This window comes from Eubalaena glacialis, chromosome 16 (assembly GCF_028564815.1).
Source record: "Eubalaena glacialis isolate mEubGla1 chromosome 16, mEubGla1.1.hap2.+ XY, whole genome shotgun sequence".
NCBI classification, from domain to species: Eukaryota; Metazoa; Chordata; class Mammalia; order Artiodactyla; family Balaenidae; genus Eubalaena; species Eubalaena glacialis.
In genome coordinates, this window is record NC_083731.1 from 28,364,502 (window position 1) to 28,436,245 (window position 71,744).

General features: G+C 41.5%; 2 protein-coding genes across 3 annotated transcripts; both read left to right on the top strand.

Moving 5' to 3' along the window:
* The first annotated feature begins 7,596 nt into the window (after positions 1-7,596).
* Positions 7,597-52,348, top strand: OBI1 (ORC ubiquitin ligase 1). Of its 2 annotated transcripts, XM_061170846.1 has the most exons (6): positions 7,597-7,712; positions 17,100-17,235; positions 19,632-19,723; positions 21,846-22,094; positions 31,291-31,379; positions 49,661-52,348. In XM_061170846.1, exons 1-6 carry the CDS (start codon positions 7,641-7,643, stop codon positions 51,174-51,176), a joined length of 2,154 nt encoding a protein of 717 aa, XP_061026829.1. In that variant the 5' UTR covers positions 7,597-7,640; the 3' UTR covers positions 51,177-52,348. The 2 variants fall into 2 exon arrangements, with proteins under 2 accessions (XP_061026829.1, XP_061026830.1); XM_061170847.1 differs by lacking the exon at positions 17,100-17,235 and having other exon boundaries at positions 7,677-7,712.
* Positions 52,349-61,911: 9,563 nt separating this feature from the next.
* POU4F1 (POU class 4 homeobox 1) lies at positions 61,912-63,850 on the top strand. The gene is made up of 2 exons (XM_061171004.1): positions 61,912-62,034; positions 62,699-63,850. The coding sequence occupies exons 1-2, from the start codon at positions 61,912-61,914 to the stop codon at positions 63,848-63,850; spliced, it is 1,275 nt and encodes a 424-aa protein (XP_061026987.1).
* Positions 63,851-71,744: the final 7,894 nt, after the last annotated feature.

Sequence of the window (71,744 nt, forward strand, 5' to 3'; positions counted from 1 at the left end):
CAAATAGCCATGCCTTCATTATTAAGCCATGCTGAGGACTGTGGATAAGAGATCACAGAGAACTGTGATTTAATCATTAAATTACGACAACTTCAAAACTGTTTTGTGTATGTGATAGTTCTAAAGGGATCATATAATTTCATGCCTTCTTTGAATGGCAATCAAATTTAGCTACTTGGAAGGAGTCCACTGTCCTTGTGGAGGCCACTTCAAGCTTCTGGAAGTAGGACAGCACTTTCTAAGGGAGGGTAATGAAGACAGTGGAAGCAGCTGGTGGGGTAAGAGTGAAAAAAAAAAAAAAAGGCGCTTTTATGCTATGATCCCCCAGCTGTTTCTGAGAAAATAGCATCCGTGACCTATTCTGTGATGTGGCTGCACCTTTTTCTCTAAGTTGAATTTACATGCTGTGTAGCAGAAGAGGCCGTTCCCCTAGCTTACCATGCAGGGATCCCGCCCATGGACTTGCACTTCTGGACAGATCCTACTATTTAATTTGTATGATAGGGACTTCCCTGGTGGTACAGTGATTAAGAATCCGCCTGCCAATGCAGGGGACACGGGTTCGAGCCCTGGTCCAGGAAGATCCCACATGCCACAGAGCAACTAAGCCCGTGCACCACAACTACTGAGCCTGCACTCTAGAGCCCTCGAGCCACAACTACTGAACCCCAGGCGCCTAGAGCCCGTGCTCTGCAACAAGAGAAGCCACCACAGTGAGAAGCCCGTGCACTGCAATGAAGAGTAGCCCCCGCTCGCCACAACTAGAGAAAGCCTGTGCACAACAACGAAGACCCAACGCAGCCAAAAATAAATAAATAAATAAATAAACAATAATAATTTGTATGATGGTTTGAAAACATCATGCTTGGGTAAAAATACACACACACACACACACACACACACACACACACGTTCTTTCTAAACCTGAGAACAACAGCTCGAATAAACTAATATACTTTTTAAAATGGTGATATGCAAGTAGAGATAGAGAGACATAGAGCTAAAACTGGGATAGACTGCCAATCAGTAAGCCATTATTTGCTGAGACCCACTGTGTTTTGTGCCACACATGGATAACGTAGGATTCCTCATGATCAGGGACCTCCAGTTTAGTTAGGGAGATATTTTTCCAAAAATGTAGAGCCCAGCATAGGCGTATATGCCACTGCACATGGTTCAGTTGGGTGCTCTCCCTCTCAACTCCTGCAGGAATTAACTCATTGTATAATTGATGGCTTATTAATATGTTTGCCTTCCTGTATTTAGAATGTAACTTTCACTGGGACAGGGCTGGTCTTGTCTTTCAACTTTTTAACTTTAGCATTTGTCATGGTGCTTGATCCACTGTAGATGTGAAATAAGAGCTCGGAGAATAAATGCATGAGGTACAAAAACTGGTGGATGTAGATCATAAGTGATCAAGAATTTGAAAGGCAAGGGGATTATGAGGAGGCTGGAGCAGACAGGAGAAGCATCATGAAAGAGATGAAACTTGAGACTTGGTCATAGTGAATGGAGTGAGGAGGAAAAGAAAGAAAGGTCATAGATCAAAGAGTTGAGGATGGTGAAACGATGGGGAAAGGAAGCCATATTTTAAATAACACTTGTAATAAATGATTCAATTGCTAAAACAATGACTGGGAGTGTTGAGTGTGTAAAGGAGTGTTGATGCTTTACCTAAAAGAGGTAAAGCCACTTGGCAAGACTCCAGCCAGCTGCCGAGGACTCCACGGCCAAGTGCAGGATGTCTTTGTGAGAGAGGTACACAGAGGTGGAATGCAATTAATTATAGGGCTTCAGTAAATAGGATGAACAGAGGCCTGGTTTTGAGTTCCCATGGGAGGGTCCCACCTTGGAAAGGCTGCTCACACCTAAACTAAGGGCAAGAAGAAAAGGATTGTGCTTTGTTGGGCATCTTTTTTTTTTTTTAACAGGTTTTTTTTTTTTTTTTAATATTTTTAAAAGTTTTTAAAAAGTATTTATTAATTTATTTTTCGGCCACACCACTTGGCATGTGGATCTTAGTTCCCCAACCAGGGACCAGGGATCAAACCAGTGAAGTCCCTGTCGGGCATCTTAAAGACAAAGCAGTCAGGATCTCAGAGCTGGGATTCCTATTCTGCTGCCCTGGCAAATCCTAGCACCTCTCTGTCTTTGTGATTCCTGTTATGATATTCCTGGACGTAGTATTTCCTACATTCATTCTCTAGCATTCAACAAACATTTGTGAAGTACCTCTTAGCTTTAGGTGGAACTAAAATATTCTTTAAAAAAATTACTTAGTTTAAAACAATCACCCAATTTGCAACATTTTAAAATATTAAAAATTATAACTTGCTGTGTCCTAATGCCAGGGGCTAACCAACCATCAGAACATCCATCTGGAAGAGAAATCACTGTCAAAATAGACATTTTATGGTGGAATAGAAGACTTGGGCTCAGTACTTCCATTTATAAAGTGACTCATAAACAGTACAGGGGCTGGCACATCACTGATAATCAATAAAATATTTTTTGAATGAATAAATGCAGGCAGGGACATTATCTGATTTACAGCTGTCTACCCAGCTCTTAGACCAGTGCCTGGCACATAAAAAAATTTAAAGATTGGTGGAATAATAAATAACAAATTACATTTATTTATTTATTCTGCAATCACTTATATTGTGATTACATAAAAATTTGGTGTGTAGATTCAGTATTAAAACCTCAACTGCTACTCAAGAGGCCAGGATTTGGTTCCAAGCCAATACAGCATAAGTGTAACTTTTCTACTAGAATGTAAGCTCCATGAAATGAACTGTCTGAGTTAGTTTTCCTTAATGTTTTTAATAAAAATACATTAAATGAATAAATGCTAACTTCCAACAGTCTATTCTAGAAAGAAAAACAACAAAAAGATAACAACAAAAAACCACTGTGCAAGAAAAACCCAAGTTCTTCCTTCTGCTGTAGTAAGAAGCATCTTTCATGATGACATCTTGAGACATTTTAGCTCAAAATTCCCAGCCTGTGAGAAGATGGTACCATCCATACAACTGGGCCAGCACCTCTGATTAATTTTTAATCCAATTTTTATGAGTTTTCTCAGTGTTAACCACAATCCAATTGGGGGGTGTATAAATTTAAAACCAAAAAAAAGAAAAAAAAGACTGTCTTTCAGGAATGAAAAATAAACGTAATCTGAAATCAATATTTATGAAATTGTGATTAATTGACTGATGACCAAATGATTACAAAACGTCTGCCTGAAACATCTACTCAAATTTATTAGCTTTGACCAAAAAAATTAAAAAACAATCTGAACTGGGTCAATGAAAGAATAATGCATTCCTAATCAATTTTTAATAGCACTTAAGATTTTATATTTTTTTAAACTTGCTTTTAAATAATTTATCATAAAAATGAATCCGATTTAAACAAGGAGTAAAAGGTGTTCCATGGCTATTTGATGGTTTTCTTAGCAAAGAAATTCAATTGTAACTGACTTTTTATTACTGAACTACTTTATTAATAATAATACATCTTGCACTTACATGAAGGCATTTAGCCAACAATCTCAAAGAGTCTAAGTGAGATCTAGGACTTAGCTCCAATTCTACCATTATCTGGTGGTTTACCTTATCTAGGCCTCAATTTCCTCATTTTCGAAAGGAAAGGCCTGCATAAAACCCCCAAGATCCTTCCTAGTTCTAAAAGTTTATAATTCTAAGGATTTAGGAGGCTTTAGCCCATCCCAGGTGCTGTATGTATCTGATCAAACTCCTCAGGTCACAGGACTCCTCTTGGGGCTATGAAGAAGCTGAGAAAGAAATTAAGCAGAAAGTCAACAAGCCATGTAATCTTTGTTTTCCTATTAAAGTAATGGCAGCATTATTTAATGATTTGGGCCAAATAATGTCTGTTTAGAATATGATTTGTCAAGATGCCGTATCTTATTAAAATTAAAGCAAATGTGAATTAAAGCATTGCTTTGGTTATCTATTGCTGTAGGACAATTCACCCCAAAGCTTAGTGACTCAAAACAACAATAAATATTAATTATCTCTGATAGTTTTTGTAGGTAGGAATTCAGAAGTGACTAAGCTGGAAAATTCTAGCTTGGGTTCTTTCAGAAGGTTGCAGTCAAGATGTTCACTGGGGCTGTAGTCATCTGAAGGTGTGAATGGGGCCAGAGGATCCATTTCCAAGGTGGCTTAGTCACATGACTGGCAAGTTTGTGTTGGCTGTTGGCAAAAGGCTTCAGATCCTCCCCAAGTAGGCATTTCCACAACGCTGTCTGAGTGCTGTCTGAGTGCTATTTGAGGCACTTCCACAGGGCAAGCAATCCAAGAGAGCAAAACAGAAGCTACAGTGACTTTTATGACCTAGCCTTGGCAGTCATACATGTCACTTCTACCATACTCTATTGGTCATACAGGGACAGCTTCATGGGCATGTAGCTGTGTAGTCACACAGGGCCCTACATTCAGAAGAGTCCTGCACTTGGTTTAAAGCTTTGATGTTGCCATGGTGATATTCTTAATCATTTTATCTTTGGACTTTCGAAAGTGAAGTCAGTAGGAATCATGGCGTACACAGGTGAGCAGAGAAGATACTTGCAGTATGTGTGTTCACTGCTATTCCTTGCCACCCCTTTGCATATAGTGTTAGCAATGCACAGAATTCTGGTGGGAATTCAGTGAAACTCAAAGCAAGGACAACGTCAGCGTATTTTGGAAGCCTCCAGCTTCCAGAGTGTTGGGAGAATGTGCATGTATTAAGAAGTGAAATAAAGAGTTAATTTTGTGCATCACCAAAAAAGAGAAATGCCCTTCATAGCGCAGAGGGAAGAGAGAGTTCCTGGCCTTAAAGCATTTGAATTATTTAAAGCAAAGCCTGGGAATTGGCCTGGAATCAATCTGGACCTAGAGAGAGTCCTGGTCAGTCTGTATGGCTAACGATATTACTCAGGTGTGTGTGTGTGTGTGTGTGTACTTATCCACAAAGCATTAGTGAGCAGAGCAGGTATGTTATGGTATGATCCTATTTGTGCTTATGCACACAATAATACATGAATGAAAATGTTTGTAAGGATATGCTCCAGAATGTTGATAGTGATTACCAGTCAGGATCGAGAGGTGAGGCATAAGCCTAGAGGAACTTTTGCTTATTATTTTATATATTTATAAATGGCTTAATTTTCAAGATGGCTCTTACTATTGATATTTTTATAATTAGCAAAATGCAATACAGTCTTCCATTTTGAAGTGAAAAACAAGTAAACACAACGTGTAAAGCAGCCTGGGTCTGTAATAAAGGTAGTTTGTGGCTAAAGAAAATATTACGGTCTGTGGACTAGTCACTCAGTACCAGATACTAGATAAATCAAATACAATCCCGGGCCTCAAGAAACAGACAGTCTGTTGTAGGGGCAAACACATAAACAATCAACTATAATAGAATGTTATTAGCCTAGTGCAGGAAGAGCTATATGGGCAGAGCACTAGACCAGCACTGAGAAGCTGTGACAATGATAGCAAACGAGGGATGTTCGAACTAGTCTAGATTTAAACATTCTACTTAAAATGTTGGTTATGATTTTTTTTTTCTAGTCCATAGCTTTAATCTCAGTTTGTCACATGCATTATCAATAACAATGAAGAGAAAATAAAATTTCAGTGGTTTAAAATACATTTACAATATTACTGAGAGGAAGACTTGATTTTTTAAATATATTTTTGTGACTGAGTATTAACACCAATCATCAGGATGATTAACAAGAAATGAACTTTCCCTAGTAGCTTTGGAAAAGTCTTTTTTTTAAAAAAACTGTCTTCAACGTGTCTTCCTATTGCACTGTCTCCAGGGATTGGTGTGAGAGGCAGAACAGTCTCAGTCCTACATCCCCCTCAGAGGGTGGGAATGACAGGTCCTAAAATACCACATTAGGTATAAAAAAGGTGAGAACAAGGTGAGAACAGGGAAGAACACAGTAAGATGGGGAAAAGGCAAACCTTGAACGACAATGGGAGATGACTTGGAGCTTCCGCGTTCTGAAGCCTGCGATCTACAGCCAGGAAGATGAAAGATGCATTTAGCAAAACATGTGAAGCCGAGACCCCATTTAATATGACTCCAAACAGCCAGGAAATAGGCAAACCAGATGACTTTTAGGCCAGTCATTCAGAAAAAAAGTGGCCATTAAACAGACACTCAATATGACTATTTTGCCCAGATCTCCTATCCCAAGCACGTGATGGTCTCCAATTCCTAGGAAATTAAGTTACTGAGCTGTTTGGAAGAATTCTCACTATCACCTGTGAGCCGATTTTGAACTGGAATTGGGCTACTTCAAGCGAATTACTAGCTGCTCCAATCTCATAATTGTCTGTTCCTTTTGTAGACGTGATAGTAAACATACATTGACCTCATTCAATACACACACACACACACACACACACACACACTTTACCAATGAGGAAGCTAAGAAGCAGAGAGGTTAAACAAATAGTCTGAAGCCAGTAGAGCCAGGAATTTGTTCAGGCAGGGATTTCTACCCCGAAGCCCAGGTCCAGACCCCTTTCTTTTAACCATGAGGCTGCTTCTTGTAATTATAATGCTCTCTCCCACAAAAAGATTAGTAGAAGTAGTTGCACTGGTTTTGTTTCTAAATCTCCCTACTCACAGATTGTATTTGTTTGCATAAATTGATCACATTGGCTCTTCCTCACTTAAAGTAAATTGCAGTTAAATTCCAAATCCGTTATACTCAAAGATTCATTTAGGAACTTCCAGAGTTTTTCTTTTTTATTGGTAGGAAGTGCTAACTTATAACATCACACATTCTTCTTCAGAGTTCAGCAGCCTAGTAGTACATTTCATATCCAGCCAGGCGCCTGAAATGAAGGCTTTAAACGCCTGTGCGAGTGCTGTCGGTGAGTGTGGATGGTTCACGCGCTTTGCAGCTTTCTCACATGTGGGTGTAAATCAGAGTCAACGGCTCCGATCCTTAAGTCTCTTTCAGATAGAAATCACAGAAGGACCAACAGTGAAAGCGTGTCTTCACGGAAGGCTGCTATTAACGTACGCAAAACGTCTCTGAAACAAACAAGGAGACAATCACTGTCGTTTTTAAGTGACATTACATCATTTAAGAATGTAAAAAGACCTGAGCGCGGCAGAAAGTTGCTTGGAAAAGTTAAAATGTAGAGATACGTCTTTCCTCTTCCCGTTTTGACTGCACCGTGTTTTCTGTGTCGGGTTTAATCTTTAGGCGGAAAACTCTTCCCTCCTCCCCACCCTCCAGGAAAGATCCTGGGATTTTAAATGGCCTTTCTGCATCTTCCTTTCCTGTCTCCACCATTACTCTTTCATTTAAACTTTCAAGATCCTCGATGCCCGTAGTAAACCTCCTTCCTTCCCATTCTCAGGAATCCTGTAGCTCCCGAACCGGGGAGAGTTTTTTTTTAAATTGAAAAGCAAGGAAAGAAGGAAGGGAACAGCTCCGGCGGCCGCGCGTTGGGAAAGCGCATTTTCGTTGCCTTGACCGGCGCGGCGTGGCCCTCCTGGGCCACCGTAGCCGGCCTCGCGCGGCCTCTGCCGCGGCGAGGAGCAGCGGTCGGCGGGACTTCCGTGTTGGCGGGATTCTGAACGCTGCCATGGCTCAGACCGTGCAGAACGTTACATTGTCGCTAACTCTGCCCATCACGTGCCACATCTGCTTGGGGAAGGTAAGGGGTGATTCCGGGCACGGCTACGAATCGGGGTCGGGTGTGCAGTGGCCCGCCAGAGCAGAGGCCGGTCTCTGTGTGTGGCGGGGACGCGGCGCGAGGCGCCGGGCTGAGTGAGGACGCCGACCCGCGTTCTCCTGAGGCTGGGGAGGCCACGTCCCGGGCGACGGAGGGAGCGCGCCGCGATTCGTGGGGTCATCTCTGTGCCTTTCGGAGGAAGATGACAGCGGTCTGGGGTGTGGAGGGAGGGCGGCCTCACCCGGGCGACTCCGGCGTCGAAGGAGGCCTGGTCAGAAACGAATCCCAGCAATTTACGCCCCTGTGCATCCCCATTAAAGCCTGAAAGCACGTTTCCTGGGAGCCTCGCTACGGTTCCTTCGTCCTCTGCACAAACTGGAGTGTTTTGTTCTTGGGCCTCCAGTGCTGGTTGGAGAGTCTTTTCCATTTCCAAGATCATTTCCTTTACTTAACCCGGCGTTGAGAGTGGCCTTTGCTCTGGGTTCAGAGTTTGAAGAGTAAATAGTACGTGCCCCTGAATGACGTTTAGAATGAGAGATACGGTCTTTAATTCCAGGAACGGATCAGTCACGAGGTAGAATACCGTCTTTTTGTGATGCAAGAGGTGCCTAAGGTGTTTGTGAAACCAGGTGGAGAAAGTAGTTCAGAATCAGAAACGGAGTTTTGAAGGTTCTAATGCATTTGTCTCCTCTTTCATTTCCGTTTGTGCCTCCCGTTCGGTTTAAAAGAACATTTTGTTTTACTACGTAGGTTCAGAAGGGAGAATTTTTTTTCTCACGCTGAATTGTTTTTACGTTTGTGGTGTGTTTACCCCCCCCCCCCCACTGAAACTGTAGCCACAGGCTTAGGATTGAGAAATGCAAACTTAATAGAGCAAACATTTGAGTGCCAGCCAATATGATCATCTGATCATCTGCTTTAAGTCTATGTGAATTTCCTGAGTTCAAGAAGTAGTAGGAAGTCAGGCTTGCAAGAAACTGATAACTCTTGATATCCATCAGAATGAAATGCCAAGGAAATAGCAGATGTGCTGTGAGACGATATAGATGGCTTGATCCATTCTGACTGGCGAGATCAAGGATGGCCAGTGGAGGGTGGTTATTTGAGCTGGCACTTGCTACCTCTGTCTGCATACATAGCTGAGAGGAGGGGAAGGTGTTTCAATTTGCTACAGTCTACATTTGGCTCCTGACTTGAAGTTCCCACAAGTTAAGTTCTGAGTGAATTTACTCCCAACAGTAGCCTGGTAAAGGGCTGATAAAATATCCTTCGGAAATAATTTTCACTTGGTTGTAGTTGTACACATTATATCTAGTTTCCATTAGTTCTTAGAAACTAATGTTGAAAATGTGTTTTGCCTGGTTGATTTTGCCTACCTATGCTTCCTGTGTTTAACAAAACTGATAGCTAATAGAATATAGTGCTTTGCAGATTACAGAATGCTTTTGTATACATTTAATTATTTCATTTACTGCTCTCACCAGTGCTGTGAGATAGATAGGGCTGGTTTCCCCATTTTTCAAATAAGAAAACTAAGGCTTAGAGTCTCCAGCGTTTGAACCTCTGTTACCATTTGTGTCTTCAGTAAGTTACTTCCTAAAAACTCACCAGAACTCATGCATAACAGCAGACACTTTTGGTGTCTTTTTTCTGCCATGTACTGGTTAACTGTATTCTAGGATTAAATGTGATTAATTAATTAAAGGTTAATGATTTGTAAGTAGGCATTTGTTTATGTCTACTATGGAGGCAGAAAGGCGTAGTGGTTGAGGGCCCTGAGTACTGTGTTCAGACTAAGTTCTAATCCAGGTCTTCCACTTACTAGTTATACGACCTTATACACATTACTTAACCTCCCTCAGAGCAGTTTCCTTATCTGTACAATGGGAATGATAATAGTATTAACATTCATCCTTGCCTTTTGGGGAGGATTAAATGAAGTAATTCATATGCAGTGCTTAGCGTGAAGTTTGGCACTTAATAAATGTTAACCTTTACTATGGGCACTGAGGCAGACCCTCAAAATGAGGAAGCCAGCCTTTCCCAGTAAATGTTCTTCCCAGTTGCTTCATGAGACCAGTACACTCACTCGATAAAGATTTACATTCCCAACAGAGTGGGACCTGTTTGTCCAGGAAATTGCCACAGTACATCCAGAGGTTTTAGCTGGTTCCCTATCCCTGTTGCCTTTTGTATAGTTAAAGCAAATCTGATCTGCTTGTGCTACTCACTCTCCCGCACACAGCTGTATTTGTGGGGTACTGGAGATGGCATGGCCTGGAGTAGCAACGCGTTCCTAATGTTACTTCCATCTCCCCGACACTCAGCATGTCCGGCCACCTCTGAGATCTGCCTAAGGTCCTTCCTGACTAGCCCTCTTCTGTATAATCATCCTTTTGCTGCCCTCACCATTTGTACCATATAGAATTAGCAGTCTTCATTTTTGATTTTTCCACAGAATTAGGGGCCATTATTCCTGGAGGTTTACTGTAAAAAAAAAAAAAAAAAAAATTGCGTATTACTTAAAGAAGATAGGGGTGGGAGAGACCTTAAATCTGAAGAGATAAGGTAGATGCTGATTGCAGTGGAGGTGGAGGTGGGGAAGAATGCAGGGGGGAGCAGTAGTGGAGATAGTCCAAGTATGTAAGTGGTTAATGCTCTGTCTTTTGAATACAAATGTGCTTAAAATTGAAAAGTTTAAACATTTTGCATTTCCTACCTCTGACTCTACCTCAGTCTTAAAGGGGGATTCTCTCTGCACAATAATGTTTAGCAACCTTGCCAATATTGTAAGTAAGAGCTCTTTGTGGCCTGAAGAAGTTGGGTACATCCTGTGGGACAATTTATATATAACATTTTCTTGCCTATTCCTCTTTAATTTTTTCCCATGCCTTGGGCTAATAGGCCAGCAGGCCAAAGTACAGAAATGATCTAGCCCAGGATATCTGTTCAGTGACATTTGGTACTGCCGCCAGAATGCTACAGACCAGTTTATCTCTAGATAATTCCAGGCTTTTATCTCTTCAATTAGGATTCAAGCTATGAAACGAAACTGTTGCAGGTAATACTTTTATTGACCGAGTCAGCGTTTTCCCATGAGTGACAGCCAAATGTGGCCCACGGTTAGTTTTATCAAAGGACAAAGGTGGTTCTCAAGAGAAGTGCCAAGCAACTAGGCTTCTAATGCTGTTTAACATTAATATATCATATCCAATTATTCCTCACTTGAGTATGAATCCAGTTTGGGGCACCACGCTTTAAGATAAATATAAATAAACTAGAGTATTTGGAATCATTTGGAAAGGAATTGAAATTGAGGTTGGAATATAGATGGAATGGAATAGTGTTGGAGTGAATGAACATGATAGCGAATCATTAAAGTATTTTCATTTGGAAGGGAATCAAGCTTTGGGTAGCTCCACGATATTAAGATTTGTACTTAATATAATGCAAGCTTTCTGGCTGAAATAATCAGAAATGAAATCAGCTTTCTTAGGATGTGGAGTGTCCGTCTCTTGAAATGTCCAGTAATAGCATGGACTCTTTCCCACTAGGAACACTATGGAAAAGAACCCTTCTTTCAGGGAGGACTTCTTGCTTTGCTTTCCACCCATATAGTTGATTTAAAATGTTGCAAAGGTAGGGCTAGAGAGAAAGCCTTAGCAACTTAGCATCCTAACTCTAGGTTGACTAAATTCATTAATCAGTGTTCTTTAGGGGCTGTTGATTGGCCAGCAAGCCATCCACCTCAGTACATTGAGCCCATGTTTGAGTCCTGATTGTCTCTGTTCCCAAGAGTGGATTTAAGAACCAGCCTTGTACATAATTGTCACAAGTAATTTGCTTTGAAAAAAAGTCATATGGAGTATATAAGTTTTGCATTTTCTCTTTTCTAGATTAAAATAAGCTTGAAGAATGCAGACACTTTCAGAAAAGTATAACAATGTTGTGTCTTAACATGGAGTATAATAAAAATTAACTCAAAAAAGTGTTGATATATCCTAATAATTTTCAAGGTTGGCATATAATAGCTGACATATTTACTTCACAAATAAGATTCCAGTTTATCCTTAAGGCGTTCTAGGTAGGGATAAAGGTGGGAGAGGAGAAATGTATTATCTCTCTTTTTATGTAGATAGAAGTGGGGACCCAGACCAACAGGCATTAATTATAATAACTTAGTTCTTGGGATCACACAGTTTTAAAGTTCTAGGTCCTAAATTCTGGCCCAGAGCCAAAGATTTCTTGAAACATAGCAAGAGCAATCCAGGAATTTTATTTTTAAAAGTTTCCAAATTTCTAAGGTTGAGTAGGCGGGCCCCTACTACAGTCATTTCTACCTCAGCTTTGTTTTTCAGTCTTTCTAGGTCTCCACTAGTGAAACCCATAAAATTTTGACGTAGGTGCCAGAAGGATATTCTTCGGAGAAGAAGGATTAGCTCTAGTCTCTAGTGAAGGTGACAAGAGCAGAGAAGTTGATTTTAAGTGAAATTGCCAGGCCAATTGGTAAAGTTTATCTACTGCCTTTTCCCTCCAGCCACCTCCATCAGTTCAGTACCTCTTTTCTGCAGTCCCTACTGATCCTGGTGTCTTGATCCTTTCAGGCATGTGTCCTCTATTTCTTACTCCCAGATTATTATTTACTAAACCTGCTCTAAGGAAGAAAGAACTATTTCTTAGTTGAAAGATCATTCAATTTGCACGTGTAATGGTGGTTGAATGCTGACTCTGCCACTTAGAACCTGTATCATTATTTCCTTGAGTCTCAGTTTCTACAGCTGAAAATGAATTTGATACTATCAACCCTATTAGGTTGTTAGGGAAATTCATGTGAGTATCCCAGCCCAGTGGTTCTCAATGGGATGGGAGTACATTTCGTTCCACAGAGACATTTAGCAATGTCTATTTCTGATTGTCTTGGGGGGGGGGGTGTGCTACTCACATCTAGTGGCTAGAGGCCAGGGATGCTGCTAGCTAAACATCCTACAATATACAGGACAGCCTCCCACAACAAAAACTTTTTGTTCCAAAATGTCAGTAGTGTCAATGTTGACAGACCCTGCCCTAAACCAATGTATAACTCCTATTAGGTAAGTCTAGAATGGATATTAATGGACAACACCTTTAGGTATGACTCCTCTCAGGTACATTTGCTTTTTGTGAAAGGGGTTTTGGTGGTAAAGTCTCTTAAAACTGAAACATCTTCAGATAAAAGACACTACATAGTAGAATTATATATTATAGGGTTAATGTTTTTTGTACCTAGGTCTGCTTCCTCAGGCCCATTCCAGTGAGAAGAGCCCACTTTTCCTACCTTGCTTTTTCTTCTCTTCCTCCTCCTCACCAGCCTCATGGGGCATTACCCTAGGATATCACTTCAACATGCTTACTCCAGATGAGTTTGGAATTGTACATGCCACTTAGCTTTGCCATTGTCTTCTTGCATTTTTATTTTGTTAGATGCTTACTGTATTATTGCCACAGATCTCATTTGAGAGTAAATTGGATATAAAGTCTAATAACATAGGCAAATTATGACTATTTCTGTATCTTGAGAAGATCTTATTAAAGAAAATTATTTGTGTATGTGTTTTGGTGTTGTATATAGCAGGATCTGGGCAGAGGAGATGGGTGGACAGGAATTGAAGGAGGGCTAGATTATTTGTATTTTGCTTCTGTAGGTTATGGTCAAATAAATAACAAGTAATTTGTTTTAGTAGTTCTTTCTCCTTTATAGGTTTCTGTTCTCCTAAGTAAATTTAAACCATTGTCTAGAAATCATCATCTGATAAGTATGTGGTCCAAAAAAATGAATTAGTCAACTGTTTCAAAATCCAACACAATGACAGTGATAATGCCAGGTATTGAACAGTGAAAATGATTCTCCTTTGTGTGACATTGCCAATGGCTGTTAGCAGACAGAGCCAAGTAGTCTGCCTGTGGTTGTTCTTCTGTATCATTTTGGCAGATTAAATGGAAAGGTTAAACTTTCACTTTTTCAAAATTTGGCAGTGGCCATTGACCTTTTGCTTCTTGAGATGCTTTTAGCAGCATTATCTCAGCCTTTCGTTTTAATACATCAAAATTCACTTCTATTAATCTTAGAGTATACATTGTATAAGTTGTTGTAGGTGGACATAAAGATGAACAGGACAGTGCCCCTGCCCCCAGGGAGCCTGAAATCTAATAGGGAAGGCAGGATGTAAACAATTTTCCAAGTCCAGTTAACATTAAATCAATGCATAAGAAGTGCCCTTATAAGAATCAGACAAAGATCCAGTTAATTCTAAAAAGGATTAGTGAAGGCCTTACAGAAGAGGTAACCTTTGATTTCCATCTTAAAAGATGGGAAGGATTTTATTTTTTTAATTTTTTTATTTTTTTGGATTTTATTTTGATTGGGGAAGTTGGGAGGCCAGCAGAACATATTAAGCTAAAAAATGAGAGCCCAGTGAACAAGGAGACTCTATTCTTATTCTTTTTAATGAACATTGGGTATATCTGTGTGGTTGAAGTATAGGTTTTGTCAAGTATTGAAATAGCAGATCAAAGATATGGCTATTTAAGAACCAGATTACATTGTTCTTTGGATGCTGTACTTAAAACTATGAGCAGGGAAAAAAACGTTGTTTTGCAGGAGAGCAGTGAAAGCTGCTGCCCCATATTTTAGATGGCTAGCTCTGGCATCAGTGTGAAAGGTGGACGGTAGTGAACATGTGGAAGCAAGGAAGCTTGGGAGGAGGTCATTGCAACAGACTGGGTTAAGAGAATGAGAACCTGAACTCACTGAGGTGAAGATGGACAAGAAGTGATAGATGATAAGTGAAAGAACATTTAGAGGTAGGTTTGCCACATTTTGACTATTTTGGGATATACTTTTTTTTCCACGTTATAACATCTCTGAAATCTGGTTCTATTTTACAAGCGGTAGCATCTTGCAGTTGTAATTGGCAGCATTTTTCATTCTTTCTTTTTTCTTAGTGGTACATAAAATATGGATATATCTTAAAATCTCTGGCTTCTTAGACTGATATATGATACCAGCATTTGATGATTGATTGGATGGTGAGGATAAGTAAAAAGGGTGAGTCAGAGACAGCTCTGAGTATTCTAGCCTGACTGGTGAGGTGGTGGTGCCAGTAACTTAGACAAGAAGTGCAGGAGAGGGAGTGAACGTGTGGAGGCCAGGTTTGGCTTTGAACATATTATGGTTGGGGCAGCTTTAAGATGCCTACATGGAGTTGGCTCCTGGGCACGTGGATATAGTCCTTTTCTCCTTTCCCCTCCCCTCCCCAGGGTTTGCTATGTGGAAGTCTCTGTGCTTACGTCTTTATATTATTAAATCTTAAGCAACATCTGAATGAAAAGTTTACTAGGTTAAACCATAGTTTTCAGAAGAGGAAACAGATGCCACTGTAACTAAAGGGTTAACCCAAGGTCAAACAGTTCAATAAGTAGCAGAGCTGAAGTCGGCCCCAGGTTTGTCTCTAGAAGCCTAAGCTCTGCCACTTACTAAGGTCCAGTTACAGAGGATTCTCAGGAACTGTTACCATAGAAAAGATGTTAACACTATGTGATACATGAGATTGAGAGAGAAAATAGAACTTTGTCAGGTAAGGTGTCCCAGGACAAAACATTAGGGAAAGCAGCTGTACTACCTCCTGTACTTTGACTGTGAGCATCTGCTCCTCTTCTCATCATACCTACTCTTCCAATATTACTTCAGCCTTTTCAAGATCCATTGGTTGACTCTGTGACTCTATCAGTTGGTTGCCATTCACATACTCAACAGTGTTTGGCAATCCAGCTCCGTACATAACCCTAGTAAATTTACTTTCTTACCTTTCAAAACAACTGCTTTATTCTCCTATTTTCTCAAGTCGATATTCCCCACTTCTTCTCACTTGCAGCTGGTAACCTCACCTCATATTTAATCACAAAGAATAAGCAGTTGGAACATGAGTTCCCTCATCTTTCCATCAACAGATCTTCCATCCACTTTGTATTTGTTCTTGTACCCTCGGTTTTCCCTTTTGTTAAAATGGAAGACAGATCCTCACTCCATATAAGCCAAAATCTGCCCCCTTGTGCTTTGGATCTCATTCCCCTCTTGACTTCTTAGGGACTTTGCTATCTATGGCTCTAATCCCTCCCCCTCTTCCTCCATCACTAATTAATATCCCCTTTTTACTGTGTCATTCCTGTTATCATTTCTTACGATGGCCATATTTTTGTGCTCTCTTCTTTACAGCAAAATGTGAAAGAATTGCCTATTCCCTCTGGCAAGTTCCCCAATAAATTGAATTTTAAGTACTGTCCTAATAGCAATTACTTCATTCAACAAGCCTTTATTCAATACCTACTGTGTACTAGGCTGTCTTCTAGGTACCAGGGATTCAGAAATGAATGAGACAAAAGAAGTTCTTGCTCTTATGGAGTTTCCAGTCTAAAAGGGGAGATAAATATAAATTTACAACAAATATGTAAACAAATAAGTAGAAAACTAAAACAGCTTCTCTTCCATTTTCCCTCTGATAAAACAGCTACACACAGTCAGAACACCTACGTCGTTAACCCTGAGCAGGCCACCTAATATCCTCACACCTTGGTTTCCTTATTAGTAAAGTATATTTACTGTTTATCTCACAGGGTTATTGAGAGAGAGAGAGAATGCATGGAAAGCCCATTGTAAAATATAAGACAATATAAATGTAAAGTATTGTTATTTGTATTTGATTACACTGAGTCAAAGATTTGTGTATTTGGTTTATTTCAGTATTTCTGTCAGCATTGTTTGCTATTTAGATTGTAAACCACATGAGCGTATGTCATGTCTTTTAGGATTGTTGTAGCTTTCATGCCTCTGGTTTTGGGAACTTTCTAGTAAGAATCAGTGCTAAATTGTTGATTGCTATTGCTCTGTAATATAGTGGAATGACTTGAGGGAAGGATTTCAAGTATGGAATGTCATATGGGTGATTGGACTAAATAATCTTTAAAGAACCTTCTAATTCTGACATTTCGTGATCTGAAAATAGAATAGTTGAAGGAAAATTGCCCCAGCCTTAGTGGAACAAAATGCATTTTCTTTTTGGCAATAAGTGTGGTTTGGAACAAAATAAAACCATTTCATGATGTGTTCAAAGTTTCAGTCTGTATGACCAGATATCTAAGCTAGTATCTGTATTATACATGTGTAAGAAACAATGTGGTAGCACAAGCAGCGTTTTTATGAATCCTAGATATTATACTTCCTCTTAAAGCACCTACTGCTGTACTCTAGAGAAGAGATTTGCTCTAAGCTAAAACTATTGAAATTCTCGTTATGACTGTTGCCCTGTACTAAAAGTAATGTTTCTTTTTTCAAAGGTACGCCAGCCTGTCATATGCATCAACAACCATGTATTTTGTTCAATTTGTATCGATTTGTGGTTGAAGAATAATAGCCAATGTCCAGCCTGCAGAGTCCCCATCACTCCTGAAAATCCTTGCAAAGAGATTATTGGTAAGGGTCTATTTTATAAACACATAGAAATAGATTTGAAACAATCTTAAATAGTGTCTATTTGGAGGAAGACTGAAATAGACAATTTTCAGTGATGTTATTTTGCCAATATCCTACTGGATGGATTGGTCATTTGGCATAATCTGTAAGTGGAGCAACTGAGGAGCACAGAGCACTATGAGAAGTCTCGGAGCCTCCTGGAACTTTCATTCTGGTAGAGGCTGTGCATGTGGACCAAAATATTAATGGTTTAAAGCAGCAGATGCTAACAGCCAAAAACAAACAAACAGAAAGGTCCACAGAGTTTAAACAAGGAAGTTCAGCTAGGAACCTTGAGAAGGGATCCATGACACAGGTGGCCTTTAAGATGGAGATTTAAGGATGGATAAGTTTTCAATTGGTAAAGATTAGGGAGGGCATTTCATGCAGAGGGAATAGCATGCACTACAGTTTAGAAGTAGGAAAGTAAGGCATGTTTTTGGAAATGATCAGTAGTCTAGTTTGGGTCTGACTGTTGAAATAAGACTGAAAATGTAAATTGAGACTTTATTTTTATTTTTTTTAACATCTTTATTGGCGTATAATTGCTTTACAATGGTGTGTCAATTTCTGCTTTATAACAAAGTGAATCAGTTATACATATACATATGTCCCCATATCTCTTCCCTCTTGCATCTCCCTCCCTCCCACCCTCCCTATCCCACCCCTCTAGATGGTCACAAAGCACCGAGCTGATCTCCCTGTGCTTTGAGGCTGCTTCCCACTAGCTATCTGTTTTACGTTTGGTAGTGTATCAGTGCAGAGCATCTTGAGTGACAGACTAAATTGGGGAACTGCTGTGTGGGTGAGAAGGGCGAGGTGGGCATGATGGTCTGAGCAAGGAGATGGCACAATCCAAAATGTGTGTAAGGAGTATCACTCAGGGGATGGTATGCAGGTTGGGCTCTAGGGGAGAAACGGGACGTGAGTACGTCAGGTTGGACGCTCTTGCCCAGGTGAAGGAGAATGTGAGTCTGGATTAAGGGAATAAAAAAGAACATTCAGTGCTACAGTAGTGTAGGTAAGAGGGGGGATAAAACTTGAACTAGAAGATTCTTGAAAAATAAAACATTTAAAGAGCTTTTTTAGTGTTATTTCTCTTAGATTGTTAAAATTAAATGATTTTTATTTGGTTTTGCTTTAGGAAAAATTGAAAGTGAATTCATGATAGCATGAATCATAGAAAAAAACCTTTCAGAAAACTTAAGAAGTCATCGTAATAGTCCCAAGTTAGGCAAAATGGACTTAACTAAAATTTTTATAATGGAAAGGAAGGTATATATGCTAGAACAACAACCAGTGGAACTTTGGAACTAAGCGATCTGAAAGGGGAATCAGAGGTGGCTCCAAGGTTTCCTTCTTGAGTACCTGGATGAAGTCTGCTAGAGGAATATTTCTCTGCTGTGCTGGAAACTGTAGTGTTAACCTTAGCCTCTACTTTTTTACCTGCGCTGACCTTTACCAGGCGTCAGGTCTTTCCTTGCAGAATATGAGTTTTGTTGATTAAAATAATTTGAATGTTTTTTCCCCAGCTTCTTTTCACATCCCTTCTCTCTCCTTTATTCATTCATATCTAAGTGATATTTCATAAATTCTCTCAAGTAAAATGGGTCATCCATCCTGCCATTTGGATAGAACATCCTGAAAAAGAATATCTGTAAATGCCTTTGCTATCATGATGCTAAGAAGTACAAAGAAGGTAACCACAGCATAAGTGAAGAGCTCTCAGGAAGAAAACATTTTGAATGTGTTTGTGTGAGTTATTATGGGCAGACAATTAGTGCTGTGATTTATAATCCATCGTAACTGGGTTGTTAGAATCAGTGAAAAGACACATTAATATTTTCAGTTGTGTAACCACATATGTTTGAATGAATACATTGGTTATAATATATATCATAATATATGTATCATATATGTGATATATACAGATAATATGTATTTGATAATTATATCATGTACAGATAATATTGATAATATATTATTTATACAACTTATTGGTTAGCTGTAAATATAATCATTGATTTTATCATTAACAGTTGTCTGGTACTCAAAATTTGCAGTCGTCCAAATGTGATCATTAATAAAATATAGCCTTTGCCTTCATTGAGTTTAATATAATAAGATACATAGGTAAGTAAACACAACATGATATTTTTTGAAGGTGTTTCTTATGGTGTTATTTATCTTTTCTCAGGATTAAAGTACAGAAGAGGCCTAGATGGCAGCCCACGTGGTTATAAGGAAAAGGGTAGAAATTAAGCTAGAGAACTATATAGAACAATAAGAAAAGAGTTCATTTTAATTGTCATTCTACCCAAATCAGAATGAAAAGTTAGCGCTTTTTTTCCCTATAGGAGGAACAAGTGAAAGTGAACCTATACTAAGCCATACAGTCAGGAAGCACCTTCGGAAAACTAGACTTGAATTACTCCACAAAGAATATGAGGTAAATAATAATTAAAATGTTAAATGATGACAGCATTGAATTCAAGGTAAAACTGAGCTATCAGTCCCTGGACTTCTTAGAGTAAGCATCTAATGAAATCTTAGTTTAAATGCCAGTTTAAAAATATCTTATTTGATAAATTCTTTTTCTTTTTCCCTTTCCTATTTCAAATAGAGGAAAGGAACAGACAGAAACATTTCCTTTTTTTCTTTCTTTTAATTTTAAATTTGTCCTCAACAGAAACATTGTTTTGGAAGTTACTCCCTCAAGGGGTGGGAGATAAAGGAAACTCCCTTGTAAAAGTCAGTCTTCCAGCCGCCATGAGGCATTGTGAATGGTCTGGCAAACAGGAACTAGAACCATCATTCTGTTTTTGTTTCTACCTATAAATTCACTGCTAATTATAAGTCTGATCAGTTCTGGTGAAGAAAATATACTTATGTCAGCTGCCAGCAAAGAGATTTTGATGTGAGATATGCTATTTCCTAATTCTTTTTTTTTTTTCCCCATGTAAAACAGTGGTTTTTTTCTTTTTTTAATAAAAATTGTGTATATTTAAGGTGTATAACATGTTTTGATATACATATACATGGTGAAGTGATTACATCAATCAAGCTAATTAACATAGCTGTCTCCTCACATAGTTACTTTGTGTGTGGGGTGAGAGTACCTGAAATCTACTCTCTTCGCAGATTTCCAGTATACAGTACAGTATTATTAACTGTAGTCATCATGTTATACAGTAAATCTCTAGACTATTTCTATCCTGTATAACTGCAACTTAGCACCCCTTGAACCAGCTCCCTATTTCTCCCACCTCTCCATTTCCCCCACCTTGCACGCTTGGTAACCACTGTTTAACTCTGCTTCTGTGTGTTTGACTCTTTTAGATTCCACATATATGTGAGATCATGCAGTGGTTTTCTTCCTGTGAAGGTGATTTGACATGGTGATGGAATTTTTTCTAAATTAGCTTCATGTTAATGGAATACATATACTTTTGAATAAACATTAAGCCCAGTTGTCATTTTATATCGACTAAATGAGGGATATTATTGCTCTCTTCCTTTGACACAAAATATCTTTAAGTTATACTATGTAAATGGAAACTACTTCAGCTGCTTCAAAAATTTTTTGAAATAAAGTGGGACATAAATAAATGACTGAATAAATGTTCATTCATATATGTTTTCCTGTTTGTATTTGTTTATTCATTAATATATTAATTCAAACAAGTAAAGCGATTTTCTCATTTTATAATGCCATTTAACTTGAAATGTATTGTAAAATAGTAAATAGCACTATCTGTGTTAGCTCTGAAACGTATTCTTATTTACTTAATATTTATCATACTTAGATGCTAATCAAATTAATCCTTTAGAAGATCACTGGCATATTGAAGTTTATTTTCTAACAACAGAATTTCTGACAATCTTAGTTTAAGATGAAATATCCATTATAGATGAATAAATTGTACCACAGAAAAGAGTTCTAGCCCCAAATGTTTAGTTACTGGATTTAAGGTAGCAAGCAGTTCCACATGGGGAAAACTAATACTTGGAATAGTCTTAGCAGTAATTAAAGATCCAGAATGTAGAAGAGTTAAAAATTAACTACAGGTACAATTCTGAAGTGGAAAGTGAAAGGACATGGTATATGGTTTTACTCCTGCTTCAAATATAGAAGCAAAAATATAGACATCAAACAAAACTATAAATCTTGATCAAAACTGTATTTTTAAATTCCCCTCAGTAAAGCAATTAAACATGCCTCAGAATTTTCTTCTGAGGAATCTACTTCCTTGTTGAATTCATGTGCCTTTTCGTGTTTTCTGGATATCTAAAATAGAATCAAAGATTTGACGTTTAAATTTTTTTAAATCACAAACTATCATTGAATTAAAATAAAAGCAGTGGAAATGCCTATTTTTATCAGAGTCAAAATACATTTTGAGAATTTCAACTATATGTGACTTTCTGTCTGCAAAGCTATTCTGACGCATAAAGAATCTATGTATCTACAGAATTTTGAGTATAGAATTTAAAAGCACGTTGGCCTCACTCTAGCATATGTAGGTGTTTAGTGTCTCTGTCTACCTGATGGCTATGCAATGGTTTTTCAGGATGAAATAGATTGTCTACAGAAAGAGGTAGAAGAGCTTAAGAGTAAAAATCTCAGCTTGGAGTCACAGATCAAGACTATTCTGGATCCTTTAACCTTGATGCAGGGCAACCAAAATGAAGACAAACATCCAGTTGCAGATAATCCAAGTAAAATTGACCCAGAAACTGTAGCAGAGTGGAAGAAAAAACTTAGAACAGCTAATGAAATCTATGAAAAAGTGAAAGATGATGTGGAAAAGTTGAAGGAGGTAAGTTGTGGTTGTTTTTAAAATTCTGTAGTATTTTAAGTACCTTCAAAAGTATAAGTCACCATATTATTTTGAGTCATTATTAGATGATTTGGGGGGAAAGGGCAGAAATCCCTGGATGAGCATTTATAAGGAATTGGAAAACTTTTTCTCCTTAAATGTTATTAGCTGCCAAGAAATATCAGGTGGTTCCATTTGTGACTATAATTAGAGACTCTGTAGTGCCTCTATATGAGTTTGCATCTTCTTGTGGAAGAGTGACATCAATTTAAAGGATGTATTTCTATTCCTCTCGTTGTGGTTTGGCTGAATTTTGTTTTTTAAGCTTATGTTAGTGACTGCCCTGTATGCATAAAGACAAACACCTGTCCATTTCCCTACCTATAAAATGAAAGGTTTAGACCATATCTTTTCTAGCACTACCATTCTCTGATTTTTTAAATATTGTAAATAGTTAAAGATTTAATGACTAATTCCAAGAGAGCTGTGAGTAGCTGCTTTAGACTACTCCATGCAAAAAAATATTTGCCTTATGAGGCAGGTTCATTTTTTTCAATTATTCTTCCATCCATACAACAAGATAAAGAAAGCATAGGTGAAAAGGGCAAACCTCTAGGATTTTCCAGTCTAGGAAAGGAGATGAGATCCATGCTGTCAGCACTAGAGGTAATAAGTGCTGTAGAGCTTTGCTGGCCAAAGGGACTAGCCTTTAGCTTGGCTTCAAGTTTATCCACAGTGGAGTCTTGTGCTGAATAGAGATGGTTTTGTGGTATCCAGGTCCACAGCCACCCATTCAGCCCATCTGCATTCTCTTAAAATACTGTTACTGTGCTGAATTACTAAATCCTGCCTCCTGAAATCATTAATGCTCCATATGATATTTTAAAGATGTGCTACCACATACTGATCTTCAGTGAGGTTAAGTAGCAGAGAAGTATCTGCAACTTAGTGTGAATACTAAGTCAAATTGCATACCCACGTGTAAAATAAATGCCATTTAGGCTCAGAAAAGGCCAAGATGAGACAAAGAAGGGAACTTAGTGCTTTTAGAGAAAAAAGAAACTACAGACATAATTACACCGAGTTTGTTACAAGTTTAGGGGAAGTGTGCAATTTCTTTGGTTTTCGGTAGCCAACATTAGCATTTTGTTTAAGAAGAGAAGAGGACATGAAAAGGAAATACAGCTGGGAAGTCACAGTATTTATCAATCAGCCATGTCCCCTTTAACTTTTCTTCTTCCTGAACGATCACTAAGTTCTATAGGGTCTCTTTTATAGTTATTGAATTGCATTTAAATTTTTGGCAATAAATGTTTCTTAGAGCATGAAGATGTGTATGAAAACTTTACTCGGGGCTTATAAGAGTGGTATAGGGAAAAAAAAAAAGAGTGGTATAAGAGATGTATGTAAAAGAGAACTGCATAAAATACAGTTTTTCTTTGTTTTTTTAAAGGTCACATGTTAAATTCAATACCCAGAGCTACCCTGAGACCTCACAATTATCTGGGATATTTAATAAGCCCATTTTGGTTGCCCAGTGAAGGTATTAGGTAGAATTAGGCAATAAGCTGGGACATAAATAAATTTAAAAACATGGACTGCAGAGGCAAAACTTGAATGTAAAGTACAAAATAGTAACATAGTGTAAATCAAATATAGGAGTACTAAACATTCAGAATAAAGGACTACCTAGAATGAGTGAAATGGACTTTTTTTCTTTTTTTTTTTTGAATTTTTGAATTTTATCTTATTAATTTTTTTATACAGCAGGTTCTTATTAGTCATCCATTTTATACACATCAGTGTATACATGTCAATCCCAATCACCCAATTCATCACACCCCCACCACCACCCCCCGCCACTTTCCCCCCTTGGTGTCCATACGTTTGTTCTCTACATCTGTGTCTCAATTTCTGCCCTGCAAACCGGTTCATCTGTACCATTTTTCTAGGTTCCACATATATGTGTTAATATACGATATTTGTTTTTCTCTTTCTGACTTACTTCACTCTGTATGACAGTCTCTAGGTCCCTCCACGTCTCTACAAATGACCCAATTTCGTTCCTTTTTATGGCTGAGTAATACTCCATTGTATATATATACCACATCTTCTTTATCCATTCATCTGTCGATGGGCATTTAGGTTGCTTCCATGACCTGGCTATTGTAAATAGTGCTGCAATGAACATTGAGGTGCATGTGTCCTTTTGAATTATGGTGTTCTCTGGGTATATACCCAGTAGTGGGATTGCTGGGTCATATGGTAATTCTATTTTTAGTTTTTTAAGGAACCTCCATACTGGTCTTCATAGTGGCTGTATCAATTTACATTCCCACCAACAGTGCAAGAGGGTTCCCTTTTCTCCACACCCTCTCCAGCATTTGTTGTTTGTAGATTTCTGATGATGCCCATTCTAACTGGTGTGAGGTGATACCTCATTGTAGTTTTGATTTGCATTTCTCGAATAATTAGTGATGTTGAGCAGCTTTTCATGTGCTTCTTGGTCATCTGTATGTCTTCTTTGGAGAAATGTCTATTTAGGTCTTTGGCCCATTTTTGGATTGGGTTGTTTGTTTCTTTACTATTGAGCTGCATGAGCTGTTTATATATTTTGGAGATTAATCCTTTGTCCGTTGATTCGTGTGCAAATATTTTCTCCCATTTTAAGGGTTGTCTTTTTGTCTTGTTTATGGTTTCCTTTGCTGTGCAAAAGCTTTTAAGTTTCATTAGGTCCCATTTGTTTACTTTTGTTTTTATTTCCATTACTCTAGGAGGTGGATCAAAAAAGATCTTGCTGTGATTTATGTGAAAGAGTGTTCTTCCTATGTTTTCCTCTAAGAGTTTTATAGTGTCCGGTCTTACATTTAGGTCTGAATCCATTTTGAGTTTATTAATGTGTATGGTGTTAGGGAGTGTTCTAATTTCATTCTTTTCCATGTAGCTGTCCAGTTTTCCCAGCACCACTTATTGAAGACACTGTCTTTTCTCCATTGTACATCCTTGCCTCCTTTGTCATAGATTAGTTGACCATAGGTGCCTGGGTTCATCTCTGGCCTTTCTATCTTGTTCCATTGATCTGTATTTCTGTTTTTGTGCCAGTACCGTATTGTCTTGATTACTGTAGCATTGTAGTATAGTCTGAAGTCAGGGAGTCTGATTCCTCCAGCTCCGTTTTTTTCCCTCAAGACTGCTTTGGCTATTCGGGGTCTTTTGTGTCTCCATACAAATTTTAAGATCTTTTGTTCTAGTTCCGTAAAAAATGCCATTGGTAATTTGATAGGGATTGCATTGAATCTGTAGGTTGCTTTGGATAGTGTAGTCATTTTCACAGTATTGATTCTTCCAATCCAAGAACATGGTATATCTCTCCATCTGTTGGTATCATCTTTAATTTCTTTCATCAGTGTCTTATAGTTTTCTGCATACAGGTCTTTTGTCTCCCTAGGTAGGTTTATTCCTAGGTATTTTATTCTTTTTGTTGCAATGGTAAATGGGAGTGTTTCCTTAATTTCTCTTTCAGATTTTTCATCATTAGTGTATAGGAATGCAAGAGATTTCTGTGCATTAACTTTGTGTCCTGCTACTTTACCAAATTCATTGATTAGTTCTAGTAGTTTTCTGGTGACATCTTTAGGATTCTCTATGTATAGTATTATGTCACCTGCAAACAGTGACAGTTTTACTTCTTTTCCAATTTGTATTCCTTTTATTTCTTTTTCTTCTCTGATTGCCATGGCTAGGACTTCCAAAGCTATGTTGAATAATAGTGGTGAGAGTGGACATCCTTGTCTTGTTCCTGATCTTAGAGGAAATGCTTTCAGTTTTTCACCATTGAGAATGGTGTTTGCTGTGGTTTTGTCGTGTGTGGCCTTTATTATGTTGAGGTAGGTTCCCTCTATGGCCACTTTCTGGAGGGTTTTTATCATAAATGGGTGTTGAATTTTGTCAAAAGCTTTTTCTGCATCTATTGAGATGATCATATGGTTTTTATTCTTCAGTTTGTTAATATGGTGTATCACATTGATTGATTTGTGTATATTGAAGAATCCTTGCATCCCTGGGATAAATCCCACCTGATCATGGTGTATGATCCTTTTAATGTGTTGCTGGATTCTGTTTGCTAGTATTTTGTTGAGGATTTTTGCATCTATATTCATCAGTGATATTGGTTTGTAATTTTCTCTTTTTGTAGTATCTTTGTCTGGTTTTGGTATCAGGGTGATGGTGGCCTCATAGAATGAGTTAGGGAGTGTTCCTTCCTCTGTAATTTTTTGGAAGAGTTTGAGAAGGATGAGTGTTAGCTATTCTCTAAATGTTTGACAAAATTCACCTGTGAGGCCATCTGGTCCTGGACTTTTGTTTGTTGGAAGATTTTTAATCACAGTTTCAACGTCATTCCTTGTGATTGGTCTGTTCATATTTTCTATTTCTTCCTGGTTCAGGCTTGGAAGGTTATACCTTTCTAAGAATTTGTCCATTTCTTCCAGGTTGTCCATTTTATTGGCATAGAGTTGCTTGTAGTAGTCTCTTAGGATGCTTTGTATTTCTGCGGTATCTGTTATAACTTCTCCGTTTTCATTTCTAATTTTATTGATTTGAGTCCTCTCCCTCTTTTTCTAGATGAGTCTGGCTAATGGTTTATCAATTTTGTTTATCTTCTCAAAGAACCAGCTTTTAGTTGTATTGATCCTTGCTATTGTTTTCTTTGTTTCTATTTCATTTATTTCCGCTCTGATCTTTATGATTTCTTTCCTTCTGCTAACTTTGGGTTTTGTTTGTTCTTCTTTCTCTAGTTCCTTTAGGTGTAAGGTTAGATTGTTTATTTGAGATTTTTCTTGTTTCTTGAGGTAGGCTTGTATAGCTATAAACTTCCCTCTTAGAACTGCTTTTGCCACATCCCATAGGTTTTGGATCGTCGTGTTTTCATTGCCATTTTTCTCTAGGTATTTTTTTGTTTCCTCTTTGATTTCTTCAGTGATCTCTTGGTTATTTAGTAACATATTGTTTAGCCTCCATGTGTTTGTGTTTTTTACGTTTTTTTCCCTGTAATTCATTTCTAATCTCATAGTGTTGTGGTCAGAAAAGATGCTTGATATGATTTCAGTTTTCTTAAATTTACTGAGGCTTGATTTGTGACCCAAGGTGTGATCTATCCTGGAGAATGTTCTGTGCGCACTTGAGAAGAAAGTGTAATCTGCTGTTTTTGGATGGAATGTCCTCTAAATATCAATTAAATCTTTCTGGTCTGTTGTGTCATTTAAAGCTTGTGTATCCTTATTAATTTTCTGTTTGGATGATCTGTCCATTGGTGTAAGTGAGGTGTTAAAGTCCCCCACTATTATTGTGTTACTGTCGATTTCCTCTTTTATAGCTGTTAGCATTTGCCTTATGTATTGAGGTGCTCCTATGTTGGGTGCATATATATTTATGATTGTTATATCTTCTTCTTGGATTGATCCCTTGATCATTATGTAGTGTCCTTCCTTGTCTCTTGTAACATTCTTTATTTTAAAGTCTATTTTATCTGATATGAGTATTGCTACTCCAGCTTTCTTTTGATTTCCATTTGCTTGGCATATCTTTTTCCATCCCCTCCCTTTCAGTCTGTATGTGTCCCTAGGTCTGAAGTGGGTCTCTTGTAGACAGCATATATATGGGTCTTGCTTTGGTATCCATTCAGCAAGCCTGTGTCTTTTGGTTGGGGCATTTAATCCATTCACGTTTAAGGTAATTATCGATATGTATGTTCCTATTATCATTTTCTTAATTGTTTTGGGTTTGTTTTTGTAGGTCCTTTTCTTCTCTTGTGTTTCCCACTTAGAGAAGTTCCGTTCGCATTTGTTGTAGAGCTGGTTTGGTGGTTCTGAATTCTCTTAGCTTTTGCTTGTCTGTAAAGCTTTTGATTTCTGCATCGAATCTGAATGAGATCCTTGCTGGGTAGAGTAATCTTGGTTGTAGGTTCTTCCCTTTCATCACTTTAAGTATATCATGCCACTCCCTTCTGGGTTGTAGAGTTTCTGCTGAGAAATCAGCTGTTAACCTTATGGGAGTTCCCTTGTATGTTATTTGTCATTTTTCCCTTGCTGCTTTCAATAATTTTTCTTTGTCTTTAGTTTTTGCCAATTTGATTACTATGTGTCTCGGCGTGTTTCTCCTTGGGTTTATCCTGTATGGGACTCTTTGTGCTTCCTGGACTTGGGTGGCTATTTCGTTTCCCATGTTAGGGAAGTTTTCGACTATAATCTCTTCAAATATTTTCTCCGGTCCTTTCTCTCCCTCTTCTCCTTCTGGGACCCCTATAATGGGAATGTTGTTGCGTTTAATGTTGTCCCAGAGGTCTCTTAGGCTGTCTTCATTTCTTTCCATTCTTTTTTCTTTATTCTGTTCCGCAGCAGTGAATTCCACCATTCTGTCTTCCAGGTCACTTATCCGTTCTTCTGCCTCAGTTATTCTGCTATTGATTCCTTCTAGTGTATTTTTCATTTCAGTTATTGTATTGTTCATCTCTGTTTGTTTGTTCTTTAATTCTTCTAGATCTTTGTTGAATATTTCTTGCATCTTCTCGATCTTTGCCTCCATTCTTTTTTCGAGGTCCTGGATCATCTTCACTATCATTATTCTGAATTATTTTTCTGGAAGGTTGCCTATCTCTACTTCATTTAGTTGTGTTTCTGGGGTTTTATCTTGTTCCTTCATCTGGTACATAGCCCTCTGCCTTTTCATCTTGTCTATCTTTCTGTGAATGTGCTTTTTGTTCTGTAGGCTGCAGGATTGTAGTTCTTCTTGCTTCTGCTGTCTGCCCTCTGGTGGATGAGTCTATCTAAGAGGCTTGTGCACGTTTCCTGATGGGAAGGACTGGTGGTGGGTAGAGCTGGCTGTTGCTCTGGTGGGCAGGGCTCATAAAACTTTAATCCGCTTGTCTGCTGATGGGTGGCTCTGAGTCCCCTCCCTGTTGGTTGTTTTGCCTGAGGCGACCCAGCACTGGAGCCTACCTGGGCTGTTTGGTAGGGCTAATGGCAGACTCTGGGAGGGCTCACGCCAAGGAGTACTTCCCGGAACTTCTGCTGCCAGTGTCCTTGTCCTCACGGTGAGCCCCATCTACCCCCCGCCTCTGTAGGAGACCCTCCAACACTAGCAGGTAGGTCTGGTTCAGTCTCCTATGGGGTCACTGCTCCTTCCCCTGGGTCCCGATGCACACACTAGTTTGTGTGTGCCCTCCAAGAGTGGAGTCTCTGCTTGCCCCAGTCCTGTCGAAGTCCTGCAGTCAAATCCCACTAGCCTTCAAAGTCTGATTCTCTAGGAATTCCTCTTCCTGTTGCTGGACCCCCAGGTTCGGAAGCCTGACGTGGGGCTCAGAACCTTCACTCCAGTGGGTGGACTTCTGTGGTATAATTGTTCTCCAGTTTGTGAGTCACCCATCCAGCAGTTATGGGATTTGATTTTACTCTGATTGCGCCCCTCCTACCATCTTATTGTGGCTTCTCCTTTGTCTTTGGATGTGGGGTATCTTTTTTGGTGAGTTCCAGTGTCTTCCTGTCAATGATTGTTCAGCAGTTAGTTGTAATTCCAGTGTTCTCGCAAAAGGGAGTGAGAGCACGTCCTTCTACTCCGCCATCTTGAACCAATCCTGGACTTTTTTTCTAATGTTTCCAGGGCTAAGTGAGTTTTGAACAATTATGAAGCCAGTGTTGAGAATGCAAAACATAATCGTAAGCTGAAGTATTCATTACTCTTTTAGGTGCAACAAATAGGCAGAACTCTCCCCTTTGTAACTTTACCCACCTGATTCTCCTGAACTTGAAACTGTCTCTAATAGTTGAGGAACTAGCCAGCCCATAAAGAGAATCTTAGAGAGCCACAGGACTGGTGAGAGACCTTGACAGAGGGGATGGGGAAAAGAAATCAAATGAGGTTCTAATTTAAGCCTGTCATTCATCATCAAAAAGCATTCACTAAGTGCCTCCTCTTATGAGGGCCTAATTCATTGTTTGTGTGTATGAGGAAGTAAATTACTTTTCCTGTGTCTTCAGAGGGGCAGTAATGGTATTTATCAGTCACTTAAAGAATTAACCCTCCACAATCCTGGTTGGTTTGCACCCACGAAGATAAGCAGGTGCTCAGAGCTCAAAAGGAACCTAGATGAGTCTAAGTGAGAGAGTTAGGCTTGTTGCCCAGAAGAGTGTCCTCTGTCCTGCTTCTCTTGTCATCCTCTTAGGGCATTTGTGTGTTGATGGGCAAATAATATAGTCAAAAGTTCTAGAAATTATTGGTCAGATTTTTAAAATCTGTTTTCAAGTTTTCTTGGTTTAAACCTGTTTGTTGACAAATGTTCTTGTGACCCCTTCACTTTGAATGTTAATGTTCTAGTCAGACAATGAATTTCTCTTGCCAGGTTGGTAAGATTGGTTCCTAGTCTAGGAAGTCTTATTTTTTGTTGGAATTGAAAAACACAATGACTAGGGGGTTTAAATGAAGTAGCTTTTAAGAAGACTACAATAGACACACTACTTTTTGGGCTGTCAAGATTCAATATTGAGCTTCTAGATTTTCTAGCAATTAATGTTTTGTCAGGCAGTTTTTAGGTATCATAGAACTCAAAAAAGAAAATCATACTTGGGATTTTTTTTTTTTTTAATCAAAAGAGAATCCGTAGAATTTATTAGAAAACATTGATTCAATTCTAAGAGTCCCAGAAGTTGTGAGCCAGAGCATTTGAGAAAGCCATTTTGAAGAAAGCAAGCTATGTTATCACTAAAAACTATTTTTAAATAGCAACCAAAAATCAATCTCATAGCTCAAGATTCTTAGCATTAGTTTTGTGAATAATTGCATGTGGTATAATGTTATCATGCTTAGAGTATTCAGTTATGTGAAAAAGGAAAAGAAAAAAACATATTTGCCATTAGTTTAGTCCCTTAATGACTCTAAGCTGACTAACATAGTTCCGTTTATTTCCCTGGATAGGGGATTTGCAGAGTGCTTGGGGAATATGGATTAAAAATGCTTGGTTGTGTTCACAGTTTCACAAGTCATTCCCAACGGTGATTTTAAGTTTCTGAAGACATGTTCTAGTATTCAGTTTTCTGATATTGTTGCTCTAAAAAATACAGATGGCTCATGTCATTATTTTTACAAGGCACTTTTGTTTTAACTTGTGCTTAATTATTTTCAACACTTTTTTTTTTTTTCTAAGGCAAATAAAAAATTGAAATTGGAAAATGGTGGCCTGGTGAGGGAGAATTTACGACTGAAAGCTGAAGTTGATAACAGATCACCCCAGAAGTATGTATTTTGCTAACAGAGCAATGTTTCAGGTTATGTCAATGTTTTAGAATAAGCTGCTGTTATAGTTTGTGTTTGTCATTTGACTCTTTTCATTGAAGCATGTAAGTTTAAATAGAATGTCTTACCTCTAAACATCAAGTGTATACTTATGTTACTGGTAAAATCTTAGTCTCAGTTAAGGCTAGTGTTGAAGAAAAGATTTCCCTCTTATCCTTTTTCCTTATCTGATTAGCAAGAGGATTGTTTTGTGTGACCTAAGATAGGTGAGCCTTCACTTGGTTTTACATGTAACTGTTTAGTGGTCCTAACAAAGAGTAGGGAGAGTAACATAATGCCCTTTAGACGTTTTCTGAAATAATCATAGTTAAAATTCATATAGTGCTTTCTCTTTGCCAGGTACAACAACCTGTGATGTAGAACTATTATTATTCTCCATTTACAGATGATGAAATGGAGGCATAGAGATCAAATTAATTTTTCTAAATCTGCACTGCTAGTAAGTGGTGGAAATAGGATTTGAACCAATGTAGTCCAGCCCCGGAATCCGTGTTCTGTTACATTACATTGAAAACTATTACACTACCCATTACACTAAAAAGCCTATCTGAAATAGAATTTTAAGGCATCATTTGTTGAATTTTGGACTGATTTGAACTATACAATTAAATGAATTCATTCTTTTATGATGGGATAGTTTTCACTTCATTCCAAAAGGTAAGCAGTTGGAACTATTGACCCACTTAACAGTTAGTTTAAAATGATAAGAAACCATTGAGAGTTAAGACTTGAAGATTGAGAAAAGATGGGAGACAGTGCTTAAGGTTGTTATTCTTCTAGGAAAAAAAATGACAAGTGAAAAGAGAATATGGCCCCCATCCCTCTGAGGAGTGGCATATCAGAACTCCACACTTTCTTCCCATCCAACCATTAGACTTTATTTTTTCCTAATGGAAAAAGACAAAGACAGACATAAACAGTGGAAATTTATCCTACCAGAGGTAGTTCTCTGCTTGTCATTTGAAAAGGAGAAAATATTGCCTTCAGTAAAACAAGTATAGTATCAGGAAATGGTAGAAATAAACCATAATTACTCAAAGCAGAGATAACTAACCAGTAGAGAAAGAAGCATAGCTTTTACTTTTAAATAGTTCCTTCCCCTGTGCTCTCCAACCTCATTTTTCTTTCACTTCAGATAATGTCCTACTTTGATGAATTAGTGAAATAAACTTAAGAAGTGTGCCATTATTGTATGGCGGTTTGAATCTCTGCTCTTCTCATTTATTGGCAGCTCGCCTTGCCAGTCATAGTAATGCTTGTCCATTAGCCATTTCCCACGGCAGGCTGAATGGAACTAAAGCCATTTTGTTTGTAGCTTTTATTTCTTGAAAAGTTGCCCACCAGATTTCAGATTTAATACTAGCCACCAGGATGTGTGTTTTTAAATAGCCATGACTCCTACCTGATAAACAATTGAAGAATCTTATCTAAAGAAACCTCACCGCTGTCTATTCTAACAAGCAACCACACTTCTGAATCCCATATAACTTTGGGATTTGCTATCTTTAACTTCCATTCCTTCCCTTCAGGGGAAGGGAACAGTTTCACTTAAAAAACGATTTGAACTGACCCCTATTCCTGATCAATTTGCAATGCATTGAGGTATTAAAAGCATGGCTTTTGATTTATAGCCTTGTTTACTCTGCATCACCAAACCCTAGTGGGATTCAGAGAGAAGCTGACCACAGCTGAAAATACCCAGATCTGGTTCACCTGAAGAGAGCTCCTATTCGTATTGAAAAGAATGTGAAATTTCAAGAGTTTAAAAGTAAATGCAAGCAAATAAAAACCATCTATTCCATTTCATTCCCTTGATTAGGAAGTGCCTTGACAAATTATTTTTCTCTTGTCTACTTGGTTAGGTGTCAAGATATACTTTTTATACACATGACCTTAGTTTCTGATGTATCTTTCAGGTTGTGCAGACATATTCTACAAATCATGCAGAAGAGAGAGCTTTAAAATTTAGATACTAGAGAGGAAAAAAATTAGGAAGGTATATTTGTTAGCTTGGACTGCCATAACAAAATACTATAGACAGGGTGGCTTAAACATTGGGTATTCATTTTCTTGCAGTTCTGGAGGCTAGAAATCCCAGATCAAGGTTCAGCAATTTCGGTTTCTGGCAAGGGCTCTCTTTTTGGCTTGCAGACAGCTGCCTTCTCACTATGTCTTCACATGTCAGAGAGAGAGAGAGCGCGCATGCTCTGGTCTCTCTTCTTCTTCTTATGAGGATGCCAGTCCTGTTGGATTAGGGCCTCATCTTTATGGTCTCATTTAACCTGAATTACCTCCTGAAGACCCTGTCTCTGAATATAGTCACATTGGTGTTTAGGGCTTCAACAAATGAATTTGGTGAGGAAGTTGGGAACACAATTCAGTCCATAGCAGAAGGTATTTCTTTTTAGGACACTCAAGCAAATATCATGCTATTGCCCCAAAACTAGACTAACATCTGGTGTCAACAAGGGGGACTTAGACATTTACCTTGGTCTCAAGTAGATAGTATTGTATAAAAGTAATATATTTTATAATTTTTAAAAACAGTGCTATAATCTTTAAAATGAAATCTGGATTATCATTTATCTCCTCTGCTATTGATTTTCTAGTCTATATTTTACCCTCCATTATATCCAGTCTTAAAGTGTACCTGGATATTTTTCCTTTCTCAACTTTAACTTAAAAGCCCTTTTGAGCAGTGTGGCAGATATCCTACTAATCATACTCTTCTAGGTTTCAATAATATCCATTCTATTCCTTGTCAAAAATTCATTGTCTCGATATCTAAACTGGTGGTCCAGAAAAATGCAATCTTTTTCTTTGACTTGATGTAGCCAAAGACTTCCTGAATTTGTCTGTCTTTTAATTTGTTTCACCTGGAGAAAGCCGTCTGTTTGCCCTTTCAGTTTTCTCTAACATGGACTCCTAAGAGAATCAGATTTGATATTCAGAACTCAAGAGGTGGTGGTAATGTCCTTTGGTTTACAAGACTGTTATGCAAAGAAAACTTACTCTCCCAACCAACCCAGAAATACTAAAAGTTTATTTACTTGACAGTATCCTAGGTGCTTTGAACTATACAAAATAAATACTCTTTCTGACCCCTAAAGTAGGTTAGGTTCCCTTGCTGTAATTTCTCTTACTACCTTGTACTTTCCCTTTTTAGCACATATCCCAATTACTAATAATTAATGTTTTGTGTAATTATTTGTTTCATGTTCTTCTGTTTGAGTGAGGACTATAGTTTTATTCACTGTTGTAGCCCTGCATTTTATAGCGTTCTGGCTAATATTCTGCTCCTAGTATATATTTGTTGAGTAAATGAATAAAAACGTAGCTCCCAAGACTATGAGAAAACAGACAGACAAATCCAGAATATGGTATAGTCAACTGGAAAAATGACCAGATTTCTTCATTAAATCATTGGCAAAATGGGAGGGGAAGCCTGGTTTACAATAAAAGAGGACTAAGAGATATAATAACCAAACGCAGTACATGGGTTTTGTTTGGATATTGATTAATAACAAATGTCAGAAGACATTTTTGAGGCAATTGGATATATTTGAATACGAACTAGATATTAGACGATACCAAGGAATTACTGTTAATTTTGTTTAGGTCTTATGGTTCCTTATCAAAATGTCCATGTTTTCTTTAGAAATGCATACTAAAATATGAACTATACTATATTTTAACAAAAAAAGGGATATATATACATATATGTGTGAAATGAGGTAAAATCTTGATAATTCTTGAATGTGGGTGATGAATATATGGAGTTATTACTGTTCTCTGATTAAAACCAACAAAACATAATCCTTGCCTCCAGGAAGTTCATAATCTAATGAAGACAAGAGAAAAAATACATGAAACAATTAAATACTAAATAGTTACTGAGTCAAATAGCAGAGACAGCAATATGAGTTCAGAGAATGGCCAGTTGGTTGGAGTGACGAGAGTCTTTATCTAAGGGGCAGGACTTGAGCCCAGCTTTGAAAGATGGAGATTTCAGTGAAGAGGAAGGCATTCTGAGCAAGAGGAGTTATTCTGAGCGGTTAGGAGTATTAAGAGGTCCCTTCAGCTCTAGTTCCTTGTCTCCAGAGCAGCCACAAGTCATGCTCAAGAAACACAGTGGCTTCCTTCTCAAACTCAGCAGAGCAGAGGTCCTCTGTGTAATTTGCACATCTCTCCATTGTGACCGTCATCATCCCACTTAAACAGCTGGTTAGCACAATTCCACTACATCTAGTACTCCACTACATTCTGCTCTAAGCAGAAAGGCCTGTTCTCAGTCTCCTGTTTAATGGGGAATGCCAAGTGTCACACCTCCACATGATAAGAAACAAGAATAAGAAGCTGAAGGGAGGACTTTAGAATTGCATTTCTCTATTCCTAAACTGTGCCAGGAAGTGTGATATATTTGTCCATGATAGAGAGAGGAGTTCCTTAGTGATTTTTTCGCTCGAAGGGGTATGAAGAATTGATTTGTAAAGCATTTGAGAGTCCCATGCCCTCTCTCTGAGATCTCTCTGTTCAGTTGTGACATTTTTTTTTGCTCTAGTCATGCTAGGCAGAGTTTGTGCCACGTTGCCACCTATTATGAGGCTTTAGCAGAGCAGATGTCCATGCCCTTAGCTTCTAACTTACCTTAAAGCGTAGGGTATAAAGCTCCATATACAAAATTCCATAGGTCATTTAAATCAAACCTGGTTATAATTGGATTAATGGCTTTCCTTTCTATAAATATGTGTTTGGGAATGTCATTGTATCTTTAGTGAGATCTGTGGGTTTGATAGTATGGTAGTGTTAAGCATCATTTTTACTGCCCAGCAGCCCCAAGGCTTATCATTATGGACCAGTCTTCACCCATGCCTCAGCTCCTTCTGGGGGAAGATAAAGGCTCCAGATACTCTCTAGATGGTGAGCAGTATTTCCTTTTATTAGTACATGAAAAAAAGTGCTCTGAGGAGGAAAGAATAGACTTCGTAAGTCATAACCTGCACGTTCTTCCCTTCTTGCTGTATTTGTGTTCCTTGAGCCGTCTTATCAACTCCCATGGCTTTAATAATCATCTACTTATATGTCAGAGATTACAAAATAATATCTAAATCTTTGGCCTTGCCTTTTCTCCTAAACTGTAGATTAGTGTTTCCATCTATCTATTTTATACTTTCACTCAAGATCCTATACCTTAAATTCACCACAAAGCACAGTAGTTAAATAAATGCTTAGTTCTGGAGACAACAGTACCTGCATTCAAGTTTCCCTGCTTCCACTCTGTCTCTCTTTTCCCTACCCAGTTCATTTTCACCATGCTAAAAATTGCTTTTTATAAAGTATAAATCACACTATTAAATCTCCTATCTGAAACTATCCAGTGTTTTCCTAAAATAAAATCCAGACTTTTCACCAACTAGTCTATGCTTGCTTATTCCACTTCATCTCATTCTTATTCCCCCAGCTAATCCTGCTCTAGCCATACTGGTCTTCTTCTGTTTCTAAAACATGCTGAACTTTTTCCCTCTGCTTAGAATGTTTTGCTTCCGCATCGTTATGTGGCCGTCTCCTTTTGTCATCAGAGTCAGAGAGGCTTTTCCTGACCATTCAATCTAAAGCAGCCCTCTGAGGTTGTCCTTGTGACCTTACTCTTGTGGAGTTTAGAATGGAGAAGACAGAACAAGAGGTCAAGCAACTAAACAAACATGGTAATTTCAGTGATAAAGGCTAAGACAGTAATACTGTAACATTGGTTGTGCATTAACTATGGGCTCTGTTATAAGTACATCTCAAGTTTTAACTCATTTAAACCTCACCAGAACCTATAAGATTGGTACTACTACTGACCACATTTCACAAAAGATAAAAACTGAGATACAAAAAGTTTAAATATCTTCCCCCAAATCGCAGCGCTAGTAAGTAGACAAAGCCAGAGTTCAGTTCCAGAGAGTCTGGCTCTGGAGCCTGTGCTCATAATCACATGCTATATTGCTTCGCCATGCCATGATTTTATTACTACGGTTAAGAAAACATAGGCAGAACGCTCTGTGACATAAATCACAGCAAGATCCTTTTTGACCCACCTCCTACAGAAATGGAAATAAAAACAAAAATAAACAAATGGGACCTAATGAAACTTAAAAGCTTTTGCACAGCAAAGGAAACCATAAGCAAGACGAAAAGACAACCCTCAGAATGGGAGAAAATATTTGCAAATAAAGCAACTGACAAAGGATTAATCTCCAAAATATACAGGCAGCTCATGCAGCTCAATATCAAAAAAGCAAACAATCCAATCCAAAAATGGGCAGAAGACCTAAATAGACATTTCTCCAAAGAAGATATACAGATTGCCAACAAACACATGAAAGGATGCTCAACATCACTGATCATTAGAGAAATGCAAATCAAAACTACAATGAAGTATCACCTCACACCAGTCAGAATGGCCATCATCAAACAATCTACAAACAATAAATGCTGGAGAGGGTGTGGAGAAAAGGGAACCCTCTTGCCCTATTGGTGGTAATGTAAATTGATACAGCCACTATGGAGAACAGTATGGAGGTTCCTTAAAAAACTAAAAATAGAACTACCATATGACCCAGCAATCCCACTACTGGGCATATACCCTGAGAAAACCATAATTCAAAAAGAGTCATGTACCACAATGTTCGTTGCAGCTCTATTTACAATAGCCAGGACACAGAAGCAACCTAAGTGTCCATTGACAGATGAATGGATAAAGAAGATGTGGCACATATATACAATGGATTATTACTCGGCCATAAAAAGAAACGAAATTGAGTTATTTATAGTGAGGTGGATGGGCCTAGAGACTGTCATACAGAGTGAAGTAAGCCAGAAAGAGAAAAACAAATACTGTATGCTAACACATATATATGGAATCTAAAAAAAAGGAAAAAATGGTTCTGAAGAACCTAGGGGCAGAACAGGAATAAAGACACAGATGTAGAGAATGGACTTGAGGACACAGGGAGGGTGAAGGGTAAGCTGGGATGAAGTGAGAGAGTAGCTTGGACATATATACACTACCAAATGTAAAACAGATAGCTAGTGGGAAGCAGCCACATAGCACAGGGAGATCAGCTCAGTGCTTTGTGACCACCTAGAGGGGTGGGATAGGGAGGGTGAGAGGGAGGGAGACACAGGAGGGAGGGGATATGGGGATATATGTATACGTATAGCTGATTCACTTTGTTATACAGCAGAAACTAACACACCATTGTAAAGCAATTATACTCCAATAAAGATGTTAAAAAAAAAAAAAAGAGTAAGGAAGTAGAAGGTGTAGAAGCAAAGGGCTGCTTCCTCCCTCCCTCCCTTCTCTTTCTTTAATGTTTAACAGTGGCTTTATGAGGTGAATGCTTGAAAGTATTCAACATTAAATTCAATGTACTTCACATTAATGTTTGCAAATACATTGTTAGCAATTCTTAAGTATTTCAAATCAACTAACTTGAAGTGCAGAAGGCTTGTTCTCAAATAACTCTTCTGAGGTGACATGAAAACTGAAAGCAGACGATGACTTGAGTGCAGCCTTGCTGCCTATGTCCTTCACTTGCAAAACCCCAGCACCTGAGAGGCACCTGATAAATACTTGCTGAATAATTAAATAAGTAGATAAATAACATTCGATAAATTACTTGACCTGTTGGGGCCATTGCTTTCTTTATATAAAATGTGGATAATGTACTGCTTTGAGGATTAAAGGAAATAATTGTATGTCCTTGGCACAGCATGTAGCACAAAGAACCGGTAGAGGTTTGTGTCTAAATAACTGTATCCCACACAAAAGATTGTTTATCCTCTTGCTTTGTTCCTATCCTCCTTCATGGCTTTACTACTCGTCTGGTTGCCTAAGATAAAAACTTCAGTCTTCCTGTGTTTCTCCACCCCTTGTCCTCACCCAACACCTAACTGTTCAGTATATTCTATCCTACCTATTAAATGCCTCGGTAACGCATCTTCTTCTTGTTCCTACTAGTTTAGATCCACATGATTTCGTGCTTAGCCGATTTTAACAACCTTCCGACTGATTGCTCTTCTTTTCCTCTCTCAACCCTGGAGCATCTGCTTTATTGTTGCCTGAATTCTAAAATATAACTTTGATCATCTCACTGCCTTGCTTAATAACCTTTGGTGATTTCCCATTGCTCACAAATTGAAGCCCAAATTTCTTAGTATAGTATGGGAGCCTCTTTACTAATATGATTTCAGCTTAGCCTTCTTAGCACGTCTCCAACCTTCTTCTTCTTATACTCTGCTGTGGCCATGCTGAATTTCTCCCTGGGCCGAGATTTGCCATGTTATGACATGTACCTTGCTGATGTCTTTTCCTTTGCCTTCCCTGGTCCTCTCCATTATCCTCTCTGTTTTTATTCTGCCTGGTTAATCCCTACCCATCCTTTGAGATCGAGCCCAGTTGTCAGTTTATCTATGAGACTCTCCGAGATTTCCAAGATGGTTCTTTTATCATACAGTTTTAAGGATTACATCGTATTCTGACCAGCTCTGACTGTCATGCTCAGTTAATCTACCAGCTCCTTGGAACTAATACATTTTTTTTTTTTTTGGCCGTACCACACGGCTTGCGGGATCTTATTTCCCCAACCAGGGATCAAACCCATGCCCCCTGTGATGGAAGCACAGAGTTCTAACCACTGGACTGCCAGGGAATGCCCAAGACATGTTTTTTTTTTTTTTAATGAACTCAGTGTGTATCTGTATAAAGTGTGAGTGTTTGTGTGTGTGTGTGTATTTTTCCTCTGGGACATGGCAGAAGGAAGGAGTCCTTACACTCTAATACTTTATACTGCTGCTTGGAGGGAACTGACCAGGGAATTAAGATCTTGCGCTTTCTTGAAGCTTAAGGTATATAGGGTTTAAGAGGGCAGAAAGTCAGAGATTCCTGGCATTCTCCAAATGAGGAGAGCGGAGGGATTTCCTGAAGTTTTCTAAAATTGTACTGGAGATTGAGAGATAGGAAGAGGAAAAGAGGAGGCAGTGTCAGGGCTTGCCTGGCTCCAGGACGATGTTTCTGGTCTGAGTCGCCTTACCTGAGCCGGGTTTCCTGCCCTTCCCTGTCTCCATGCTGACAGTGAGCTGTGCCCCTTGCTGGTTCACAGGTCTGCTCTTCCTGAACTGTGTCTCAAGATGTGCCAGTACTACATCTGGCTTTCAGCTTCCTCAGCAGCATCTCCGCTCTTGCTAGCCTTGGCTGTTCTCTCTTCTTGACCTTTTCTGGCCTTTTTTGTTGCTCACGATTCTGCTCTGACAAATGCCATGATTCCTGGTATTTGACCCCAGCCTGATCCGTTGACTGATTCTGCTGTGCCCTTTGGTTTTCCCGGAAGGGGAACTTGTAGACTGTCAGGGGAGCCTGATGATACCCTGGGGCCAGACTGTGACAGCTGGGTGTGCTTAGGCCCCTCAGCTGCCTGAGGGACCCTTCTCTGGGTATTCAGCTAATTGGGGGTGGACAGTTACTGCAGTTTTCTGTCAACTTGCCTTTATTGTATTGATAAGATATTTTAGGAGCCTGTAATGCATGCTAATGACTAAGCGGTAAGGTTGTCAGAAAGATTATGAACTGCGTGAGAACAAGGATACTGTCTTCTACACCTCTTGTTTTCCTTCCTCATCACCTCTCAGCATACATTAGTCCTCAATAACTATCATCTGAGCAAGAATTACAGAGTGGCTGGATCACAGTGTTTTGTTTTATTTTGTTTCATGTTGTTCTTCATGCTGAGAGAGAGAGATTGATTTAACTATAGTGAAAAATGTATAGATACTATTAGTTCAGAGATTTTTAAGTATGCTTTTTTTCACCCAACAACAGTTGCATTCTTTTATACTATTGAGATTTTATTGTTGTTGTTAAGGTTAGTATATTTGGGGAAAAGGTATAAATCCTTTATTCCTCTGAGAACTGTAAAAAGATATGAAATAGCATGTCTAGCATGTCTCAAGGTTCTCTCCTTCCATGAAAGATTAGGATCGCCATTTATGTCATGTCAACTTTGAGGCTGATCTTTTAGGGCAGAAAATTAGGGCATTTCTGCATGGAATTGAAATGAGATATATTTATCAAATAGAATGGAATTTATTCTGCAGTAAAAAGAGTAGTCCATCTTCAGGCAGTGAATATAGATGTGGGTTAGCCCTTTTTAGAGACTTACCACAAAAAAGAACCTGTTCCTCTTCAATTTACATATGCTGCCCAGCACTTGGGTGTTTTCTATTAAGAATTTCTAGGTATCACAGCAAGAATTTTCAACCACAATTTTTAAATACAAATGCATGGTTAGTTCAATAAAATAAACACACACAAAAAACCTTTCTTTAAAATTGTGTTGATAATACGAGCTTTTTTTCTTTTGGCTGCGTTGAGTCTTCGTTGCTGCGTGCGGGCTTTCTCTAGTTGTGAGCGGGAGCTACTCTTCGTTGCGGTGCACAGGCTTCTCATTGCTGTAGCTTCTCTTGTTGTGGAGCACGGGCTCTAGGCGTGCAGGCTTCAGTAGTTGCAGCATGCGGGCTCAGTAGTTGTGGCATGCGGGCCCTAGAGTGCACGGGCTTCAGTAGTTGTGGCGTGTGGGCTCAGTAGTTGTGGTGAACGGGCTTAGTTGCTCCGTGGTATGTGGGATCTTCCCGGACCAGGAATCAAACCCGTGTCCCCTGCATTGGCAGGCGGATTCTTAACCAATGTGCCACCAGGGAAGTCCCTGAGCTATTACTTTTAAACTCTGTTCTCCGTTTGAAAGCTTGCCAATCAGACTCTACCTTAACTTTTAAACAGGACTTTTGGGAGGTGGAGGAAGAAGGAATGGCTGCAAGGGCCTTAATTCTTTGTCTAGTTCCACTGTCCATGTGACCTTTGTCTTTAGGGGGAAATTGTGGCTTTTTTTTTATTCTTCCAAATATTGGAGCACTTTCTGTTTTGTGATAAATATAACAATATAAGATGCAATATAATATAGCTTGTGTTTTTTATTCCTATTAGAACCCTAGATAAGTAAGTACCTATGTGATATTTAGGTCCTAAAATTATACATTTAAAATTTTGCTCATTTCACATTGGTAGCTTTGTTTCCTTATAGTTGAAGATGCCTGCTGATTGTGCATGAGGTAGACAAGAAGATCATGTATGCTTTTTGTACATAGCACAATTAAAGATGGAGCTTCCAGTTTATGGTTCTGGTTCCGATTTAGTATTCATATCTCTATGAGGGTTAAAATAGTCACCCTTTTTGGGTTGGCATTTGCCAAGTTGATCTGTCTGTGCTATAGTTTCCTACAAGGCCATTTTAATAAATGATCTTTGGAAGTTTGAAAATACTCTTGAACTTATATCTAGAACATAATAGGTGTTTGATAAATATTTATTGGCTTTGTGCATACATATCTGAATGTATTCCTACATCTTGTTATTTCCTCTCCATATTTCTAATAGCAAATGTATGTATTAATAAATACTACAACAATTCTAGTCCCTTGACCATATATACAGACTTGGCACTCAGTAGACATGCTTGCATTTTGTACTATGTCATAGTGTAAATAGGTGCTGACATTACTTAAGAAGGGATCTCATGTTCAAGCATCTCATATGGCTTCATACATGGTGTTTGGACTCAGACAGACTTGGCTTCTTGCTGCTTCCTTTCTGCATAACCTGGAAGAAGAGACAACCTTCTTAAGCGTCTCATTTTTCATCTTTAAAATAAGAATAATAGATCTTGCTTCATAAAGTTAACATGACAATTAAATTAGGTAAGTTAATATATATCAAGCATATAGCAATGTCCTTGACACAAGTAAACTTTCAGTGAGTTGTGGCTGCTGCTGTTATTGTCACCAGCGTTGTCGTTAGTAGTCGCTTACAGCATTGTGGAAGATTTATCTGTTACATTTACTTTTGGTAATTTCCATCCGCAGAGTTCACTTGCCTTTATTTATTTATTTATTTGGATGTTGGGCCAGGGAATAGAAACATTGTCTTGAGTCTTCAGGAGGGAAGAGCTTTTCCTGTTCTCTTTTGGTTCACCTCATGTTGTTTCATATATTTTTGTGGACTCAACTAGTGTGACAGGGATTGGCCATAGACAGTACTTTTATGATTAACAAATTCTCTAGGAATGTAACATTCTCATAACTGTTTCATTTTAAACAGAGAAAACTCTCTTGAAGAAACACTGGCAAGTCATCAGGTTCAGCAGTGGATGAAAATGTATAGGGCGCTTTCCAAAGCTTCTCTAGTAGTTTAAGGACAGAATGCTCTCCCCCATCCTCCTGATACACACACAGGGATGAGAATAGATGTGAGTAACGCACAGACAGCTCACTGGGAGCAGGTGAGAGAAAGGCCCCCACCACCAAATACAGTTCTGAGCTGCCCACGGTGCTGGTCCTCCCTGTATTCTTTCCCTGGAATACGCCTCCTCCCCATCCTGTACACACATGCCTAGAGCAGAGCACAGCGCTGGACCTCCCCCTTTCCTTCCCAGTCCCACCCAAACTCAGATCCTAAAGAGCTCATATTACAAACTACTCACTTAAGTTCTGTGTAATCAAAAAGAGGCATTTGCAAACTTGAGGAATCTTTAACCCACACATTATGCTGTAGGAGAAAATACTTAGGAAAGGGAAAGGAACAATAGAAAATTTTTTCCCCTAAAACTTTTATCTCTCTTCCATGTTTTAAGTAAAGAAGATACTTTCCTAGTATCTCCATAAGTCAGGGAATGAGAAGATATGCAACTGCAGCTATATAGCCAGGCAACTCTGCAATAAAATTTACTGTATGCCTGGGTCATTCTTTTCTTAGATGAATGTAACAGTTCTTTAAAAAACAATTGTTGAGACTCACTTAAGTTTACTTGGTTTTCCCACATACCAAGCATTACTTTAGTACAGGTAATCCTCACTTTACATGGTTGTATAGAATCATAAAAATGACCATTCAACCTAAAACCATGCAAAGCAATCTCAATAATCAGTGAGAAAAATCAAATTGTTCTATAAACTTTAATAATTTTTATCAAAACATTAAATCTTTTACTGCCAGTTATAAATGTATATGAAGATGAAAAAATAGTAAAACTGATACTTATTTAGTACATTAATATTTTTATAGTACAATTTAAAACATTAGAAACATTGAGAATTGAAATGTTTTATTTCTTTATAAAAAACTTACGGAGAATAATTTGAATAGTGCTTGCCTTCTTAGCGTATAGCTTATGATATGAAGGCAGCAACTTTTCTAACGCTTCAACAACTATTCCTAAGTTTGCATCAGCTTTACATTTAATCCTTTTGTGCTTTCAATATTGTGAAATAGCTCCATGTTGCTTTAATGTGAAGTTTTTTGCCAGCCTGTCACTTCCTCTGGACATCTTTATCCTTTTCATCACAGCCACTTCTTTCATTTATGTCAACAAGTTCGCCTTTCCCAAGTTCCTCTGGCTTACCTAGGGTCTCTCAAATGGTGACAGTTTCAACATTCCCACAGTCAGCTATTCTTCTCTACATTTACATTTGATTCTAACTTTACTACTGGCATTAATCACTTTTCCATTTCTTTGCTATACCTCATCTTTGTTGGCTAGTTCTGTCTTTTGATTATCCATTTTTGTAAAATGTCATGTGGCAGCACAACTGTATGTTTTATTGTCTGTGTGTGAAGTGAATAACAGGTGCACAGTCACTTTCAGACTTTGAGAGAAGTGACCTGATTGGCCACGGTTCATGATGCACGGTCTGTTGTTTATATAGTGTTTTGTGAACTGAAAAGCTGGCAGTGAAGTTTTACTTTATGCAGCTACTCACAGTTAATGTAACGTGGTACATTTGAACCATGTTGTTCAGTGACTGGTGGTATTTAACTAAACTGTGGTAACTGAAATTTGTGCATATCGGAACCATCAAGGACCTCGATACTGAAGACCTATCAGATAGGCTGGATCACAAAAGCTGGTCCAGATCCAAAGATTGCTTTCACTTTGTTTCACTCTTACCTCAGGTAGTAAGTAAGGAAAAGATATAAAATCAAAGGTACATGGAAGGCAGAGGGGCTCACTTCCCCAGAGACCCTCTTGTTCCTCAAGAAGATGTTTCTGAAGTTTGGTGGTCTCAGCAACCCACTGGGCTTTGCTGCATTAATCCCTTTTGTTGGGGCTGCCATTGAGAACTAGAGGGGCAAAGTAAATTACTCAAGTTTCACAGCTAGTTAATGGCTGCATAGCACTAGAGGTTAATTCTTTTGACACTTGGTTCTGGCATTTATTCTTTTACCACATTTGCTTTCTTCTGACACCCTTCAAACATGTCCTGTTCCTCCTGTGTGATGAGCTATGAGAAAATGTGGTCTTGGGAACTTTTCATTATTAGAGATGCCCTTACTCTAGTTATAATACCTCAGAGGTCAAACCAATAGGACTTTTCATTTCTCTTACTTCTAGTAGGGACAGGACCAATCTTGTACCTATGTAGCTTTTTGAACAGGGGAGCTCTCAGCCAGAATGTGTACATCAGTTAACGTTGCAAGATGAAAAATCCTTTAAGCTTCTCCTTAGATTTTAGCAAAACACACTTCTGATATCAGATGCAGCCCCCAAACTGCTTTATGTTTTCTCTGACATAATGAAGCCCTTGGCCATCACTGCTGCTTTGAAAATCAAAGCCTTCTGGTCTCTAATGGAATGTTTATAAAAATACTCCATTTTGAAATTTGCGCAGGAAAAGGAAGTATGGTAAATGATATTAGAAATCCCTCTGGCTTGCCTTGGCATTGATTCATTTAGTGTTATGTAGTCTGGAAATATCTGGAATTAGTGTGAATAAGAGAGTATTAATACCCAAAGTTAAATAAGCTCTTATCCTCATTGTTTTCATCCATGGAAGTATAGCATCAGGTGTGCATCTCTAATTGTTATTTCTATATGATCAAGTAAATTGTCTTTTGCCAAATTTAATATTGGTATCTAGGGTAAGCTAAAAATATGTCAGAAGTCTCATCTGTTTGCATTCTCTTGCTAAGGTGAAAGTGGAAAGTTTTTTTGGATGGAGTAGAGTGTAGAACAGCAAGCCTGTATAATAAAAAGAACTATACTGTGTGTATATGTCATTCTCTGTTGCTTTCCCTGGTGTCAGTGAAAAAAAGAAAATAAGCAGTCAAACATATGAAACATTTAGTTTAGTAATATAGTGACTCATAATACTTATATGTGAAAGAGGCCCAAGGACCTTTGGATTATCCTGTGACGTTGGCTCTGTCTTGATGTAAGGCATTGATGTATCTTAAAGTAAGAAAATGACATCTACTCAAAAAATATTTAATGAGAAACTGCTGTGTACTGAGAATTGTTCTAGGGAGCTAGCCATAATTCCTGCTTTCCTGAAGCTTATACTCTAATGGGGAAGAGAGAGACAGAAAACAGATAAGCTACATGGACTAATAAATTAATTGATCAGTTCATTGGGTTTCACTATATATTTCTTTTAGTTTGCCCACCAGCACAGTTCCCTTATTAGAATGGTAAAAAGGTCTGAATATTTGAAGTGTTATATACTTGCAGAGTATTGAAATAGAACTTAGGGGAATTGAGGGCATTGACCTTTTAGAAAACAGCCGGCTCCATCAGTGACTCCTCCTTGCTTGTCCCTCTCACATGTGCTGAGTTGCTGGCCTCTGTTGTTAGTTCTCATGGCACTTCAGCTTTCTCTCTGAAGTAATACAAAAAATATACTTAGGCTATCATTTTGACTTCAGCTAAGAACATTTGTTAACTAACTTCTTTTAAAAACATAATAATAAAAAAATTAGGGGCAAATATAGCATCATAAAATGACATTATGTCTGAAATTCCAGACTAAAATCTAGAATAAGAAGCTGCTAATATTTTGGAAAACATTCCTTATTTGTCACTACTTCTTATGCAGGCCTTTGAGTTCCCAAGGACATCCTTTGGTAACAGCTGACTTACTATCTAGTAACATTATTTGATTTTAAATCATTTGATTTTATTTTTCATCTGAGGATAGTTTATTATAAAAATTGCACTTAAGAAAAAGCAAATTTTATCTTGGCAAGCAAATTTAAGGCTGTCACTTTTGCTGTTTGCATTAAATAAACATGCTACATAGTTTTTCCATTTAAAAATATGTGGGTTGTTTGATTATGCCAGAGTAGTTACAGTCAAGAACCCACAAATATTTATTTTTTACTTTTTTTACTTTCTGGCCACACTGCACAGTATGTGGGGTCTTAGTTCCCTGCCCAGGGACTGAACCCGAACCCCCTGCATTGGAAGTGGGTGAGTCTTAACCACTGGACCGCCAGGGAAGTCCCAAGAACTCACAGATATTTTTGCTGAATGAACTTAAAGATCTTTGTCCACCTTTTAAAATTCTCTTGCAGAAACTACCACTCTGTCAAATACTACATTTACAAAACAAAACATTTTTCTTTGGTGAAAAAGGAAAAACTCCCATCATTCATTTAACCAAATACTCATAGTAGTAAACTTTGTCTTTAAAACAAGGAGCCTTGTTACTGAAGTTGCTTTTGTTTTTGTTATACCTCTGGTGTTTGCTTTGATTTTTAGAGGTTGAAGGGAGTGTGCTCTTCCTGGGAGATCAGTTAATTGCAGTGAGTAGGTCAGTATTTGGCAACACGTCTTTTAAGGCCCTTTCTAACCCTGAGATTTTATGAATCTATATTTACCTTTGTCCCTGCTTTTATCCCTGAGTGACAAGAGCAGGGATCATGTAGAGGAGAGCTGGAGAGTGAACTGGGCTACAGTTTAGGAGGAGGTGATGGGCGTTGAGTGAGAGTCATACAACATATAGTTGTTGACGCAAAGAGGTACAGTTACTGTTGGCTCCTTCTCCATTTTAATTTTTTAATACTTAGTACATTTTCGTAATTGTAATTATTCTTTTGTAATTAGGGAAAAAAGAAAGAAAAAGATAAACCCATAGATTAAAACAATTTTTAGAAGTCACCTTCTCAAGTACCTTGCTCAAAACAGACAGTCCCTGAATTCTTCAAGATGGGCCTATATTTAAGTCATCAAAAAGATGATTAAGAAACAGCTTTTTAAAAGAACTTTTGTGGAGAGAAGATATTTTTCATGGGGTTAGAATGTAAGACTTATGTTTATTGACTCATAAGAAGCAGTTTCCTGAAAGATGAAATTTCCTTTGGTAGTCAGATCAGATAGAATTTAAGATAGATACTTTATGTCCCTTGGAGCTGGGACAGTCTTATTGATCCTTTTATCGTCAGCTCCAAATATACCACAAGCCATACTAGGTGCTCAAAAATTGTTTTCTTAGCTGAACCCCAGTACCCATTCTTAAGGGAATAGTGGAAACAAGATAATCCCAAGTGAGAGGAGTGAATTTTTGTTGTGTTCTTTTTCATTTATTCCTCAAAATGTTCCTTTTCAGAAAATGCGAAAATGTTTTTATGTGTAATATATTGGAAGCACAAGCATTGACTTTGTATCTCAAAAGTTGGAAGAAATGAAATTGATGTCCCACACAGTTGTGAAATGCCAAAAATAAGTAGAGCTGAAATGAATTAAAGCCCAGTATTCAGAAAGGCCAAGTAAAAACTTCAGATCAAGCGTAGCTATAATTGAAAGGGTCCAAATAAGTATTTAAACCCACTCCTGCTGGAACTGCTAAGATTTCTGAATTTCAAATTGGCATTTTATGTTTGACAAGGTGACATTGTATAAGGAATGTATTGTAAAACAGTGCTGTACAATAGGAAAATGATTGAATGTAAATATTTCAAGATGTGGACCACTGTTCAAATGTTATCATAAATCTTTGCCATTGTTTTAGGGTATAACTCTTCATGCATATATGAGCTGAATTGATAGCGCCAGCTCTTAGGAGGGAAATTATCAGCGAGTTTCTGCCTCGCTGCTACTACTAGTATGATTTGACCACAGAAGTATCCTATTAGGTCTTTGCCATTATTATCATATGCTCATTAGTACATAAATGGGGAAACCCTCTTTTGAAGGTACTACATCTGTCATTGCTCTTATCCTGTTCATTGAGTGGTCTGAAGTGTCACTGTTATGTGAAATTAGAATGGGTGGAGACAATTTGCACTCTTAAACTTTGAAAAGGGAAGAAAAAATCTTGAACTATAAGGTTAACGATCCTTCCATTCTTTGCAGGTTTGGAAGGTTTACAGTAGCTGCTCTTCAGTCCAAAGTAGAACAGTATGAACGTGAAACCAATCGCCTCAAGAAAGCCCTGGAACGAAGTGATAAATATATAGAGGAACTAGAATCTCAAATTACACAGCTAAAAAATTCAAGTGATGAGAAGGAAGCTATGAATTCCATTTGCCAGAGAGCACTTTCTACAGATGGCAAGGGGAGCAAAGGCACCGAGGAGGATATGGCATCCAAGAATCAAGGTGATGGTGCCAGAAAGCAGCTTGGCTCATCAACCTTGAATTCACACCTGGCAAAACCTTCTAGCAGTTCTGTCAGACAGGAAAGCACCAGCAAAACAGAACCAAATTGTTCTAAGAACAAAGACTTATATCACAAACGGGTGGAAATAATGTTAGATGTGACAGATACAAGTATGGATACTTATTTGGAAAGAGAATGGGGTAATAAGCCAAGTGATTGTGTATCCTACAAAGATGAAGAACTCTATGATCTTCCAGCTCCCTGTACTCCTTTGTCCCTTAGTTGCCTTCAGCTCAATACGCCAGAAAATCGAGAGAGCTCTATGGTCAAAGCAGGAGGTTCCAGAAAGCACTCAAACCATCTCAGAAAATTGGTGTTTGATGATTTTTGTGATTCTCCGAATGTTTGTAATAAAGATTCTTCAGAAGATGATAGAAGTGAAAGTGAAAAGAAATCAGAATGTTTTACTTCCCCAAAGACAGGGTTTTGGGATTGTTGTTCCACGAGCTATGCCCCCAGCTTGGATTTTGAAAGCTCAGAAGAGAACACGATAGCAAATTGTGTTGGAGAAATTTCTTCAAAATTGAGTGAGAAATCAGGCTCATGTTTATCCAAGAGGTTGAATTCTCTCCGCTCCTTTGAAATGAATCGGACAAGAACATCCAGCGAAGCATCAATGGACGCAGCTTATCTTGACAAAATCTCGGAGTTGGATTCAATGATGTCAGAGTCAGACAACAGCAAGAGCCCTTGTAATAACGGTTTTAAGTCATTGGATTTGGATGGCTTAGCAAAGTCATCTCAATGCAGTGAATTCCTTGAGGAACCAGATAAGCTGGAAGAAAGAACTAAACCAAACCTTTCTAAAGGTTCTCTAACTACTGATCAGTTAGAAAATGGAAATGAATGGAAACCCAATTCTTTTTTTCTCCTCTCTCCATCTGACCAGGAAATGAATGAAGATTTTTCACTCCATCCCAGTTCTAACCCAGGAACCAATGAAATCAAACCCCCAAGCTGTTTGTTTCAGACTGAGTTTTCCCAGGGTGTTTTGTTAAGCAGTTCACACAGGCTATTTGAAGATCAAAGGTTTGGGTCATCTTTGTTTAAGATGTCCTCAGAGATGCATGGTCTTCATAACCACCTTCAGTCTCCTTGGTCTGCTTCCTTTGTGCCCGAAAAGAGGAATAAAAATGTGAATCAATCAACAAAAAGAAAAATCCAGAGCAGCCTTTCCAATGCCAGCCCATCAAAAGCAACTAAAAGTTGACTCATTAGAAAGGTGTCATCTATGTTTTTGTCCTGAGAGGAATATAAGATTTTAAAGTTACTTTTTCCCCTCATAAAAGCTCTATACCATTTTGAATTGATAATCTTTTGTCAGGTGTCAAGTCAGAATGGTGGATTAGCCTGTACCCAGGATACTTTTGTTCACTTTGAAGAGTTTAGTCTTTTTCATTTTCATTTGGGGATCTTTTTGACCAGAAAAGGTAGGGTGAGAGTTTCTTTTTAATGAATATTATACGTATCTGGTTTGGGTATATTTTGTTTTCTTGAATCTTGATTTAACTATTCAGGTACAGTGGTCTATCAGTAAGCCTCAGTTATCTTCAGAACTTGGATTTTTTAAATAAAACTTTTGGTGTTGTCCACATACTGCTCATAAGACACTTGAGTTTCTTTAAAGCTTTTCCTAGGGTGGAAATTATTTTGCCTGCCCCTTTTTATTTATGTTTAGTGATAGCCTAACTTTTATTCAAGGCCATGATGGGGAAATAGCACTCGAACCTTAGTCCAATACTCATCTACTTTTTTTTTTTAGGTTTTATGTATATGTTTGCATTTTTAACATTGTGTTCTGTCCAGTTTTTGTGAAAATGTGTTGCTAGTATGAAAGAATACATTTTATATATGAAAATACTTGTTTTATGTCTGGTAGCTTTCATTCACTCATCTTTTTGTGTGTGTTGAAAATCAGAAATTGAGCCTACTTTAGCAAGAAGTCATGGAACAGTTGTGTTTGGAGGAGCCTAAACATGGTAGCTTCATCGTTTCAGATATACAGGTGCAGAAGCACTCATTGCCAAGTTCTTGATCCACTTATGTCCCAGGGGAACTTTCTTTGGAGTGGTAAAGTTCTTGTTTGCATGTCACTGTTCTTCATGGAAACTGTATGCATGGTAGCATTCTTGCTTGCACTGTTTTCCTTACTTAAGAAAAAGAAGTTTCAGTTGGCTAAAAGATTATCTTCTTTGTAGGCCCCAAAAAACTTTTTCATGAAGAGTGTAAAGGGGGTGAGGATAGGTGAGCTAAGCACAATTTTTAATTTAGACTCTGAAAAGGTATATTATTCTAAACATGTTTGGTATGCCCATATAGGCCTTTAAAAATGGTTTGTATGTTAATGACTTGTTTATCTAATGTGCACTGAACATTTTACATTAATACTGTACTGTTTTACAGTAATACTGCATGCTTTTCTATGTGAATTGAATAAAGGATGTCATAAGCACTGTAATCCTTGATGTTGTCTCATGTTGAATTAGCCTATAAAGACCAGTAAAACTTACCATTTTTTATTGATCTTTTAATATAGGGGTTGGTGGACTATGGCCTGTGGTCCAAATTCTGGCCTGTACCTGTTTTTGTGAAAGGCCTGTAAACCAAAAATGGTTTATAGATTTTTAATGGCTTTTAAAAATCCAAAGAATATTATACAACACAGGAAAATGATATGAAATTCAAATTTCAGTGCTTTTAAATAAAGTCTTATTAGAACACGGCTGCACTTACTTGTTTACATTTTATCTAGGACTGCTTTTGCACTGAAACAGCAGAGTTGAATAGTCTTAACAGAGACCATATGGCCCACAAAGCCTAAAATATTTACTGTTTGGCCTTTTACAGAAAAATTTGCTGACCTCTGTTATAATAGACTCAGGATTCAACAAAACCATAAAAGTATAAAAAGTCACTTTTGTGATTTGGAGAATCATGACCTCTACTTTTAGAAGTAATAAGAGCCTCCTCCCCTCAAAAAGGCTTAATATAAAGCGTAATTTTTGTTCTATCATATTTTTTCCAATAAGTATTTATGCATTACTTTGTCTTTCTGATAATGTTTAAGCTAATGGATACTTTCAGAGATATTGCAGTTTAAATATCTTTGACAATGTGGATATGCATTTGAAATTCTATTAAGTGTAGAAATATAACATTTTTCTGAATAGAGTAAATTTGGGGGTAAACCTCACTCTAATTCTGTCTGTAACTCTTTTTTTTACCATGACTGTGTTAGTTTTTAATACAAACTGACACTGTGCCATGGAAATGCAGAGTGTGTAACCTGATTTACTAGTGCCTAACCGGGTGAGGGTGTCTCTATTGGGCCAGAGTATTTCCTAGCTGCTTCAGAAACACTGCTCCATTCTCTCCAAAACAATATTTCATATATTAAATTTTAAAAAAACTGTGACATTCCTCAGTTGAAGGAAATAATCTGTGCAGGATCTGATTTTAATGACACGTTCTCATTTGTACTCCTAATCTCTTTACCATAATCTGAAATGTCATGACAAATATGGTGATCTCATTTAAAAATATATCCATTATATATACACACCCTAAAGCAAGACAAATACTTTTTATTGAAACCAAGTACTTAGCTAACCTCTATCTCATGTAATCTTCTTTTCAAACTCTGTGAGCCAAGAATTAATTTTCCCCAGTTTACAAATAAGTGAATTGAGAATTAGTTGTCACACAGCTAGAATGAGTTTAGAACCCTGTGTTGGAGCTGGGCCTCTGACTCCAGACCTTGTACTCTTCCTCCCTCATGCATGGGATGCATGGGAGTTCACATTTATAGGCCAAAGGATGAATGGGTTTGAAGTTTCCAGGGATTCTTTTTAAAGTAGTATTTTGGAAGTATTAGCATGTTTCTTTTCAAGTAGCATTTAATTCCTGACTGTGTCCTCGATCTAAGTCTACCACTAAGTGGAAGCTCAGTGATGGGAGTTGTGTGTGTGCCACTTTTAAGTTTATAAAGATTCACATTAACTCTGACATTTAGATGAATTTCAAAATAGCGCTAAGGCTATGTTAGAAAAAGATGCGCTAGTGATAAAGGGAAAAGACACATCAGTTCATGTCTTTATAAAAACAGTATCTTCTGACTGCTCATCTTTTTAAAATGCTGTGGCTAAGAGAATGTGACATGATGTTAGATATTATTTTGACATGACCTTTAGTGTTTATCTTTTAATTTTTAAAATCTTCATCCCATCCAAAATGACAAGTCTTTTTCCTGTTCTAATGGATCAACTGAGACTTAAACTGAAAATGTCAGACTTGAAGATATATAGTCCCTTAATTTCAAATCTGCTCTGTTTTCTCATAAGTTCGTTTGTATTTACGCTGGTTTGAAACCTCTAAAGGTACCACTGAACAAGGGAAGAACTTCAGTCTTGATTCTTAAGATGTTTCAGGAACCTGTTTCTATATACTTGAATGGTTTCAATTCAAAGTGTAATACATGCACTAGACTTTTTCCCCCCTCACTTTTGTACCTGTGAATGATATTTGTAGAGAACAGTTTAGTTTCATGGAGTGTGGCCTATTTAGAAGGGTTTCCCAAGGCCTCATAAGAAGGTCTTTCATTCCTATTCGCGGGAGTCCTACAACAGTCTTTGCCTATATGATGTAACCCGATCCTTTTAATAATACTTGGCAGAGAGAAAACCTTTTAAGCAGTGATCTCAGAGTGCATAAGCGAACATTTATTGCCTAATTCTCGGAACCCCACTCTGAGGGAGGAAGCTGCAGCTTTCTTTTAAGAACCCATCTGAAGCTTAGGCTTGGATGATCTTCAGTTTGACTGATAGAGGCAGCCTAGAATAAGTTCGATTGAAGCTCCATTTCTTGAAACAAGGTAGATTTCTAGGTCTGCTGTGTCTTAACAGGGAGCAGACCCCCTCTAATAAATGTTAGTTGCATTAACCAAGTGTGTAGAAGTGTGCGCCTAGTGTGACACATAATTTGGGGATGTGAACATCCAGTACCCTAGGGCAAAGATTTGACTTAGGCATTTACTGAGACTTTCTGTGAGGAAGGAGGACCTAGTTCTGGACCATTTTAATTCTTATAACACTGGTGAGTAGAAACGTGTCTGTATTGGGGATAGCGTGGAGCAGAAAGGAAACCAGGCTGCTTCACTGAAGTGCTGTTTGTATTGGGTCTTTAAGGATGACTAAGAGTTTGATGCGGAAGAGGACATCTCTTCTGCGCCTATGTCCGCTCTCCTGCAAGGGGGTGCCTATTCATCAGATGTCTCAGAAGAGGTGCTGAAGGAACCATTCCCTAACATCAGGGCTCCTGATTGAAAAGGTTTCCCGATTGCCCCAGCCTGAGCTGGCAAGTTTGGCTTTGGTCCGCCTCCTCTCTCTGAGCATCCCCTGAGACTCTAGGCTCAGCCTCGCCGCCAGGACCGGCGGCCTGCTGGCGAGACTGTGATTCCCAGAAGGCTAGAAGGCTCAGGAGGTGGCAGGGCTGGCCCATCATCTGTCCATTAAGCCGAGGCTTGGCGCTCCGAGGACCGGAAGGCGCGACCTCGCTTCACTCACTGGGTCATCTTTGTGCTGGGGGTGGGGAGGTGAGGTCTGGCCCGCCCGCCTCGGCTACGATCCCGCTTTCCTTCCTCTGATTCCGGCGAACCCCTCCTTCCCGGATTCTCGAAGCCAGTGCCGCTGCCCCTTCTCCCGGGAGGACAGATCTGCCGGTGCCCCTCTGGATCGGAGTTTCCCGCGCTCTTGAGGGCGCTCTCAGCTGCTCCCGCCAGGGCCCCGCCCAAAGAAAGGACCAGCTCTGCGGTTTCCTTTCGTTTTATTACTACTCGCGAAACCTGGCGATTAAGACGCGAAACCAACAAAGAGTTTTCTTTCCACCTTAACCTTGCACACAATCCTTTAACAAATTAATTAATCCTAATGAATTAACACTTCATTTATTTAAACGCGCTACAGTCCATGAATTAAATTTTCATGCAGTGATTAAAGGCTGTTAAAATATGCATGATTTCGTTAAAATTTTATAATAAATCAGGGCAATGTGTTACATGACAAGGCAACTATTTCCCAGTCCCTCGCAAGGGGCTTTGATTTGTGCAGGCGGCGGGGAGGAGGGGCGGCTGGCGGCGGCGCCTGCGAGCTTCGGAGCCGGGCGACAGGACCCAGCTCCGCACTTCGGCGTGTGGACTCGAGGCTTCGCGCTGTCCTCGGGGTGTCTGGACCCTCCTGGGGATCCCGCTCCTGCAGGCCGAGCCGAGCCTGCGGAGGGCGACGGGCGCTCGCCTCTCGGTTCCCGGAACTGCGCTCGCGGGGGTCTGGGGGTCCTCTGCGGTCCTTTTGCGCCAGCGGAGCTGCCTCCCACCAACGCGCGCGTGTGGCCGAGTGGGAGCGGCGGGCCCGCGGCTCTCCTGGGAGAGGAAGGCGACACAACTTCCATCTCGTCGCGTGGGGTCAGGGGCGGTCGTGTCTGTTGTAGAGTTGGTTTGTTCGTTGTTGTTCTTAACCAGGAGACCTCGAAGCCCCTTCTCTGACCAGCGCGTTCTCCCTTTTTGGAAAGGGCCTGGGCGGGGCGGGAGCAGCTCTGCTTCCCTTGGGACCTAAACCACAGGGGCCCGTGGCCAAGCGTTAGCGGTCCAGCATTGTCACTTAGACAGTGAAACTTGTTCTGGCAACTAGCGGGCGAGGGAGGCCGTGCCCCTGCTAGGACGGAGACGTAGTCCTACATCATCCCTAGGGCTTTCACAAGGTAGGTGGGTTTAAGTCCACCGAGGGGTTAGGGTGGAGATTATATATATATATACACCTAGATCTCTACAGATGTAACGCCAAGAGAGATAATGACCGGCAGTGAACTTTACTGCCGCATCATTCGGATCCCAAGTGTGTGTATCAGGGACATCTCGGAGTGGGGTGCTCGACATCCAGGAAAACGTTCCCAACGGAAGTGGCATTTGAATTAAACGGCTAGAAGAACGAAAACACTGGGTTTTCCAGCGCTTACTCGAGAACCTCCTCCTCAGGTTCCAGCTGGGAGCCTCACAGGAGCTGATCACCACCGGCCTTAATAACTCACCCACCCCGGCCTTTGGGACCGAGGGAGACAAGCGGCCGCGGGTGCGGGCAGAGCGGGGTAGAAAGGAAGGACAGTGGCCTGTGGGAAATCTCCCAGCTCTCGCCAACGAGAGCGTGGCTGAGAACTCTCGCCTTGGGCTGAGCGGTGGCACAGGGCAGGGCGGCCTCCCAGGACGGCCTTGCGGGCTGGGCGGGCGAGGAGCCCAGTGCCCACACCGCGGGAGGGACGGGGCCGGAATGAGCAAGGGTCAGTGCTTAGAGAGACCCAGGATCAAAGCTGCCCAGGTTTGACGCTGGCAAGGCCGCCAGGAGGGGAAGCACGGCACTAGTCCCTCCTCTGTCCCACCCTTCGGACAGAGGGTGTCTGAGCGGAAGGGAGCCGGACCTCCCAAGTGCCGCCCCTCTTCCGAGAACCGACACCCCCCCCCGCCCCCTCCCAATTCTAGGCCTCCTAGTCCTCTGCTGGCCAGTTCATTCCCACCGCTTAAAACAACCCAAGCGGCCTCGGAAGCCGGCCGACTCTACGCTCTGGCGACTTCCCCTGCGCAGGGCGCTGGCTGCGCGGTGAACGGGCCGAGTTTCTGGGCGGCAGCCGGGAGGAAACGTGGCGCCCCGCATCTGCGAGGAGCAGAGCTCCGTCTTGGGCCGCCCGGGTTTGCAGGTTGTTCCAGATCCCCGCGTTTGGGCAAGAACGTGAGGCCCGATCCCCTTCTCTTGTACTCGCACAATCTCCACTCACTTCAGTGCACATTCCTCAGGACCACCGCTCCCCCCCTCCCCCGCCCCCCGGCGTCCCCGAATGCGGATAAATAAATCAGGTTCAAGCCCAGAGGTGGGGCTGGGGAGAGGGAGGCGTGCAGGTAGGGGCTGCTGAGTCCAGAGCTAACTTTCCCCGCGCCGCTTCGGAAGAAGAAAGGCTGCCCAGCCAGTGGCAGCTGTGGAGGGGGCGGGGTGCTTAAAGGCGAGCAGCATTCACCCCCAGCCGGTCCCGCCCTTGCGCTGCGCCTCTCCCGCGGGTCTTCACTGCAGCCTACCAACGTCTGCTCCCTAAGCCCGGGAAAGAGGCGCTGCGAAAGGAAATGTGAAGCGGGGCCTGCCAACGAAGGAGGAGAAAATTAATTAATGAGGGAAAGAAATGTGTTTCTGATCCAGATGATAGACTCCCTATCCCTGGGGGCGGAAATTCCTTGGAAATCAATAGCTGTGCATTCATTATCTCCCTCTTGATAAAATGCAAAGCTATGAGATCGGTTGAGGAGGGAATCTGTGTTGGTCATTAAACAGGAAGGAAAAAAAAAAAAAGAAAAAAAACAAACCCCAACCTGCCCAGGATTCTATGCCAAGGCTCAGACCCCACGTGGGCATCACTAGCTCTGGCAGGGGCCATCTAGTTACTGCACTTGCCAAACCCAGAAAACAAAGCAGTGACATTGATGGACTGAGCCCCAGTCCACCACCCTTCCCTTTCACTGCCCTGGGGAGAGTAGGGAAACGCTTGATAAGGTCCAAGGAACTACCGGCAGATCTACCACCGTGTCCCACTCTCTAGCCTGGGGCTGAGGCCCAGCAGGGATGTGACAGGATAATTCTCCAAGCAGCATCCCCTACCCCACCCGGTATTTCTATACAATTCCCTCTCATCGCACCTGTCACGCCTGTACCACAAAAACACCCCCTTCACCTGTAGCTACCCCACTCTCATAGACTGCCACCGCCCGAAGGCAGATGCCTGTATTTTATACCTCATTTTATCTCCAGTGTCTTGCCCTGGCCCAGACTGGTGCTCAGCAAGCATTTGAGGAAGGAAGGTAGGGTAGAAAGTAAATGAGGGAAGGATGAGATAAATGACTTTGGAAAAATTGCTGGCTGGAATCAAGATAGACAGCTCTGCGTGGGGACAGCACGCCCTTCTGTTTCAATCTGCATCTCCTTTTCAGGGAGAGAGGAGACCCCTTCGGTGATCTTCCGGCTTGCCCCCCACTCCCCATTGGTCCTGGCTTGCTGAACTCTCTTTGTTTTTCTCCCGGCCCTCGCCGTCTGCCTTCTCTTCCTTCCTACACACGTGTATTGTTCTATGGGGTATTTTCACTCTGTGACAAGCACCCTTCCTAAGTGCCAGGGTGGACACAGATGTGCCCTAAATGGGCTTCCAATCCATTAGTGGGGTGAGGGAGGTAGTGAGATGGGAATTGTACCCAGGGCCCTATTTCTAGCCCTGGGGGAAAGTGAGACATTGTGAGCAAAGGTCTGAGCCCACCCTAAGCTGGGCAGGGACTCTGGTTGTCCAAAAAGAAGTGAACTAGGAGAGGAGTCTGGACAAGGAGATGAAGTCTTGACCTCAGGCCAGGGACCTCCCCGCTGGGTTAATTAGCGCTCTCTCAGTGTTGGAGGGTAAACCGAGATGAGCTTCGGGTACTCAGGGGCTCACCTCTCTCTCTCAGAGTCCATGTGGCCCCAAAACTGTGCTATTTGCGTTTGTTTCCCCTGCACTCTTTGGGGTCCCTAAAAGCCAGCGTTTCCCTGGGGGAAGGGGGAGACAGGATTTAGGCGCTCATCCTCTGCGGGGCCCTTCCTTCCCCTCCACCCAGACCCCCCGACCCCCTAACGCAGGCGAGCTCAGGGAACCGCCGCGGTGGGTGTCAGGAAGGATTAAGTTAAGCCTGGACACCCGGTGCGAAGACTACCGTAGGACTCATTCGCTCCCTCCAGCGATGTCCTGCTCGTGGTTCATTCCCCGTAGAGATAAAGTTGCACTTAGCACTCCCAAGGGACCGCGTAATGGATGGAAACGAGGCTCCGTCTCACACTAGCAAGTGAACATCCTTCTTACTCCCCTCTCGGGCTGCAAGGGGGTAGGGGGAGGGGGAAAGGTAGAGAGAAAAGAAAAGACAGAAAGAAAAAAGAAAAAAGAAAAAAGCCCTGGTGACGCCTCTGGGCTCTTCTTGGAATTTGAGTAGGGAGCGTGTCCGCTAAATACACACGCGTTTATCCAAAGAAAAGATCCAAGCGAACGCAAATTTAGGTTTATAGAAATGAGATCTAATCTTTGGCGGAAATACAGACCTCCTTGCTGTGGGAGAGACCAGAAAGATTATTTATCTGATCTCTGCCTCCCATAAGCAGCCCCTTTGCCGTTCTCCAGCTCTCTCGCTGCAGATGTGATAACATCTGGGCTGTTATCACCCCGGGCAAGGGCTGAGTCCCTGGGGACTCGGGCACCTGAACTATGGTTCCCCGGGAGGCCCTTGATCTGCCTGCCACATAAGGGCCACATAGCAGGTTGGCTAATTGATTTATTCTTCTTACGTTTTGATTTCACAATAATAAAAAAAAAAAAAGCTGGACCAGAGCTTGGGCCCCGTTCTTTTAAGTTGGTTTGAATTAATATTTTAATCACGCTTTCCTATAAATTGGCTTGATTCTGTTCCCTACTGAAGAAAAAAAAATATGTGTGTATATATATACACATCTATACATCTGTATGTATATCTGTATCTGGGGGGCGGGGGAGCGGGTGGTCGGCAAACAAGCCAAAACGATGGAAGGGAAAATAAAGTTCTCTTCAACATCTTATTCCCTTTTCTCTGAAGCTATTTCCTTTTCCTGGAGTTTCCAACATAAAGTGTGTGTGTGTGTGTGTGTGTGTGTGTGTGTGTGTACGCTGAAGAGAGGTAAGGATCCCAGCTACACCCTGTTAACTATTTTTCCTTTTGATTACAAGAAGCCTCAGATCACCCGGAGCTCGTTTGAAATGTGGGTTTGTACACGGTTAAAGGAGACAAACAATAAGAGAAATGCACAACTTCATTTCAACAACCAGCCGTTCCCTAGTAGAAAGCACACGCTCCTTGTGGCTCCTAAGTGGCTGTCACTGTCGGTGCCTGACACACTTATAGTCGCAACAACAACAACAACAAAGTATGCGGAGGAAATTAAATCATATGGAAATCAATAGCATTTGACTGCTTCAAACAAATGTCTGTCACCGCGATTATTCATTCTCCAGGAACCTATTTATAAACCATGAAAGAAACAGGTTCTTGCCGCAAAAGACAGCACCTTCTGCATTTCTGTGTTATTTATACTGCATACAGAAGAATGCGCGGGCATAATTTAACATACAAATGCCCAGCTGTATACATTATATAACAGCATGTTAGACGTCCCGGAGAGGAGGTGTGCCTAAGTAATGCGCATATATTCAGGGCTTGCGATCAGGGTGAGGGTGTGGAGGAGGGAGGGAAACCACCCAGGGGCTGGCGAGCATCTTGTCTTTCTTCCCCTAAAAGATGCCTACCCTCAGACAATAGCTGGCCCTTTTGATCTTTCCAGACCCGCGATGGGAAAGGTGAGAAGTGCAGTGCGCATGTCCGGGTAGCTACAGGTGCATCACCTGCGCTGTCCTTGCTGGTGGTCACTATAAGAGCGGCTCCCACGCGCGGGTCGCGGCCAGGAGAGCGCGCGCGCGCGCGCAGACGCACGGCGCCGCCGAGAGGAGAGCGCGCGTCAGATAGACGGAGACAGCTGATGCCTGTCAGCGTGGCGGGCTCGCGAGCTCTCGCGAGAGCTCCCCGGACCGGCCGCGAGAATTGGGGCTCAGGTGTAAGAGGAGTGCATCCCGTCGGCGCACGGGGCTAGAGCTCTCGGAGAAGTGGGATCGCGAGGCCGGTGCGCGGCGGTCTGCGCGGTCAAAGGAGCGCCGGGCGGCAGCGGCGGCAGCAGAAGCAGCAGCGGCCCCCGGCGCGTCCGCCGCCTCCGCGCCGCCAGCCGCCGCGGCTGCAGCCTCCGAAGGGAGGCCGGGGGAGCCGGCGAGCGCACTTTCCCGCGGACTTTCGGAGTGTTTGTGGATTTACATGCCAAGCCATCAAGATGATGTCCATGAACAGCAAGCAGCCTCACTTTGCCATGCATCCCACCCTCCCTGAGCACAAGTACCCGTCGCTGCACTCCAGCTCCGAGGCCATCCGGCGGGCCTGCCTGCCCACGCCGCCGGTAAGCGCCCCATGCCCGCGGACCCGGCCCGCGCGCCCGCCCCCTCCCCGTCTCCGAGACGCTGCATGTCGGGTGCTGATGTGTGTACAGGTCCCGGTGCGGGGATTTGCGGGCAGGGAGTTTTAGAAGAGTCCCGCTGCGAGGCAGGCTTTGTACAGTGGCGCTTAGTGTCGTGTTCCCGTCGCCTCTGCCTCCGTGTCGGGCGCCGGCGATCGGAGCGGGGAGCGCTGGGGCCATGAGTCTCGACTTCCCTCCACTCTTTCCTGTTAATTTCATGCCTTGGAAAGGCGGTCTCTGTGCGTGTTTGGGTGCGTGACACGGGTCCCCAGCTGCGAGTTACATCTGCACTTCTTTCTCCCTCCTTCTCCGTCTCCCACGCCCGTCCCCGGAATGTGTTCCTGTGTCCCCCTCTCCTCCGCATCTGCCCCTCTCCTCACACTCCCGTCCCTTCTCATCTGACCCCCTGTCTCGTCCCCAATGTGTCCCTATTCTGTCTTTCCCGGTCTCCACTATCCCCACCCTCGTCGTTATTATTTTGCTTGCTTTGTGTTTGCCTTTTGCTTGTCGTGCTTTCCGGCTTGTGTGTGTGGTTGTTCTGTGTTTTTGCTTTTTTTGGTTTTGTGGTTTTTTTTTTTTTTTTTGGTTTGGTTTGTGTCGCCTGCAGCTGCAGAGCAACCTCTTCGCCAGCCTAGACGAAACGCTGCTGGCGCGGGCCGAGGCGCTGGCGGCGGTGGACATCGCCGTGTCCCAGGGCAAGAGCCACCCGTTCAAGCCGGATGCCACGTACCACACGATGAACAGCGTGCCATGCACGTCCACGTCCACCGTGCCGCTGGCGCATCACCACCACCACCACCATCACCACCAGGCGCTCGAACCCGGTGACCTGCTGGACCACATCTCGTCGCCCTCGCTCGCGCTCATGGCCGGCGCGGGCGGCGCGGGCGCGGCGGGCGGCGGCGGCGGCGCCCACGACGGCCCGGGGGGCGGAGGCGGCCCGGGGGGCGGCGGCGGCCCAGGCGGTGGCGGCCCCGGGGGCGGCGGCGGCCCGGGCGGCGGCGGCCCGGGGGGCGGCGGCGGGGGCCCGGGCGGCGGGCTGCTGGGCGGCTCGGCGCATCCGCATCCGCACATGCACGGCCTGGGCCACCTGTCGCACCCGGCGGCGGCGGCCGCCATGAACATGCCGTCGGGGCTGCCGCACCCAGGGCTGGTGGCGGCGGCGGCGCACCACGGCGCGGCAGCGGCGGCGGCGGCGGCGGCGGCGGCCGGGCAGGTGGCGGCGGCGTCGGCGGCGGCGGCCGTGGTGGGCGCGGCGGGCCTGGCGTCCATCTGCGACTCGGACACGGACCCGCGCGAGCTCGAGGCGTTCGCCGAGCGCTTCAAGCAGCGGCGCATCAAGCTGGGTGTGACGCAGGCCGACGTGGGCTCGGCGCTGGCCAACCTCAAGATCCCGGGCGTGGGCTCGCTCAGCCAGAGCACCATCTGCAGGTTCGAGTCGCTCACGCTCTCGCACAACAACATGATCGCGCTCAAGCCCATCCTGCAGGCGTGGCTGGAGGAAGCCGAGGGCGCGCAGCGCGAGAAAATGAACAAGCCCGAGCTCTTCAACGGTGGCGAGAAGAAGCGCAAGCGGACTTCCATCGCCGCGCCCGAGAAGCGCTCGCTCGAGGCCTACTTCGCCGTACAGCCCCGGCCCTCGTCCGAGAAGATCGCCGCTATCGCCGAGAAACTGGACCTCAAAAAGAACGTGGTGCGGGTGTGGTTTTGCAACCAGAGACAGAAGCAGAAGCGGATGAAATTCTCCGCCACTTACTGAGGGGGATGGGAGGTACCGGGCGGGGCAGAGCGGGGAGCCGAAGGGGCATTTCAGGGGGCTTTCCCCGGGCCTGTTTCCCCCCGGATTTAGAGTGTCCGTTGTCCTGCTTGCATTTGGGGAGTCCCTCCTCGAGCGCTCGCCTCCACCTCCTCTCTGCTCTCCCTGCCCTTACCCTCCCCAGCCTAGAGGACTGGGGTGCCGGGTGTGGACACCGGAGAGAAGGGCGGGGGGAGAAGAGGGAGCATTTGTGAGAGTGGGGAGTCGGGGGAAGGAAAGCGGAGACTGGAGGAGGGGTTGTGAGGAGCAGGATGGCTCTGGGGGTGAGGGTGGGGGGAGACTCGGGAAGGGTAGGGAAATTGACTGTTTTTGACCAGAGACACTTATCAAAATCTCCTGGGGACCAAGGAGCTATGTACAAAAAAACCTACCAACCACCAAAAACTAGACAAATAAAGACAAACGAAAACAAAACAGAACAAAAGCAAAGAAAAAAATGCTTTAGAAATTTAACTCCGGAGTGTCGTGTTCTGCAGCTTCATTCCCCCCTCCCCCCCCCCAAGGAAGAGAAAAAAGGGCACCACGTTATTACTATCCAGCCCGACACACAGGAACTGAGTCAAAGACCGAACACCAGACGAACCGGAAGGTGAAATTCTGGGTAGCAAAGCTAGTTGTTCTGTTTGTGTGTTTAATTTAATCTTTCCTCTAAGTCTCACCTACACCCCATCCAAGTCCTCTTTGATTTATTTTCTCTTTTCCAATGAGACTCCGATGGCTGCTCTCCATTGCCAGAAAGTGAGTAGGGGCACAGCTGAAAGGGGCGGCGGGTGGCTACTTGTTTAGGTGAAGTCCAAGTTTTCCAGTGACTCAGCCTATGCTCCTGTGGCCTGATAGGTCAGATGGGGGTCTTTAGGGAGAGAGAGGCATAGTCTTTGGGCTGACTAAAAAGCAGAATTTAGAGGCTCCGAAATATTTTATTCTAGGAAAATAGAACAATTTTAACCAGTTTTTTACTCTTTCCATTTTTGCTCTTATATCTAATATCTAGAAAACAGACCATTTCAAAATAAGCTTTCCCCCCCCCCAACTCATAGAACTTGCTTGCCCTTTCATTTATTTTTCTGAGTGGCTTAAACGATCTACTTTTTTCCCCCCTGTTGATTCAAATAGATTGATGGGGTGGCAGACAGTAGGAGAGATACGCTGTCCCATTTTCTCCACAGAACAGGACCCATCTTGCTCTTCTAGGTCCCCTTTCTTCTCTCTTGGAGAACATGAAATCACTGAAATATTGAGAAGTTTCTGCTTTCACTTGGAGCAGGACTTGGCTGTGAGAAAATCAACTAAATCCCAGATGAGAGGAAGACAGGTTTAAAGCCCTCCATTTATTTCAAAAGGGTCTGCATGTTGGGAGCGGGGGGAAGCAGAACAACTGTTTCATTATTATTATTATTAAATTATTATTATTATTATCCAAAAGTAATTTATTGCTGGGGATAAATGTTGGGTAGCAAGAACTTTAATTTGCACTATCAGTCTCCCAAATAGAAAATCATGTATAGTATTTCATAGTAATAATCAAGGTACTTTATGAACTACTGATGGATTAAAAAAAGAGAAAAAAAATTGAAGGTGGTTAGGTAAAATGCCTGCTTGGTGCACAAGACACTCTTTTGATCTCGGGTGGAGATGGTTTATTACCATCCTTTAATAAGAACTAAAAAATTGAAAACAGAAGAGATGAGAAAAGAAAAAACCTGCCATTGAACAAGACTGAAATCATGCATGATCTGAAAGGTGCAGAAAGAAACACAACTAGGTCTCACTCTGGTTAGGCATTATTTATTTAATTACATTGTATATCATTGTTTGCAGCGCAAACATTCTATGCATTTGAAACTGAGCACTAAACTGGGCTAGCTTTCTGATAGACCATTTTGTGGATAGTGTGATTTCACAGTCTACTGCCTGTTTTCACCGAAAACACAACATTCTTGTCATATTCTTGTATTTAGAGGAAAAGGAAAAAAGGAAGATTACTGTAAATATTTTCTTTAATGCACACACTCACACAGCGGTTACGAACTGCCAGTGTTAATACTGAAATGCCTCACAGATTGATCTACCTGCCCATGTATGTCTGCTGAGCTTTTTCCTTGGTTATGTCTTTGCTCTATTATCTTTCCCTCCTCCTCACTTCTATCAGAACCACTTCTGTGCGCCAAAATACAACAGGGGGATATGTCCCAGTACACTTACAAATAAAACATAACTGAAAGAAGAGCAGTTTTATGATCTGGGTGCATTTTTGTGTTTATTACAGGGCCAAAGTCCTGGTAGAGCCGGTCAACAAATGAGACTCAATTCAACCAAAAATACAGGGAAGGGGAGGATGTTGAAAGGGAGGTGAAAAGAGGGGAAAGGATGAGAATGATGTACTTTTCTGCTGAATCAGAATTCACTTTCAGATAACTCATGTGAAAGCGGTGCTCTGAATAAAATGAATTCTCTATTAGTTGCCTGTGTTTATCAAAGTTTTCTTTTTTTAACTGCAGAAACCCTTCAAGCACAGCCCTCGCTTCAGAGTGGTGGAAGGTAATAAATAACCACGCACTCTCAAAATATTTAAATCAAGGTTCGGTGCAGAGGCATTTGGAGGTTTGTATGTGGTGTTCTAGCCTAAAAACGTTTCTAAGAAAATGTTGCAACTAAATGACTTTTATTTGGAGGTTAACAAAAACCATCCACTGATCTGTCCAGCCATGGTGTCAAATGCCTCTGTTCATTTGGAACTTTAGTGTGCCACCTACTGCTCCAGAGGGACCAGAGATTCTCTGTTGGTGACCCGGGACTAGATCAGATGCCAAATGTAAAAAGTTTCTTAATAGCTGGGATTATATCTTCTGAAGTCATCCTACTTTAGCCAAATCTTTTTAATTTCACCGGCAAATCTGTGAAACAAAATGCTTGATGTTCAAAAAAGAAGAGTACATTTAAAAAGCTGTGATTTTAAACAATTGTTAATGTTTAAAAAAAAGTACTAGAGGTATTTTTAAAATAGATCTCTTCCATCAAAATTGATTTGTTTCTGTTGTTATTAACTTGAAATGTTATCAAAGTTTTAAATAAAATACATTTGTTTAAAAAAAATACCCACGTTATTTTATAGAAAAGTATGACCGGATTTCATTGTTGGAGAACCAGGAATGAACAAATAAACAGATTTACAAAGGCTGTTTTTTAAAAAAAATCTGCCCCGAACGGAAATGTTGCAGGCAAATATATTTGTATTATATAATGATGACTAATGTATGTAATAAGAACCTAAGCATTTGTTTTGTATTAAGTAAAATCCTTACCAAATAAAGAGAAGACAATATTATGTTAATAAAACAGATGATGAAAATACATGCTTTGCAGAGTTTCCTATTTTACGTAGTAGGAAGCTGTGCAAAACAGGAAATGCCTTGCTATCTAGTGACTGAATCTGTGTACTGCCTGAAGGAATATTAAGACTATTCTAAGATAACCTTTAACTGTCAATTCATGAACAAACAAACAAATAAACAAGCTAACAAACGTCCTCCTGGAGAGAGTGCTAAGGCTTGCTACTCAGTGGTAGTTAACCTTTCAAAGTTTTCTGGTTCTGAAGAACGGAACTTAAAGTGAATTCTGGCACTAGTCAGTGGGTGGAAATAGCGTGGCTCCGGTCCTTTTAAATAATCTCAAAATAAGTTGGAGTGGGAAAATTGTGTTCTGTTTGCATTTCAGCTTCTCAGGAAATGCAGGCGGTGGTGGAGTAGGAAAGGCAAAAGAAAAGTAAGCATAAAATGCATCTACCACGTTTAAGCCACCCATTCGTTTTAAATTTTCTCTTTTCCCCAGTCCTAGCTCCGGGTCCCGCTACTTCTGTAGGTCTAGGAAATGATGTACTCAAGACGCTTCCACTAACTTCTTAATAGATTTTTGTTTAATGCGTGTTCTGAAATTGCTCTCAACTTCGATTACACCCTCATAAATAAACCGTAGGCACCCACTGCCGTGATTGTATCGACTTTTAATTTCTTGTGCTTCGGTCCCGTTCCTACACTTGGCCTCGCCAAGAGAGGACAGGGCGCCCTGGGCCGAGGACTCACCTGGCCAGCTCCCGCCCTCAGCCCCTTGCCCCGTCTCCCCGGTCTTTCCGCCAACCTTGCCTGAAGCATCCGTACCCCATCTTTCACTTGGATGGGCTTTCATAGTCGAATCCGTGAGGTAGGAATTGTGACTTCTGACCTGGCTAAAAGCAGCGTTCCCCACCCCATTCGAATGGCCTTGGTGGCCGGCGAGGTGATAAAGGTGACGACCACAATTATTCTCTGGTGTGGTTTTGCTGATGGGTGTTACTGCCGCTGCAGTCTTAGCCCCAGTCCTCGCGAGCGGTTCCAGAGGAGAACGCAAGCTTAATTGATTTTTAAAAAATAGCAGCCGAATTCTAAATCTCACGGGGGGCCTCTTTCCCACCTGCGAGATAAGCCTTGTCGCAATAATTACGTTATTTAATATTTGATCAAACCTGTGTGTCACCGCGGCGGGAGGGGCTGGGCCGCCTCACGCCCTCCGGGGGCAGCGGGCAAGCGGCTCGGCCCGCGCCGGACCGGGCACGTGCGGCGGGGCCGCGCGGCCGCCCCGCTCGGGTTGGCTTGCCCTTTGTATAATTCATGGCCTGAGGATTCTGGAAATTAATAAAATGAATGATAACAAGAAGCTAATTAAAAACTTTCGTAATTGTTGTCAAGTCAGCCTGGTGAAGAGATTGGGCAGCCCTCCCTCTCCCCCTGCCCGAAATCCGGTGGCTCCGTAGGGCGGGGCGCGGGCCCGGAAGGGCCTTGAAACTGGAGCGGCCGAACACTTCTCCGGCTCCCGGAGTGATTTCAGAGGCGGCCTCGTGGTGCGGCTCCCTCCCCTCCAGTCTCGCAGGCTAGACTTCGGACTTAGGAGCGGGTGCCGTTTCAAACCACAGGCAGAGCTGACTGGGTCAGAATCTGCAGTCAGGAGGGGAACCGCCCTCCCCCGACCCAGGCAAGGTTCCTGACCCCCTGGAAACACCCACCCAACCCTGGCAGCCCGCGCGGGGAAATCCCAGCGCCCTAGGCGTGCGAGCCGCGGCCCAGCGACTAAGTACGCTGGAACTGTGTCCCTCCGCCGCCTGCCGCGACTCGCGGCCCGGAAGCTTCCAGCTGCCGGAGGCCTCAGCTCCTCTCGGACGGTGGGACAGCTACCGCCTACAGGCCCTGGCCAGGGCTTAGCCAGGCCGTGGATGATCGGAGCGGCCAAACGCCCGAGTGCCCAGTGTCCGGCGCGCGTGCGCAGGCGTGACCGGCGGGGTGCGGACCGCTGGGAGCGCCGCGCGGACGGGGCGCGCTCCGAGTGCGCACGGTGCGCGCCGAGCTCGCGCATGCGCGTTGTGTGTGCGGCGTCACCTCGGAGAATTGAGCTGGAGTTCCGCAGCTGGTAATTAAGTGCTCCCGAATGTTCTTTCCCACCCTGTAAGGGCTTCTTAGGGCGTCCTGCGAGAAAAGGGAATGGACCAGTATCTCGCAGAGGTTAAAAATACTCCCCTCCCCACAGTTTGCCCACGTCAACAGACGTCCTAAACACCACAAAACTTACAAAACTGGTTGACAGTTTTTGGCAAGAAATGGGAGCAATAAGGTCTCGGCTTTTGTTTTGTTGTTAGGGTGCACACCAGCAAAGCCCTGCTACGAATTTGACCTTATACCTGGCGCGGGAGGAAGGCTGGCCGCTGGGCGTTAGTCCCGGGGAATTCCGTAGAGTCCTGGATCGCAAAACGGAGGATGAAAATCTCGGTTTCGAGAGAAGCTGGCAAAGCTCAAGCCAAGGGACCAGTGTCCTGCTCCTGCAGCCCCTGGGGTGGGGCTAGGAGCGCCCGTCTCCCATCCCTTGCCCCAAGCCCGAGGGCCCCGGAGGTCGCTCCTTTCCGATTTAGAAAGCGAAGAGAATGGGAAAAAAAGAACATAAACTAAAGAAGCGTGGAGAGAAGTGGCAAAAGGAGAGATGGAGAAGGAACAGAGGCAGACTCCTTGCATTGATTAGGTAAAGCAAATTACAAACCAAAGTTTCGTAACTCTTGACGCCTGGCTTCAGTGAAGCATAAGGCACACAAACTTTTGTAGGCATGGATCAGAATAAAACAAAGTGTTGACAATTTACAGCCGCGGAAATTCTCTTACACCCGTCTTTCCCTCCCCCCGCCCCGCCCCCGCCAAGTGTTGACAATAAACATTTAATGAAGGCTGGGACCTGGCTGTCTCCAGCCAGTGTCTGAATACTTTAAGCAGACCGTTGGCACGGCTTCTTCCACTTCAAACATCGCGCGCTACACTCTAACATTTTATATGTATGTGTGTGTATATATATATATATATATATATATATATACAAAGTGTGAGACAAATAGTATGTTTATACGAATATCTTAAGTGGTGTGCAGTAGTTCTGATACCCCCTGTACATATTAACAGAAACCAACGCATTGTAGAGTACTCGCGCTTAAAAAACTGTTAAATACAGTTAATGCAATATTAATCGCCCTTTGGTAATATAAAATGCAATATTTTCAGGCAGCTATCGAGCTTTTCTAGAAGAAGAGCTGATGAAAAGAGTCACAGCTGAATAGTGGAGAGAGAAAGCCCGGTATTTATTGCTTTTGTTTGGCTTTTGGCTACAGAGACAGGAACCTTCTAATGGGGTAAGGACGTTTATTTTATCTGCAATCTATTGCTGCTAGAGCAGGGGCGGCAGATGGGGCTGGTGCGATAGTCACAGTGTAATTTAGAGCGAATCCTAATAACTAATAATGATTTATGTTAATTTTGATCACTTATGCGACTTTACCAAAGCGTTGTGATGAAAGAAAGGGAAAGCGAGAGAACCAGAACGTGACAAGGAGCTCTGAGGCTGAGATTGGAGCTCAGCTATCCTGCTTAAAATGTGTTTTATGAGTTAGCAATGGAAAAACAGGCATTTTAAAAAGCAGGTAGGATCCATTTGACTCTGGGCAGAGGTATCTCCCGGGGGCTTTCATTTCTTCTGAAAAGATACCTAAGTGAGAGGAACCGTGACGCCTTTGAGCGGGAGTCTCTTTTATCGCAGATTTAAAGAAAAAGATACGGTTTCAATTGTTTCATTTGCTTATATTCAACTAAGAGGTCTTGTGTGTGTATGTATGTGCACGCTTTTGTGTGTGTGTGTGTGTGTAGGGGAATCAAGTGTGTGAGAGACGTTAGTGCGCGCCGGGGTCTTCCTTCCAAAGTGTAATCTGAGCCCAAGGTTTGAAATCAGCCTTAGCGCCTATGAGCAGGCTCTCGCGCACTGTCGCCACGCCTTATGCAAAAGTTTTATTACTGCGTGCTTAAGCAAGTTGCCTTTCTCGCTTCCCATCTGATATTTGTTTGTCTAGAATCAACTTTTGGGAAGCTTTGCCTTCTCTGCCTCCCGTCTTTCCCCTCCCTCAAGGGATCCCAGGGCTTTTAAACTTAAAAGTGCTTCCCCTCTCCCCATCCTCCTGGTTAAGTGGCACGGGTTCAGAACCCCAGGGGCTGCCAACGGGACGCAGTTCTGCACGGGAACAGGGGATTTTCGGCTGCCATGCGGTGCATTGCAGAGGGTCGAAGCGATTTTGAAAGGGAGGGTGCGCCTTGCTCGTGGCAATTTACTTTTTCGGTTACCTTTTGCGCGTTTCAACGCCTCAAGGCTATAGTTTGAAAGTAAGACAGCATCAAAGCACCTCCTTATTAGCTCTGTATTTGAGAAATCCGAAGATGAAACTACCTAAAAGGTTTAATAGGGCGGAACAGCATTTATTTGCCAAGCAGTCAGAGTACAGTTCAAA

Excerpts from the sequence above, each read along its gene's own strand:
- OBI1 (XM_061170846.1), top strand. The coding sequence starts at position 7,641 with ATGGCTCAGACCGTGCAGAACGTTACATTGTCGCTAACTCTGCCCATC. Across the intron at positions 7,713-17,099 it reads GCCACATCTGCTTGGGGAAG|GTACGCCAGCCTGTCATATG; the intron begins GTAAGGGGTGAT and ends CTTTTTTCAAAG. Across the intron at positions 31,380-49,660 it reads GATAACAGATCACCCCAGAA|GTTTGGAAGGTTTACAGTAG; the intron begins GTATGTATTTTG and ends CATTCTTTGCAG.
- POU4F1 (XM_061171004.1), top strand. The coding sequence starts at position 61,912 with ATGATGTCCATGAACAGCAAGCAGCCTCACTTTGCCATGCATCCCACC. Across the intron at positions 62,035-62,698 it reads CCTGCCTGCCCACGCCGCCG|CTGCAGAGCAACCTCTTCGC; the intron begins GTAAGCGCCCCA and ends TGTCGCCTGCAG.